Genomic DNA, 72,089 nt, shown 5'->3' with positions numbered 1-72,089 from the left:
TTATTTTCAATTGTGCATTTTATTTAATTTATCTATTTATGCTCAAAATAATAGAAATAACAATATTTTAAATGAGATACAATACTTAAAATAATATGCATTATTTATGAAAATGCATATCATTTTAACATTGTATATACATTTAATACTAAAACAAACTATTAACCCCGAACATGCCCTCACCCATTCAACCTACACTATTAACCCCTAATCTGCCATAACATATAGACCTAACTACCCCCTAACCTATTAACTGCTACACTGCAAAAACCTCCAACGCAATAAGCCCATGATTAACCCATAATCCGCCACAACCCCCCAACACAAACTACACCTACACTACTTCTACATAACACCTAAACCCCCAGCTTTAAGCTAACACCCTCTGAGTTAAAAAAAAAAATAACACTAAGGGCTAGATTACGAGTAGGGCGTTAACTGTTGTGCGCAGACAAAAAGGAATTTATCACGGCTTTTGTGCACATTGGGTTTTTCACTTGTATTACAAGTTGAAAGTAAACGCGATCACTTGAGCACAATTTAAGTTACCACGCGTCGGGGTAGCAAAACCTCAGAGCTCTGGTTTTGCAGGGATAAAAAGTGTCACAAACAACATCAAAAATACAAAGTACAGTTACACTTATAATAACACAATCTAATAATAATTATTCAAAAAATATACTGCAAAAAAAAGTTATAAATGCTCAAAGATATGAGGTCTCAGGTGTTAGAAAATAAAAGGCAGGCAAAGGGATTTAACATAAAGATACATACATATACATGTCTACATATGTATATGTATGTGTGTGTTTATACATATATTATGTATTTATAGGGGTATATATGTATTAACAGACATATATACACATATAAATACATAAATACATCTGTAAATATACATAGACATATATAGAAGTACATTGGAGTCCTTTGCAGTTAAGAAGATGAAAACATGTAAAAACATATTTATGCAATATTCATATTTAATAAAGGTTTTAACTATGTGTTTACTGTATACATACAGAAAGAATCACACTCAAAGGGACGAACAACCAGCTCAATACCACTGTTAGCCTGTTCTATGGTTTCGATTTACCACCTGGGTGCAGCTTTTTAGCCCAGTAATACTTTTCACAGAGTAGAACTTTCCTGTAGTATATCAGTCTGATCCCACCTATAACGGTCAGTCCAGACACCTCCAATCTTCAACGACCACCTGGGAGGAATAGTTTAGACTGGTATACCAGTGAGGTAGTAGGGATGAAGTACTCTTGAAAGTTTTGAGGAATCTTTGGCTCCTCCTAGTGGCTAGGAAATGAATCACATGCATCATAGATTGTGGACTCTCATCACCTTTTGAAATAAATAGGGATGCATGGTCACCATAATTCTACCCATTATTGCTCTTTGAGCATTATTTCGAAGTACTTGCAACATATACCTCAACCAGCACGAGTACGAAGTACACTGCTATTGATGGAATGCTATTTTAAGTTGCAATGTTAACACGTTTTCCTTTTACTATTCAATTTAAATCAGAATGTATACATATGTTTCATTCAAATGTACATATTATTTGATAAGCATTACCTGATTCCTAGGTACTACTGTACAGTTTACAATTTAATGGTTCTTATCTTTCTATTTATTTTTTAAAGGAACATTAAACTGCTGAATGCTGCAGCCGGGTTATTACTCACCATGCCTATGTTATTCCTTCTGTGCAAGTAACTCCCTTCAAATCTGTTCTCTTATTTTAACCATTTACAGGTGCTGGTTAGTGAAGCTCCACAAATTCACACTGGGACTTTAGGTATTCTCAAACACTTTGACAGAAGCAGAGCACAAGGGACTGTCCCTCTCAAATAGGGACAGTTGGGAACAGACTAATCATATTGTTGTCCTCTTGACAAACCATATTCTGCTATTCAGTTAAATATGAATATAGAGCAGGAGCTGTACGTTTTTGGACTATATTATTTGTGAGGGGTAAATATATTTGTTTTGTTGTTTTTAAACTGTGTATATAAAAATTAAAAAAAATTAAAACTTACACTTTCTATTACGCAGTCTAACCCAAAGTGCAATATACAGTAATTAAATAGAGAGTAACATTGCTGATCTGTGAAAGTACACGGCTTATGTCACAGGATATAACAACACACACAGTACAAGATGGTGGCACCAGGTAAAAAGAGGCAAAGCTGTATCAAATGACTTCTCTAATGAGTTAAAATAAGAGAACGGCTTTAAAAAGAGCTGCAGGTATAGGAAGAAAAACAATAGCATAACCATGCTTCTGTAGATGTACCCAGCAGTTTAACGTCCCTTTAAGAGCCTATTTGTTTAAAGGGACATAAAACCCAAAAATGTTCTTTCATGAATTAGATAGTGCATATAATTTTGCCCGTAGACGGCTGAGGGATCGCAGACAAAGGCGTGGAAAGCGTGGAGGCATCCGTTGTAGGCTGTCAGCGTCTCCCCATCGGGTCTCATTACTCAGCATCTTCCTTGCTAATGTGCAGTCTCTAGCAAACAAGATGGACGAACTAAGACTGCGGGTCTCTTCTTGCAAAAGAATTAGAGACAGTAATGTATTGATTTTTACCGAAACATGGCTTAACGATAACATCTCTAATAATGTCATAGAATTAGAGGGACATGATGTTTTCAGACCAGATAGAACTGCTGCAGAATCTGGAAAGTCTAAAGATGTGCATCTCAGCCTGAGGAAACAGTAACATTACTGAGAATCGCGTCGCTGTATTTTATCTATGTGTTTAATAAACACTTGTTTTTAAGTTTTCCAAAGTTACTTGCTATTTTTGATCCACTTTTTTATTCACAATAACAAACCTTTTTTTGTGGTTACTAACCACACCCTGAACTCTGCAAGCAAGCTGAAAGACACACCATAGACCTCATACACCTGGTTTCACTTGATCGTGGAGGAGAGCTTGCCGAACAGCTCAGAGGCTCTGGCCTACCTAGTCTGCACTACATTACAGTGCTAGACCACAAGTGAGTGTCATTTATCCACCTATTAGCAAAATATTTTTATTCATACAGTATTATGCTATGTGGGGATTGTCTCTTATATTTATAGAGCACACATCAGAGTGAAACACACTCCTTTGCAGTTGTTCCTGTCATATATACCTGGAGAGAGTTTACCGGACAACTCAGAGGATCCGATCTGCTTAGTTTGCACTACATTACAGTGCTTGAATACATGTGAGTGTATTTTATTCAAAATTGTATATCTAGCATATATTTGCAGAATCACGCTATGTTGGCACCTTTCTCCCTTTTCTATAGATCTGTTTTGAAGTGGACGGCCATTACCCTGAGCAGAGCAGCCTGTTAAACTCTGTGTGGCATATTTATCAAGGTCTGGCGGACCTGATCCAACACTGCGGATCAGGTCCGCCAGACCTCGCTGAATACGGCGAGCAATACGCTCGCCGTATTCAGCATTACACCAGCAGCTCACAAGAGCTGCTGGTGCAACGTCGCTCCCTGCAGACTCGCGGCCAATGGGCCGCCAGCAGGGGGTGTCAATCAACCCGATCGTACTCGATCGGGTTGTATTGTGGATATGTGTGTCCGCCTGCTCAGAGGAGGCTGACAGGTTATGGAACAGCTCCATACGGAGCTTGTTAAATAGAGCCCTGTGTGTTTCCAAAAACACACATTTTAATTGTACTTTTATTTACAAATATATATATTCCTTTCTTCTAATTTTTGCACCTTGCGGTATATCTGTCTAGGTTATCTTTTATATATGCATTATTGTAATTTGTATTTACACATTACATATCTACATATCACTTATTGCAATTCTGAGTAACAATTTATACCAAATATTTGTTTCCCCAGTCATTGCAGATTGGTTAATCTTAAAGTGATAGTGCCCCTTTTTACACTTTATTGTGTTTAATAGACAGTTTGAGTGTCTATTCACACCAAGCATTTGAGTCTCTACTTGTGCAGAATTGCACAATTTTAAAGTGATAGTGCCCCTATTTACACTGTTTTGTGTTAACCTTTTATGCTAGTAATAGTATATTTGCCCTTTTACCATCTGGGAGGCGATATAGGAGTCTGAATGGCAAGTCAGCCAGGTTACGGAATAGTTTTTTCCTAGAGTTGTTACCTTGCTAAACAAGAACTTTTAATCTTTTTATTAATGACTTTTTTACCCTTATAGAGAAGATTCTGATTACAATTGTTGTTTATTTTGAATATCCTTACTCCTTACACACACATTGCACAATGCACTCTGATGAACTTATAACTTTATTGTCCACTATTTACATTGATATATTGTATATCTCCTTCATTGCACATTGCACTTTACATATTTTCTGTGGTATGATAATAATTTTCCACATATGTCACTAATGCTTATTTTTGTTTTAATCCACTTATCAGATTTACCATTTTATAGTACTTTTTCATTTTATGGATGGGTTAGATACTCAATCACATTTCGTTGTCTCTGGGTTTTTTTACTTTGTACAATGAAAATAAATGAATCTAATCTAAATTTCATGTTCGCAATATTAATATTTGAGAGAAAACAGTTGCAGCAACTTCTGTTTTTATTTATGTATTACCAATATTGGAAGTGGAGGGCTGAATTTAGCCTGTAATTCCTTAAGGGTTAAGGACCTGAGGAGGTGGAGTGAATGTGTGCATGGGGTTAGGGTTTGCTGTAGTTGCTGAGTTAAAGGGACATGAAACCCAAAAAATTTCTTTCATGGCTCAGATAGAGAATACAATTTTAAACAACTTTCTAATTTACTTCTATTATCTAATCTGTTTTATTCTCTTGGAATCATTTGTTGAAGGAGCAACAATGCACTACTCATTTCAAACTAAACACATGGGTGAGCCAATGACAATCAGTTTATATATGCAGCCACCAATCAGCAGCTAGAATATAGGTTTTCTGCTACACATGAACTTGCCTAGATAAACATTTCAGCAAAGGATAAAAAGAGAAAGAAGCAAATTAAATAATAGAAGTAAATTGGAAAGTTGTTTGAAATTGTATTCTCTATCAGAATCATTAAAGAAACATGTTGGGTTTCATGTCCATTTAAGGGAGGGGTTTTAACTCACAGTTAAAAGAGGATTCCAGAAGTTTCAGGCCCTCTTTCTGCTGCTGGACGTTGTAGAGCTTCTCCCTCCCACCCACCCTGTTTGCAGCAATTAGCTAGATTGTTTATGTAGTAAGTCCTAGGTTCCCTAGCTCCAGACAGGGTTAGTCGACCTATTGTTTTGTGTAAGTCCAGAGCTGGTAATTAAGTCAGCTCCCCCTGGTTGCAGCATGTTGTTCGACTAGTTGGACCAGGGCCTCTATGGTTGGAGCGGTGTTGCACCCTAATGTAGTCTTGGCTCAGGTTGCAGACAGAAAGCGTGGAGGAGTGATGGCCCTTGTGGGGGGAGCGACGTCCACAGGCGCTTACCTGAGGAAGCACCTTCTGGTTTGCGGATGGCCAAACAGCTCAAGTAATACCTTCCGTCTGATACGGCGCTGTAGCCGGGCTCCACTGTGTCAGTTTGCCTGGGCCTGCTACCCGCTTCATATGGGTAAGGTAGGACTCAATTGCTTCCCATATATATATATATATATATATATATATATATATATATATATATATATACAGTATATATATATTTACATGTACTCATGTAAAATATTTTGAAATTTTATCATTTTTATATGTCAAAGGCCTTGATAAATGACCTATACGGTCTTACCTCCATCTGTTGTCATGTCTTTATTTATTGGATTAAGTTTTAAATTAGGTTAAATTTAAGTTACTCTCATGACAATAGGCTACTTAATCTCTTAAAGTTCTCACTTTTCTGAACGTGTTATACTTATATTGCGACCGCACTGTAATACTTATTTACTTGTTATACTTATTATATTGTGACCACACTGTAATAAACTTGTTATACCTATACTATTGCGAATGCACTGTAGCAAACGCGTTATTAATATAGAACATATCACGGTCGCAATATTATAAGTATAACAAATGTGTTACAGTGCGGTCGCAATATTATAACACATTCAGAACAGTGAGATTTTATAATGTCGGCCTAGTAGTATTCTTGCTTAGTAAAGGTTTGAGTGGGAGATCTCAAGGTACTTGTATTAACAGAAATTGTAGTGTTGACAATTCATTGATATCCTACCCACATTAAACAGATGGCTATATAAAATAACATTAAAAATAACTACAGACTTCTGAGAGATAACAATATAATAGCATTAAAGTATTTGTTGGCGTATGAAGGTGGTAAAATGTGTTAACAACCAGACTTATTTTATGACACATAACTCCCACAAACAGGCAGAAGGAGCACATACTGATATTCAGTATCTTAAACCCATAAAAGAACAGGCCAAATGTTCAGGAAGAAACTTCATAAACTGGTAAAAAAAATAAACATTAATTATAAATTAAAGGGACATAAACTAAAACTGTAATTCCCTATAGATAAATTTAAATAATTCATGTAAAACAAAGAACATTGCAATATTGACTCATTATTTATTTACTTGCTCCAAATACCTTGTTTCTGCTGTAAAAGAAAAAAGTTATTTTTCCCATGCCGAAGTCGCAATCTGTAATCTATGTATGCTGCAAAATGTTGCACATTGCTTGAACTATCTACATATTACACTGGTATTGCTTAGAGCAGTGTACAAACTCCTTTCTTAAATGGTTATAATTAAAGGAGAAAAGACAAAGGACTTCAAGTAGGTTGTTATCTGAGTATGTATAGTTAAAGTTTTAACATTCTACTAAAACATTTATTTTGCAAGTAGCTACTTTGCAATTCAGCACTTGCTGATTGCTGATATGCACCATGCATAGATAAAAATTACTTTAAAAGGACATAAAACATCGCTTGGTGTTGTGCAAAATTGTACTTGCAACAAAAGTACATTCTGTCATCTGTCTATCTGCAAATATTGCAAATCAAACAGCTGGTTTTGGTAATTTGCAGCATTTTGAAAAAATAGGTTACAGATTTTGGGCTCGTTTCCATTGAGCCGTAACTAGGTTTGCGTGCGCTTGCAAACCGTTAAATAAGCTGTCGGAAGCAGTATCGTTCACCAACTGCTTCCAACGACCCGTTATAACTCAATTTCGGCAACCAGACTCTGACTGCCGAAAACATTTTTGTGTCCCATACAAAGTATCAGAAGCCGCTAATCTTTAAATAATACCAGGTTACCAATGCCCGCGCAAACCATTAATACACTGTCGGAGGCTTCCGATACAGTAACAAAAATTACATCCATCTCAACTAGCTGTAAAACAGGAAAAAGGTGCTTTTTGAGACCTTTTTTTCATTGAATTCTAACCTGACACGTTAAAACCCCTCTATCCGCCATCCCCCCACATCGCAATGTATAATAAATCTATTAACCCTTAATCTGCCATGCCCCCACAACGCAATCTAGATATTTAAACTATTAACCCCTAATCTGACATGCCCCCACAAAGCAAATAACTAATCACTAAGCCCCCTAACCTAACACCCCCTAAATTAACCTCATTACATAAATTAAAATAATCCTAAATTACAATTAAAATAATAAATTCTAAATTACAATTAAAATATTAAATCCTAAATTACAATTAAAATAAAAAACCTAACATTAATTTAAAAATTATACCTAAAATTAAATTACAATACTTAAATCTAAAATTACAAAAAATAAAAAAAGTCTACAACTACAGAAAAAAATAAACCGAATTATCGAAAAAATAAAATAAACCTAATCTAATACCCCTATAAAAAAACAAAAAAAAAACAAAATAAAAACACCCCCTAATCTAAACTAAACTACCAATTGTAATGCTCGTGGGATACTCCTCTATCAGACCGAACACGGCCAGTAGTCTTGTTATCCCGACGTTGAGCCGGAATGATAGAGAATATCCCAGAGCAGAGAAGGTTTGCAAGATGGGGTAAGCGGCACTCACCACAGGCAGAACAGTCCTCGGTGGCAACAGGCAGGAAAGCAGAGAAAGGTAGTTCAGGGGCAAACCACCAGAAAGGTCAGATAGGCAGGACCTGGCAACAGCAAGGCAGTTCAGAGGCAAACCACTAGAATGGTCAGGCAGGTAGGAATTGGTAATAGTAAGGCAGTCCAGAGATAAACCACTAGGATGGTCAGTCAATGTTTGGCAACAGTAAGGCAATCCAGAGCAATAGGGGTTAACAGGTAGACTGGTCAGACAAGCAGAGTTTAGCAGCAGTATATCAATCCAGCTGTTAAAGGGTTAACAGGCATAGTGGTCAGACAAGCAGAGTTTAGCAGCAGTATATTAATCCAGCAGTTAAAGGGTTAACAGGCAGAGTGGTCAAACAAGCAGAGTTCAGCTGCAGTATATCAATCCAGCAGTTAAAGGGTTAACAGGCAGAGTGGTCAGACAAGCAAGAGTCAGCAACAATATAACAGTCTAGCATAAGAATCAATAACACCCAGGAGAACAGTAAGTAACACCTATACTTGGGCAGTGACAGGAAGGACTGAAGTTACTTACATAAGCGCCGGATTTGCGCCACAGGAGATCCTGACCGGCTTCTGAATGGGGAAGCATGCGGCGATGATGTCACTGCCGCAGGCAGAGAGGAGCCGACTCCCCCCTAGGCAACGAGCAGACAGCAGGCGCCGCATCCCTAGCAACATCTAGAGCGGCGTGGTGCGACACCAATAGCCATTAAAAGAGCCTTTTGTAGGGCATTGCCCTAAGTTAAATAGCTCTTTTACATTTAAAAAAAACTAAGTTCCCCCTAACAGTAAACCCCCCAAAATAAAAAACCTAACACTAAAAAATCCTTAACTACCCATTGCCCCTAAAGGGGCATTTGTATGGGCATTTCCCTTAAAAGGGCATTCAGCTCAAGATAGGTACTCACAGTTCCTGAAGTCCGGTGGTGAAGTCTTCTTCCAAACGGAGACATCTGCTTCCATTGCGACGACCTCTTCTATCTTAATCCAGGACCGCGGAACTGAAGACCGGCGACCACAGAACTGAATACCGACAACCGTGGAACCATGGGGTGTGGAGGATCCTCTTCGTACGATCACCGTCGTACACTGAATATTGAATGCAAGTTACGTGTTTTTAAATATGGCGTACCTTGCATTCCTATTGGCTGATTTGATTCTTCAAATTCAAATCAGCCAATAGGATAAGAGCTACTGAAATCCTATTGGCTGTTCAAATCAGCTCTTTGTTTTTGGCCTCTCAAGTGAGCATGGGACAAAGCACAATTGTTTTTTAAAAAACAAAATAAGGTGTTTTATGTCCCATTAATGTCCATTTAAGTTAATCACATTCTTATTCTGTCTATAAGTTCATTCAATTTATTGATTCAAATTCTTGAATGAATCTACATTTTATTGTTGATGCATCAATACATAAGGGAACCCCCCCCCCCCATTACAGACAATTGCCTTTATTAAAACACAAATAGCCACACAACACATGAACTGGAGGTACAGACTTCAATGGTTGCCTTTATTAATCTAACATATAGCCAATAATCAGGCATGGGAGAAACACTAAACTTTTTCTAAAGAAAGCCTTTAAAAAGGCAAGTGAGTTCTTATAATAACCCTGCCGGTTTCCCCCTATTGTTAGCAGATCCACATAGAGAGACACTTCAGACTCAGACTTAAAGTATCTTGCCCCTCCCATTAGCTCAGCCCTCACTCCCTTCAGGATCTGGTCTTACAACAGGGCCCTGACACTTCCACAAGATTTCACACCAACTTATAGCAGGTGGAAACTCTGGCCACCGACCACACTAAATAGGAATCTGATCCCACAAAACAGTACACAGGTTACCTTAAAACAAATATAGCCCTTCAACCATCAAATGCACACCATTGAGTCTGTAAAGGTGGTGCATATGACCTTTCCCAGTTCCCTATTAACCCTTTTCCTGATGCACTGCTTGTTTACATACCAAGTTCATCCACACATGCCTAGCAATCATACAGAACTTTCAACCCAGGAATCCTCGTTCATAACCAGCAGAAATCCACCTTAACCCTTTGAGTGCTAAGCACTTTCCCACCTGGGTGCTAAGCTGGATTTGAGGGTTTTTATTTTTTTAAATATATATTTTTTTTAGTTTTCTTTTTTTTTTTCAGATCCCCAAGACTAGGGATGGGTGAATGTGTTTATATTCAAATTCGAATGTTAGAACAAATTTTATTGTAGAAATTTGATTTACATAATAGAATGTTGATAAGAACGAATATTCTTAAAAATTCTATTATCGAATGTTATTTACAGTTTTTGAATGTCACTTTTGAATTTGAATGTCACATTCGAATTTGAATGTGACATTCAAATTCGAATGTGACATTCAAATTTGAACGTGACATTCGAATGTCACATTCGAATTTGAATATTACATTTATAAGACACAACTGTAGACTAAAAATAGTATTTTGAATTTGAATGTCACATTCAAATTCGAATGTCACATTCGAGTATTAAATTTATAAAATGCAGTATTAGACTAGAAATACTATTTCGAATTTGAATGTCACATTCGAATTCAAATGTCACGTTCAAATTCGAATATTACATTTATAAAACACAATATTAGACTAGAAATACTATTTTGAATTCAAATGTTACATTCAAATTTGAATGTAGCTGTAATGATATTTAAAAGTGACTTAATATATAATAGTGGATCTTAGCTGCAGATTTAAAAAATTATTTTTAATAAACGTTTGTATCACTATATTGAGAATATTCACTATGACTTAAGTGAATATCAGAAATTATATAGTGAAATAGCAACTAAACAATAGTTACTATGCAAGTTGTTATGAAATTCAAGGCAGTAATAATTTTATATAAACCTTACTGCAGAAATGTGAATCAATGTGTGGATATCAGACTCTCTTTGTAAAAGTAAGTGGGAGTTCGAATAGAAATAAAGTATCACCATTTGATCCTTGTATGCTCACTATTATTATGGCCGAAGAAATAGTCACATAGAAAACAGCACCTGAGCTGTAGATTGCAATTTGTTTTGAGAAGTAAATCTTCCTTACTGAGACTGCGAGGAACAGTTTCAAACACTTGCAATGATTTCCGGATGGCTTGGAGGAGGAGTCAGCCTCAGAGTAGTGATCAGTATAGCAAAGAACAATTGTGACGTAAGCAAGCAGAGATCGTTAAACAACAACAGCAAAACTTAATGCAATAAGTTTCAGCATATAATGGTTAGTTCAGGTAATGGCATAATAAGCACAATACATTACCACGACAGGCAAGTTAACAGCACAATAATCAGTTGCAAACTCACTTCCCCCACTTGAATTACAAAGCGACAGTTCATTAAAGGGACAGTAAACACCAGAATTGTTGTTGTTTAAAAAGGTAGATAATCCCTTTTTCTCCAACATTGGTGTGTCCGGTCCACGGCGTCATCCTTACTTGTGGGATATTCTCTTCCCCAACAGGAAATGGCAAAGAGTCCCAGCAAAGCTGGTCACATGATCCCTCCTAGGCTCCGCCCACCCCAGTCATTTTCTTTGCCGTTGTACAGGCAACATCTCAAAGGAGATGGTTAAGAGTTTTTTTGGTGTTTAAATGTAGTTTTATTCTTCTATCAAGTGTTTGTTATTTTAAAATAGTGCTGGTATGTACTATTTACTCTGAAACAGAAAAGGATGAAGATTTCTGTTTGTAAGAGGAAGATGATTTTAGCAGACAGTTACTAAAATCGATTGCTGTTTCCAAACAGGACTGTTGAGATGAAGTAACTTCAGTTGGGGAAACAGTTAGCAGACTTTTCTGCTTAAGGTATGACTGGCCATATTTCTAACAAGACCATGTAATGCTGGAAGGCTGTCATTTCCCCTCATGGGGACCGGTAAGCCATTTTCTTAGTTTAACATAAAAGAATAAAGGGCTTCATAAAGGGCTTAAAAACTGGTAGACATTTTTCTGGGCTAAAACGATTGCTTTATTAGGCATATTATACAGATTCTAACTAATTATTGGTGTTATAATCTTGGGGAAACGTTTAGGAAAACGGCAGGCACTGTGTTGTACACCTTTTTTCAGTTGGGGGCCTTTCTAGTTATAGACAGAGCCTCATTTTCGCTCCAATAATGCGCAGTTGTTTTTACAGAGCAAGGCATGCAGATGCATGTGTCAGGACCTAAGAATCACTGAAAAAGCTTATAGAAGGCGTCTTGTGGTATCGTATTCCCCTCTGGGCTTGGTTGGGTCTCAGCAAAGCATATAGCTGGGACTGTATAGGGGTTAAATGTAAAACGGCTACGGTTCCGTTATTTTAAGGGTTAAAGCTCTGAAATTTGGTGTGCAATACTTTTAATGCTTTAAGACACTGTGGTGAAATTTTGGTGAATTTTGAACAATTCCTTCATACTTTTTCACATATTCAGTATTAAAAGTGTTTTCAGTTTGAAATTTAAAGTGACAGTAACGGTTCTATTTTAAAACGTTTTTTGTGCTTTGTTGACAAGTTTAAGCCTGTTTAACATGTCTGTACCATCAGATAAGCTATGTTCTATATGTATGAAAGCCAATGTGTCTCCCCATTTAAATTTATGTGATAATTGTGCCATAGTGTCCAAACAAAGTAAGGACAGTAATGCCACAGATAATGATATTGCCCAAGATGATTCCTCAAGTGAAGGGAGTAAACATGATTCTACATCCCCTACTGTGTCTACACCAGTTATGCCCACACAGGAGGCCCCTAGTACATCTAGTGCGCCTATACTTATTACCATGCAACAATTAACGGCTGTAATGGATAACTCCATAGCAAATCTTATATCCAAAATGCCTACTTATCAGAGAAAGCGCGATTGCTCTGTTTTAAACACTGAAGAGCAAGAGGACGCTGATGATAACTGTTCTGACATACCCTCACACCAATCTCAAGGGGCCATGAGGGAGGTTTTGTCTGATGGAGAAATTTCAGATTCAGGAAAAATTTCTCATCAAGCTGAACCTGATGTTGTGACATTTAAATTTAAATTAGAACATCTCCGCGCACTGCTTAAGGAGGTGTTATCTACTCTGGATGATTGTGACAATTTGGTCATTCCAGAGAAATTATGTAAGATGGACAAGTTCCTAGAGGTTCCGGCGCCCCCCGACGCTTTTCCTATACCCAAGCGGGTGGCGCACATAGTAAATAAAGAGTGGGAAAGGCCCGGCATACCTTTTGTCCCCCCCCACTATATTTAAGAAATTATTTCCTATAGTCGACCCCAGAAAGGACTTATGGCAGACAGTCCCCAAGGTCGAGGGGGCGGTTTCTACTCTAAACAAACGCACTACTATTCCTATCGAAGATAGTTGTGCTTTCAAAGATCCTATGGATAAGAAATTAGAGGGTTTGCTTAAGAGGATTTTTGTACAGCAAGGTTACCTTCTACAACCAATTTCATGCATTGTTCCTGTCACTACGGCAGCGTGTTTCTGGTTCGAGGAACTAGAAAAATCGCTCAATAAAGAATCTTCGTATGAGGAGGTTATGGACAGAGTTCAAGCACTTAAATTGGCTAACTCTTTTGTTTTAGATGCCGCTTTGCAATTAGCTAGATTAGCGGCGAAAAATTCAGGGTTTGCTATCGTGGCGCGCAGAGCGCTTTGGCTAAAGTCTTGGTCAGCGGATGTGTCTTCCAAGACAAAATTGCTTAACATTCCTTTCAAAGGTAAAACATTATTTGGACCTGATTTGAAAGAGATTATTTCAGACATCACTGGAGGAAAGGGCCACGCCCTTCCACAGGATAGGTCTTTTAAGGCTAAAAATAAGCCTAATTTTCGTCCCTTTCGCAGAAATGGACCAGCCTCTAATTCTACATCCTCTAAGCAAGAGGGTAATACTTCACAACCCAAACCAGCCTGGAAACCAATGCAAGGCTGGAACAAGGGTAAGCAGGCCAAGAAGCCTACCACTGCTACCAAATCAGCATGAAGGGTTAGCCCCCGATCCGGGACCGGATCTGGTGGGGGGCAGACTTTCTCTCTTTGCTCAGGCTTGGGCAAGAGATGTTCAGGATCCTTGGGAGCTAGAAATAGTTTCTCAAGGTTATCTCCTGGAATTCAAGGAACTACCCCCAAGGGGAAGGTTCCACAGGTCTCAATTATCTTCAAACCAAATAAAAAGACAGGCATTCTTACATTGTGTAGAAGACCTGTTAAAGATGGGAGTGATTCATCCAGTTCCAATAAGAGAACAAGGGATGGGTTTTTATTCCAACCTGTTCATAGTTCCCAAAAAAGAGGGAACATTCAGACCAATTTTGGATCTCAAGATCCTAAACAAATTTCTCAGGGTACCATCGTTCAAAATGGAAACTATTCGAACGATCCTACCTACTATCCAGGAAAATCAATTTATGACTACCGTGGATTTAAAGGATGCGTACCTACATATTCCTATCCACAAGGAACATCATCAGTTCCTAAGGTTCGCTTTTCAGGACAAGCATTACCAGTTTGTGGCGCTTCCATTCGGATTAGCCACTGCTCCAAGGATTTTCACAAAGGTACTAGGGTCCCTTCTAGTGGTTCTAAGACCAAGGGGCATTGCAGTAGTACCTTACTTGGACGACATCCTGATTCAAGCGTCGTCTCTGTCAAAAGCAAAGGCTCATACGGACATCGTCCTAGCCTTTCTCAGATCTCACGGATGGAAGGTGAACAAAGAAAAAAGTTCTCTGTCCCCGTCAACAAGAGTTCCCTTCTTGGGAACAATAATAGATTCCTTAGAAATGAGGATTTTTCTGACAGAGGTCAGAAAATCAAAAATTCTAAGCTCTTGTCAAGTACTTCATTCTGTTCTTCGTCCTTCCATAGCGCAGTGCATGGAAGTAATAGGATTGATGGTTGCAACAATGGACATAGTTCCTTTTGCACGAATTCATCTAAGACCATTACAACTGTGCATGCTCAGACAGTGGAATGGGGATTATACAGACTTGTCTCCGACGATTCAAGTAGATCAAAAGACCAGAGATTCACTCCGTTGGTGGCTGACCCTGGACAATCTGTCACAGGGAATGAGCTTCCGCAGACCAGAGTGGGTCATTGTCACGACCGACGCCAGCCTGGTGGGCTGGGGCGCGGTCTGGGAACCCCTGAAAGCTCAGGGTCTATGGTCTCGGGAAGAATCTCTTCTCCCGATAAACATTCTGGAACTGAGAGCGATATTCAATGCTCTCAAAGCTTGGCCTCATCTAGCAAAGGCCAAATTCATAAGGTTTCAATCAGACAACATGACGACTGTTGCATATATCAATCATCAGGGGGGAACAAGGAGTTCCCTGGCGATGGAAGAAGTGACCAAAATAATTCAATGGGCGGAGGATCACTCCTGCCACTTGTCTGCGATCCACATCCCAGGAGTGGAAAATTGGGAAGCGGATTTTCTGAGTCGTCAGACATTTCATCCGGGGGAGTGGGAACTCCATCCGGAAATCTTTGCCCAAATAACTCAATTATGGGGCATTCCAGACATGGATCTGATGGCGTCTCGTCAGAACTTCAAGGTTCCTTGCTACGGGTCCAGATCCAGGGATCCCAAGGTGACTCTAGTAGATGCACTAGTAGCACCTTGGACCTTCAACCTAGCTTATGTATTCCCACCGTTTCCTCTCATTCCCAGGCTAGTAGCCAGGATCAATCAGGAGAGGGCTTTGGTGATCTTGATAGCTCCTGCGTGGCCACGCAGGACTTGGTACGCAGACCTGGTGAATATGTCATCGGCTCCACCATGGAAGCTACCTTTGAGACAGGACCTTCTTGTTCAAGGTCCATTCGAACATCCGAATCTGGTTTCCCTCCAGCTGACGGCTTGGAGATTGAACGCTTGATTTTATCAAAGCGTGGGTTTTCAGATTCTGTAATAGATACTCTGATTCAGGCTAGAAAGCCTGTAACTAGAAAAATTTACCATAAAATATGGAAAAAATATATCTGTTGGTGTGAATCCAAAGGATTGCCATGGAACAAGATAAAGATTCCTAAGATTCTATCCTTTCTACAAGAAGGTTTGGAGAAAGGATTATCTGCAAGTTCTCTAAAGGGACAGATTTCTGCTTTATCTGTCTTACTACACAAACGACTGGCCGCTATGCCAGATGTTCAAGCATTTGTTCAGGCTCTGGTTAGGATCAAGCCTGTTTACAGACCTTTGACTCCTCCCTGGAGTTTAAATCTAGTTCTTTCAGTTCTTCAAGGGGTTCCGTTTGAACCCTTACATTCCGTAGATATTAAGTTACTATCTTGGAAAGTTTTGTTTTTGGTTGCAATCTCTTCTGCTAGAAGAGTTTCAGAGTTATCTGCTCTGCAGTGTTCTCCTCCTTATCTGGTGTTCCATGCAGATAAGGTGGTTTTGCGTACTAAGCCTGGTTTTCTTCCTAAAGTTGTTTCTAACAAAAATATTAACCAGGAGATAGTTGTACCTTCTTTGTGTCCGAATCCAGTTTCAAAGAAGGAACGTTTGTTACACAATTTGGATGTAGTCCGTGCTCTAAAATTCTATTTAGAGGCTACTAAAGATTTCAGACAAACATCTTCCTTGTTTGTTGTTTATTCTGTTAAAAGGAGAGGTCAAAAAGCGACTTCTACCTCTCTTTCCTTTTGGCTTAAAAGCATTATCCGATTGGCTTATGAGACTGCCGGACGGCAGCCTCCTGAAAGAATCACAGCTCACTCCACTAGGGCTGTGGCTTCCACATGGGCATTCAAGAACGAGGCTTCTGTTGACCAGATATGTAAGGCAGCGACTTGGTCGTCACTGCACACTTTTGCCAAATTTTACAAATTTGATACTTTTGCTTCTTCGGAGGCTATTTTTGGGAGAAAGGTTTTGCAAGCTGTGGTGCCTTCCATTTAGGTGACCTGATTTGCTCCCTCCCTTCATCCGTGTCCTAAAGCTTTGGTATTGGTTCCCACAAGTAAGGATGACGCCGTGGACCGGACACACCAATGTTGGAGAAAACAGAATTTATGCTTACCTGATAAATTACTTTCTCCAACGGTGTGTCCGGTCCACGGCCCTCCCTGGTTTTTTAATCAGGTCTGATGAATTATTTTCTCTAACTACAGTCACCACGGTATCATATGGTTTCTCCTATATATATTTCCTCCTGTCCGTCGGTCGAATGACTGGGGTGGGCGGAGCCTAGGAGGGATCATGTGACCAGCTTTGCTGGGACTCTTTGCCATTTCCTGTTGGGGAAGAGAATATCCCACAAGTAAGGATGACGCCGTGGACCGGACACACCGTTGGAGAAAGTAATTTATCAGGTAAGCATAAATTCTGTTATTACCCATTCCCCAATTTTGCATAACCAACACAGTTATATTAATACACTTTTTACCTCTGTGATTACCTTGTATCTATGCCTCTGCAAACTGCCCCCTTATTTCAGTTCTTTTGACAGACTTGCATTTTTAGCCAATCAGTGCTTGCTCTTAGGAGCTTCACGTGCCTGAGCTCAATGTTATCTATATGAAACACATGAACTAACACCCTCTAGTGGTGAAAAACTGTCAAAATGCTTTCAGATTAGAGGTGGCCTTCAAGGTCTAAGAAATTAGCATATATACCTCCTAGATTTAGCTTTCAACTAAGAATACCAAGAGAACAAAGCAAAATTGGTAATAAAAATACATTGGAAAGTTGTTTAAAATTACATGACCTATTTAAACCATGAAAGTTTTTTTTTTTACTTCACTGTCCCTTTAATATGCAATGCGGTGAAATTGATGATCACAGAGTAAGGTTACAACTTAACCTGTTGGTAAAACAAATCCTCAAGTAGGTGATAAGATGTTTAAGTTTGGTTGGTACCTTAGGAGAGTTGTTGAATCCACTTTACACAATGAAGACTGCAGATATCCAAGGAAAAGTTCAGTAATAACGTTTCAATAGGAGAGAGCTCAGATTCTCAGTAGTTGCTGGCAGGGCCGCCACTAGAAATTTTGGGGCCCCTGACTTAACCATTGATCAGCCCCCCCCCCCCCCTCCTTTGACATGTGCAATTTTTGACCAAGTGACTAAAACGTATATGCACTTTATTCTTAAGTGTCTATTTAAACTTGGAAATGTTGTAAAGGTAGTAACATACAAACACACAGACACACTCATACACTGAAACACACACACACACTCACACATAAGGATTCACATATAGACACTCTAGCAGACACGCAAAGAAACACACTCAGACACACCAAACAGACACTCAGCACTTGTTTACATTGACCTGACATGTAATGAGGTAAACTACAGTTTTGTAAAAAAAGGAGATTTAGAAAACAAAATATGGTGTTCTGATTATCTTTTTGTAAAGGAAGATGCCAACTAAATGATGAAAACAGCATGCAGTGGCTGAAAGGAAGGGCCCTGAACTGTCTAAACAATAATTTAAAGGTGAAATGGTTGATTGGTGACTTCCGGAAAGGTCTCGTTAGTCTCAAAGTCTGTAGAAAGATGTGAATAATCAGTAGTAAGGTCAAAATGTCCTAAAAAGGAACAGACAATGGACACACACACAAACTCAAACTTGCACATACACCCAAGGAAACACCGACAGAGACAGCCTCAGAAAATACACAAAGACATACACACACACAGAGACACCCACAGAAAACACACAAAGACATACACACACAGAGAGACCACCACATAAAACACAGAAAGACATACATACACACACCCTCACTGAGACATCCACAGAAAACACAGACATACATACATACATACATACATACACACACACACACACACCCTCACAGAGACATCCACATAAAACACAAACATACACACCCACCCTCACAGAGGCATCCAGAGAAAATACACAAAGACTAACATACATACCCACCCTCACAGAGAGACCCACAGAAAAAAATTACATACACACTCAAAGAGACACAAACAAAAGCACAAAGACATAAACACAGACACGCACAGAAACACTCACAGGAGGAAACATTTATGCACCTTGCATCCTCTTAATCAACAGTGTGTGACATGCATGATAAAAAAAAATGCAGAAATTAAGAGATCACTTTTTAAAGAATCATATTTGTAAATGTGCAAACAAAAATAATTCTGTGAATTCAAAATTGTACATTAATGATCTGGGTAGATGGCTAGATGAAGAAAATCACTTTTAAAAGGTTGACATATGTTTGTATGTTTTTTCCCCATTTTCCTCAACCAAGAGCACCACTTCAAATATAGTGTACAAATGTTCCCACCTGTCAGCTGGATTTTGAAAATGCTGTACTCTATATGGTCTTGGTGGAACCATAAGCTGTGGTACTTATACCATTAGATCTGGTTAAATGCAGGAATTTTTGTATGTATTTCAAAATTAAGTCAGCTGTAGTGTAAACTGAACAGTTTTAGGTTAACCTGTCTCATTTCAAACACTGAGCAATCTTAGTCTGAGAGTATAACATTTTATGCAGATGTAAAAATCTTAAAATGCTTCCTTGCATCTGGAAAGTCCTTGCATAAAGGGGCAGTAAACTGGAATGTAATATATATATATATATATATACATATATATATATATATATATATAAATATATATATATATATATATATGTATTTTAAATATATAATTTCTACAGCATTGTCAAATAATCATAAATACACTGCTGCTAAAAAAAATGTGTTTTTATGGACCCCTCGCCCCACCATACAACTACTACCACACTGAAGTTACAATCCGAAATTGCACAAAAAAATATAAAACATTTGCTTAGTTAGTCCTACCTCCTCTGCAAATGAAAGTGATCTGCTGTCTGACTCAGGCACACACTGTACAAACAAAGTGCCAAGTCTGTCTCACACTGTGCATAGTGGTTTAGCACTCAGAAATCCTAGTGCTAATACTTTACTCCTTGTAATAACATTTCCCATGCTCAATTAGCACTCTGCTTTAGTACCCACTGGTGGCTGCCAAAATGTAATTTTTTTTTTTTAGTTCTTGCCTCATGGGGCCCCCTGGCCCATTGGGCCCCTGACAGGAGTCACCCCTGTCACCCCCTGATGGCGGCCCTGGTTGCTGGTAGGCACTATGAAACAATACTAAGCACAGGATATAGGGTGTGTCTGATTTTTAAAGGTTGCTGAAGTTGGTAATTGATTGAAGGAATTAAAGGAACAGTAACCCAGTAGTTTGTACTGCATTAGGGGTAGAGGCATCAGAACTCCTGAAACCATGACAGTAGCATTCAAATTCGAATATTACATTTATTAAACACAGTTGTAAACTAGAAATACTATTTCGAATTTGAATGTGACATTCAAATTCGAATGTCACATTCGAATTCGAATATTACATTTAAAAAACACAGTATTAGACTAGAAATACTATTTTGAATTTGAATGTGACATTCGAATTCGAATGTAGCATTCGAATTCGAATATTACATTTCAAAATTGAATGAATACATAGCTAAACATTCTATTATTCAAATTATTTATTTTTCAATAAAATTCGAAAATGAAAATTCAAAATTCTGAATTTTTAGAAACATTCACCCATCCCTACCCAAGACTTATACCGTTGGAAAGGTTAGGCGATTAGGAGATTCAGGCTTCTAAGCAGCATGCCCCATTTCCCTATATTGTCTATTGTATTCAGCACCTGACTGGGAAAATTTGCGACAGCACTCAAAGGGTTAATTATAGCAATTAGCCCTAAGGCAGGAGCTGCCTCCAAATCATTATTCTTAATATTGAGGAAAAAATATTTGGGCCCAACCCATCAATGTACTGCCTCCTGGATGGCATGTTGTTTCACTGCATGCCCCTCCTTGCCAGCCACCCAAACAAAGCTTGAGCCAGAGCAAAGCCTGCTCTCCAGGATGCATCAATGCTCAAATGGTTGCCCAGTGCATATAGGAGTTCCCTACGATAACCACTGTTACTTAACCCCCTAATAATCCTAAAAAATATACAAATTAAACTACCAAAAACAGTACAAACGACTTAACACATCAAATGGAATAATGAGTGAGGGAATGGGAAAATGGTGAACAAGACCCACTCCTTCACTCTGCAATATAAATAACTGTTAAATTGTTTTTTTTTTCTTTAATAAGGTGGTAAGAGTCCACAAGCCATTACTCCTGGGAATTCAACTCCTGGCCACTAGAAGTCAAGATATGAAACATTCCAAGAGTTTTTAATCCCTCTCACTTCTCTGGTATCCCAGTCTTATCTTTGCCTCCACAGGAAGGAGGTGAAGAATAAATGTGCTCGAGATACTTTGTTGTAAGGGGTTTAACTACTTCAGACCTATTTTTCACTCACAGAGACAGGAATAAAAGAGAGGGGAACATGGAGTAGAGGGTGAAAAACTGCATTAATTTTCAACTAAGAATACCAAGAGAACAAAGCAAAATTGGTGATAAAAGTAAACTGGAAAGTTGTTTAAAATGACATGCCCTATCTGAATCATGAAAGTTTATTTTGGACTAGACTGTCCCTTTAAGGGAAAAAAGCACCCTATGTTCGACTATCCGCCAAGAGAAATGACAGAAAATACAATACATTAGCAGCCGCACTAGGAGCTAACTTCATGAACATCCACATTATTCATCCCAGGTACATATCTGGCCACAAGGTGAAAATTAGGCTGGAGGTACCACAAAACCTTATGCCATATATGCCTGACCACTGGCGATGACATAGACAACCTATTGATCGCATGCACTAGGCTAAGGTTACTCAACCAGAAGATGACTGATCGATTAGTAAGCTTGTCCCAAAGCGTAATGTTCCTAGGGAACCCCCACTCCACTCAACCGGTCCGTCACTGTTGAATGCTCCACAATCTCTCAATAAAGCCTTATAGCAGTGAGACTGTAGGAATGTACTAAATACCTCAAATACTGCACATGAAGTAAACCTTTATTATTAATAATATAGCGCACAACTATATAAAGAACCCCTCTACTGGCACACCATCAGCTTAGTGCACCCTTTGCTTAGCGTTCGAGCGATACAATATGAATTTTACTGTATACCCCCAAAGTTGATATTAGCGCACCCTAGACCATCGTTCAAGTGATAAAGAGAAACTTTGGACTATCGATTGCACTCAAGTGATTTTAGCACACAATAGCGATGATTCAGATAGAGCATGCAATTTTAAGCAACTTTCTAATTTACTCCTATTATCAATTTTTTCATCGTTCTCTTGGTATCTTTATTTGTAAAAGCAAGAATGTAAGTTTAGGAGCCGGCCCAGTTTTGGTTCAGCACCTGGGTAGTGCTTGCTAATTGGTGGCTAAATGTAGATACCAAAAGAACAAATGAAAATTGATAATAGGAGTAAATTAAAAAGTTGCTTAAAATTGCCCGCTCTATCTGAATCACCAAAGTTTAATTTTGACTAGACTATCCCTTTAATTCAAAGCTTGTTTCTTTCTTTTTTTATTGCGCTGCCATCTAGCCCTATATTACTTGTTAGTATGTATGACAGATTTTTCGCTTTGCAATAAATGTTTACACAGTTTTGGGTTAGAGGATACTGATTTCTTATACATGTGTATGTTATTCCGATTTTCAAAGAATTTGGAAGCTCTATTTAATTTTTATATATCTTAACCATGTTTCAGAGAAGCAGAGAAAATGAATTAAACTGCATATGTAGAGATGGTATTAAGCCTGGATTTATTATATCTCATAACTTGCTTCCTTATTAATTTACTGATTGATGTTAGTCAGGGACTTTATATTTTATATGCAAGTTGTTAATTGCTTCAGCGGTCCCACACTTTATAATTTCTATGCAAAATGCTGTTGCACACATACCTACCTCATTCACTGCTTTTTGCTCCCATCTGAGCATTCTATATATGATTACATGGATTAATATCCATAGGTAAAAAAATAACCACTCGGACAATTAATTCAGGTAGTTGGAACCCTGAAGACATGTAGATTTAATAGGGCTTAAATGTTTAAAAGTGTGCTGTGGCTGTACAGATTTAAAGGGATATACAAGTTTAAAAGTATGAAAATGCTTTACAGCCCTTGAATATTTTGACACAACAGCTGTTGTTAAGCAGCAATAAAAAAAATAAAGAAAAAAGCTTTGAATAAAAAGGGATAGTGTAGTCAAAATTAAACTTTCATGATTCAGATAGAGCATGCAGTTTTAAGCAACTTTCTAATTTACTCCTATTATCAATTGTTCTTCGTTCTTTTGGTATTTACATTTAAAATGTGAGAAGTGTATATTGGCACTGTGAACTGATAGTCAGAGGAAAGCCCTCAATAAGTTATTGTACCAAGGACCGGTGCTACCCTATAAATTAACATAGAGAAGAGAACCCACTTAAAGAAAGCAAGAAAAAGATAGGGTTTGTAGCACTCACCCTCTGACTAGTAATGTAGTTAAGATATAACTTTTAATTATAATTAATTAAAAATAAGTACAGGAACAATAAGCCTGTTGTACCACCCCACCACACACACATTCATACAAAAGGCTCAGCACCTCCCTGTTTCCTGGCCGGTAACTGCATACACCGGCATCAGGTGACAGAGGTGTAGGAACCAGATTAAAACACACACCATGGGCGTGATCACATATACATCGCAGGTTTCGGCGCAAGCGTGGGAACCCGCGCAGCCCGTAATTTCACCTCGCACATCGTGGTATTACATATACTGCGCCGTTAGATGCTAAAGTGGCGTAAGTAGGACAAACTTAGCGATCTTCTGAAATGTGCGCAAATACACATTTTAGTCGTCGCAAGTAACTTACACCAGTATTTTATCCACGGAAAGCGTAAAAAATAGTTGTTTTATGCTAATTAGGCTAACACTCGGAAAAATGAACCGCAATTTCATATAAAAATGCGACACGTAATTACGCTATTCAAAATTTATATATAAACCCATATATAAAGAGATGAAGGTAATACAATTATGATTTCCCATTGTTCTCTCCTCCAAGTATTGTTGATTGTTTTGATAAGAAATTTAAAGTAAATAAGCAAGTATATGTCCACAATGTGATAAAGTTCATTTGATTATGTTGTGGCTTCAAACTATTTCAAATACACAAATAAACCTTAAAAAAGCAATATCATAGTATACTGTCCCTTTAACCTTGAGATGCTGCTTAAATGTATGTATTTATTAAGGCTTCTAGGCAGTTACGTTGCTTTTTTAGTCAGTGCAAGGGTTCCTGCAATTTGTGGCGAGATAAGAATGGAGTAGATTCTCTGAATTCTGCGCGCATAAGTACTTACGCTGTATATGGTTAAAAAAAATACGGCCGAAGGGTGAAATATACGCTCGTAACATGTATGCTACTCCGTATATGTAATACCAAAATCACGTAAAATCTGGCGTCGCCGGCTTTTGCGGGCGACGCTGCATATGTAATGGAGCCCAATGTGTGTGTTTTTAATCTGGTTCTTACACCTCTGTCACCTGATGCCGGTGTATGCAGTTACCGGCCAGGAAACAGGGAGGTGCTAAGCCTTTTGTATGAATGTGTGTGTGGTGGGGTGGTACAACAGGCTTATTGTTCCTGTACTTATTTTTAACTAATTACAATTAAAAGTTATATCTTAAAGGGACACTGTAGCCAAAAAAATTATTTTGTGATTCAGATAGAGCATGCAATTTTAAGCAACTTTCTAATTTACTCCTATTATCAAATTTTCTTCATTTTATTGGTATGTTTATTTGAAAAGCAAGAATGTAATTTTAGATGCCGGCCCATTTTAGGTGAACAACCTGGGTTGTCCTTGCTGATTGGACAGCACCTTTAAACAAGTGCTGTCCATGGTTCTGAACCCACAATTTGCTGGCTCCTTAGCTGAGATGCCTTCTTTTCAAATAAAGATTGCAAGAGAATTAAGAAAAATTGATAATAGAAGTAAATTAGAAATTTGCTTACAATTACATGCTCTATCTGAATCATAAAAGAAAAAATTTGGGTTTAGTGTCCCTTTAACTACATTACTAGTCAGAGGGTGAGTGCTACAAACCCTATCTTTTTCTTGCTTTCTTTAAGTGGGTTCTCTTCTCGGTATCTACATTTAGCCACCAATCAGCAAACACTACCCAGGTGCTGAACCAAAACTGGGCCGGCTCCTAAACTTACATTCTTGCTTTTTCAAATAAAGATACTAAGAGAACAAATAAAAATTGATAATAGGAGTAAAATAGAAAGTTGCTTAAAATTGCATGCTCTATCTGAATCATGTAAGTTTAATTTTGACTACACTATCCCTTTAAGAAGTCTCTTGAACGTATTCTGAAGCTGTACATTGTTACAGGCACATAATTTGTTCATGGTTATAATGCTATATAGTTTAGCTTTTAGGGAGATTATCAATAAGGTAGTTATTCCAAATGCTTTACTGAATTTCTTAATAAATACATTTATTTCAATGTAGTTTTATTATGATATACATTAATAAATATAAAAACTTCAAATAAAATATATGATAAATCAAGTACAATTCTATGCTATTGTGAAATGAACTTCTTGTATTTTCCACCAAGGTTATAAAAATGGTGTTATATCTTATGAAAGATTTTGAGTACAATATATATAGACAAAGGCATGAGAGAATAAAGTATAAATATATACTGTATATTATTGCACAAATATGCAGTATAATATTACAAAAAAGAAAATTTTCTAAAAAAATACAATGAAAATGTAAAAATATGAATCCAATGTTGCAGCGTTACAATACTTAAATCTTGAAATCTTGCTTGCTTATAGTAACAGACGGCTAGATTACGAGTTTTGCGTTATGAGTGAAAAAGCCTCATAACGCTGCTTTTTTACTACCGCTGCCATTACGAGTCTTGTCAGAATAGCTGTACCACACACTTTTTTGGCCGTAACGCAACGTAACTACCGCACCTTTCAAAAAGTCCTTTTTTTCAATGGGACTTCTATAGCGCCGGTATTACGAGTTTTGCTTGGGAGGCCAAAAAGTGAGCGGTACACCCTATAATGACAAGATTCGTACCACCTTCTAAAGTCAGTAGTTATGAGTTTTACGTTACAAAGCTGTAGCATAAAACTCATAACTAAAGTGTTACAAAGTACACTAACACCCATAAACTACCTATTAACCTCTAAACCGAGGCACTCCCGCATTGCAAATACTAAAATAAAATTATTAACCCCTAATCTGCCACTCCAGACATCACAGCCACTATAATAAACATATTAACCCCTAAACCGCCGCACTCCTGCATCGCAAACACTAGTTAAATATCATTAACCCCTAATCTGCCGCCCCCAACATCACCGCCGCCACTATACTAAAGTTATTAACCCCTAAACCTAACCCTAAGTCTAACCCTAACACCCCTAACTTTAATATAATTAAAATAAAGCTAAATAAAAATTACTATCATTAACTAAATAATTCCTATTTAAAACTAAATACTTACCTATAAAATAAACCCTAAGCTAGCTACAATATAACTATTTTTATTTCACAGCTAAGTTTGAATTTATTTTAGCTAGGTAGACTAGTTAGTAAATAGTTATTAACTATTTACTTACTATCTAGTTAAAATAAATACAAATTTACCTGTAAAATAAAACCTAACCTGTCTTACACTAACACCTAACATTACACTACAATTAAATAAATTACATTAATTAAATACAATTAACAAAATTACAACAAAAACACACTAAATTACACAAAATAAAAAATAAATTATCAAATATTTAAACTAATTACACCTAATCTAATAGCCCCAAAAAACAACCCCCACCAAAATAAAAATACCCTAGCCTAAACTAAACTGCCAATAGCCCTTAAAATGGCCTTTTGCGGGGCATTGCCCCAAATAAATCAGCTCTTTTACCTCTTTTACCACCTACACAACCAAACCCCCCAAATAACATCCTATCTAAAAAAACTAAGCTCCCCATTGCCCTGAAAAGGGCATTTGGATATGCATTGCCCTTAAAAGGGCATTTAACTCTTTGTTGCCAAAAACCCTAATCTAAAAATAAAACCAACCCAATAAACCCTTAATAAAACTTAACACTAACCTGTGAAGATCCACTTACAGTTTTAGAAGACCGGACATGCATCCTCAACGAAGTCGGGAGATGTCTTCATCCAAGCGGCAAGAAGTCCTCAACGAAGCCGGGAGAATTCTTCATCCAAGCGGCAAGAAGTCCTCAACGAAGCCGGGAGAAGTCTTCATCCAAGCGGCAAGAAGTCGTCCTCCAGGTGGGCAGAAGTCTTCATCCAGACGGCATCTTCTATCTTCATCCTTCCGACGCAGAGCGGGTCCATCTTCAAGACATCCGGCGCGGAGCATCCTCTTCTTTCGCTATCTACTGAAGAATGGAGGTTCCTTTAAATGATGTCATGATTGGAACAGCTAATAGAATGTGAGCTCAATCCTATTGGCTGATGCAATCAGCCAATAGGATTGAGCTCGCATTCTATTGGCTGTTCCATATAGGTATAGGTAAGTATTTAGTTTTAAATAGGAATAATGTAGTTAACGATAGGAATTGTATTTAGATTTATTTAAATTATATTTAACTTAGGGGGTGTAAGGGTTAGACTTAGATTTAGGGGTTAATACATTTAATACAGTGGCAGCGACGTTGGGGACGGCAGATTAGGGGTTAATAATTGTAGGTAGGTGGCGGCGATGTTAGGGATAGCAGATTATGGGTTAATATTATTTAACTAGTGTTTGCAAGGCGGGAGTGCGCATTTTAGGGGTTAATATCTGTATTATAGTGGCGGTGATGTCCGGAGCGGCAGATTAGGGGTTAAAAAAAATATTTTAGTATTTTTGATGCGGGAGGGCCTCGGTTTAGGGGTTAATAGGTAGTTTATGGGCATTAGTGTACTTTTTAGCACTTTAGTTATGAGTTCTATACTACAGCGTTGTAGTGTAAAACTCATAACTACTGACTTTAGAATGCGTTAGGGATCTTGGAGGTAGAGGGTGTACAGCTCACTTTTTGGCCTCCCAGGACAGACTCGTAATACCGGTGCTATGGAAGTCCCATAGAAAAAAGACTTTACAAAGTTTACGTAAGTCGTTTTGCGGTAAAGCCAAAAAAGTGTGCGGGGCCCCTAAACCTGCAAGACTCGTAATACCAGCGGGCGTAAAAAAGCAGCGTTAGGGCCTGTTAACGCTGCTTTTTTATACTAATGCACAACTCGTAATCTAGCCGTAAAATAGCTAAAATGTAACTATTAGTTATCTTGAAGCTAGCTTAGGTTTTATTTTACAGGTAAGTATTTAGTTTAAAATAGTTAGGGTTGTTAGGGTTAGACTTAGGTTTAGGGTTTAATATATTTATTTAGTGTTAGTGATGTGGGAGGCCAGAGGTTTAGGGGTTAATATCTTTAGTATAGTGGCGGCGGCGACGTTGGGGGCGGCAGATTAGGGGTTAATAAATTTACGTAGGTGGCAGCGACATTGGGGGCGGCATATTAGGGGTTAATAAATTTACGTAGGTGGCAGCGACATTGGGGGCGGCAGATTAGGGGTTAATAAGTGTAGGTAGGTGTCGGAGATGTCGGGGGCAGCAGATTAGGGGTGTTTAGACTCGGGGTTTATGTTATGTTATATTTTCTTTCCCCATAGGAATCAATGGGCTGCGTTACGGAGCTTTACTCTCCTTTTTTGCAGGTGTTAGGCTTATTTTTAGCCGGCTCTCCCCATTGATGACTAGGGGGAAATTGTGCACGAGCACATAAAACCAGCTCAAAGCAGCGCTGGTATTTGTGTGCGGTATGGAGCTCAATGCTGCCATATTGGCCGCTAACGCCGGGATTTTGCAAACCTGTAATAGCAGCGCTATTAAAGGTGAGCGGTGGAAATAACTTGCAAGTTAGTACTGAGCCGCTCATAATGCAAAACTCGTAATCTGGCCGAGAGTAGATGAGATTGAAAAAAGACCGAAGTCCATCGAGTTCAACCTATACAAATCTAAAATACTTACAAAAAGCTCCAGTTAAGCTTAAATAATCCTAATAAAAGATGACCCATTTAATACGAGCAATCATATTAATGAATTTTGTTTCTAGAAAGAAATGTATCCAAACAATTTTTAAATGCATCTAGGGTATTGGCATTCACTACCTCCTTTGGTAATGATTCCACAGTTTTATTGCTCTTACAGATTAAATCTCCTTTCCTCCAACATTAAATAGTGACCTCTTGTCACAAACGATTTTCTTGGAATAAACAGAGCTTCTGCCATCTCTGTATATGGGCCTTGAATATGTTTATATAAAGTAATCATGTCACCTCTCAAGCGCATTTTTTCTAAAGAAAACAGACCCAGTTTGGTTAGCCTCTCTCTCATAGCTTAAATTCTTCATTCCCCTTATTAGCTTTGTGGCCCTTCTCTGAACTTTTTCTAGTTCTGCAATATCTTTTTTTGCGATCAGTTCCCAGAACTGCACTCCATACTCAAGGTGAGGTCTTACCAGGGAACTATATAGTGACAGAATTATGCTTTCCTCCCTTGAATCAATGCCTCTTTTAATACATGCTAGTATCTTATTAGCCTTTGAAGCCGCTGCCCTGCATTGTGCACCCATCTTTAGCTTGTTATTTATTACTACTCCCAAATCCCTTTACTCCTCTGTCTTGTCCTATTTAACCCCTTAATGACCACAGCACTTTTCCATTTTCTGTCCGTTTGGGACCAAGGCTATTTTTACATTTTTGCGGTGTTTGTGTTTAGCTGTAATTTCCCTCTTACTCATTTACTGTACCCACACATATTATATACCATTTTTCTCGCCATTAAATTAACTTTCTAAAAATACCATTATTTTCATCATATCTTATAATTTACTATAAAAAAATTATAAAATATGAGGAAAAAATGGAAAAAAACACACTTTTTTTTAACTTTGACCCCCAAAATCTGTTACACATCTACAACCACCAAAAAAAAAACATGCTAAATAGTTTCTAAATTTTGTCCTGAGTTTAGAAATACCTAATATTTACATGTTCTTTGCTTTTTTTGAAAGCTATAGGGCCATAAATACAAGTAGCATTTTGCTATTTCCAAACTACTTTTTTTCAAAATTAGCGCTAGTTACATTGGAACACTAATATCTTTCAGGAATCCCTGAATATCAATTGACATGTATATATTTTTTTTTAGAAGACATCCCAAAGTATTGATCTAGGCCAATTTTGGTATATTTCATGCCACCATTTCACCGCCAAATGCGATCAAATACAAAATATCGTTCACTTTTTCACAAATTTTTTCACAAACTTTCGGTTTCTCACTGAAATTATTTACAAACAGCTTGTGCAATTATGGCACAAATGGTTGTAAATGCTTCTCTGGGATCCCCTTTGTTCAGAAATAGCAGACATATATGGCTTTGGCATTGCTTTTTGGTAATTAGAAGGCCGCTAAATGCTGCTGCGCACCACACGTGTATTATGCCCAGCAGTGCAGGGGTTAATTAGGGAGCTTGTAGGGAGCTTGTATGGTTAATTTTAGCTTTAGTGTAGTGTAGTAGACAACCCAAAGTAATGATCTAGGCCCATTTTGGTATATTTCATGCCACCATTTCACCGCCAAATGCGATCAAATAAAAAAAAACGTTAAATTTTTCACAATTTTAGGTTTCTCACTGAAATCATTTACAAACAGCTTGTGCAATTATGGCACAAATGGTTGTAAATGCTTCTCTGGGATCCCCTTTGTTCAGAAATAGCAGATATATATGACTTTGGCCCGCCCCCGCCCTCCCGTGCACGCGCGCGCGTCCGTGCGCGCCCCCGGGCATCCCCGCCCACGATCCCGCCCCCCTCCACATCTCCAGGGCCATCGATGGCCGCCACCCGCCTCCCGGTACTGCTCCCACCCACCAACGAAGGAAGCCACCGATCTCCGGTGCAGAGAGGGCCACAGAGTGGCTCTCTCTGCATCGGATGGCTTCAAAAGGTTATTGCAGGATGCCTCCATATCGAGGCATCACTGCAATAACCGGAAAGCAGCTGGAAGCAAACAGGATCGCTTCCAGCTGCTTTCCACACCGAGGACGTGCAGGGTACGTCCTCAGGCGTTAACTGCCTTTTTTTTGAGGACGTACCCTGCACGTCCTCGGTCGTTAAGGGGTTAAATAATATGTTGCCTGTTTATGTTTACTTCCAAAATGTAGAACCTTGCATTTTCCCTTATTAAATCTAATTTTCTATTTACCTGCCCATACTTCTAATTTTTGCAGATCCCTTTGTAACGAAAGTTCATCCTGCTCTGACCTAATGACCTTACTTAACTTAGTATCATCTGCAAAAATAGAGATGTCGCTATTTAAACCTTGCTCCAAGTCATTAATAGAAATATTAATAAGAACATGGCCCAGTACTGATCCCTCGGGGTCTCCACTGATTACATTTGTCCAATCTGAGTATCACCCATTAACTACTACTCGTTGCTCCTTATCTTTTATATTCCCAGTCCCTTAATTTTGTGCATTTATCTCTCATGTGGCACTGTATCAAATGCCTTTGCAAAATCTAAGAATATCACATCAACTGATTCCCCTTTATCTATATTTTTATTACTTCCTCATAGAATCTAATTAGAATTAGTTTGACATGATCTACTTCTAATAAAACCATGCTGATTTAAACTCATAATCTTATTTACACGAATGTGCTCATCAATATAATCCCTTATAATTTATTCAAATATCTTCTCCACTTTTGATGTCAGACTAACTGGTGTATACCTTCCTGGATCATCCCTGCTTCCCTTTTTGAAGAGTGGCACCACATCAGCTCTACGCCAATCCTGGGGTACCATGCCTGAGGATAATAAGTCTTGAAAAATAAAGAGTAGAGATTTGTCTATAACAGTGCTAAGTCCCCTTAACATTCTTGGGTGTATTCCATCTGGGCCTGGAGTTTTATTTACCTTAATATTATCCAGTTTTTTTTCCTGATATCCTCTATACATAACCCAGTTAATGGTATGGGCTGCCATGTTCTAGTTTGTTCCAAAGTATTGCCCATTGGTTCCTCTCTTGTGTATACTGAAGAAAAAAAACTGGTTTAGTACCTCAGCCTTCTCCCTGTCACTGTTAACCATGCTACCCTCCACGCATTTTAATGTGCCTATATTGTTTTTATTTAATTTTTTGCTATTTATGTACTTAAAGAACCTTTTATGGTCAGACTTAGAATCCTTTGCAATTAATTTTTCATTTTCAATTTTGGCTAATTTGATTACTTTTTGCATGCTTTGTTATATTCCTTATAAATATAGTATGTTGAGTCTGTACTATTTTCTTTAAATAATTAAAAATGCCCTATGTTTTTTCCTAGCTTCTCTTAACACATTTTTATTTAGCTACATTGGCTTGGATTTTTAATTTTTATTTTTATAACCATATGGTATTTGTTGATATGTATATTTTTTATCAAAGTTTTAAATGTTATCCATTTATCCTCTGTATTTTTATTAGAGATTCTGTCCCAATTTATGTTATTTAATAATATCCTTAAATCGTTAAATTTTGCTTTTTTAAAATTAAAAGTCTTAGTTAAACCTTTAAGACACTGATTATGAAAAGAGATTTCAAATGTGACCATGTTATAATCAATGTTACCCAAATGCTCTTTGACTTCTATATTTGATATTATATCTGTATTGTTTGATTGCACTAAATCCGATATAGCGTTACTCCTAGTTGACTTCTCTATTAATTGTGACGAGAAGTTATCCCTGAGAACATTTACAAATATATCCCTCCTAGCTGAATTACTAGTTTCATTGGCTCAGTTTATATCAGGGTAGTTAAAAGCTCCCATAATTACAGCACTGTTCTTAGCAGCCTTACCTATTTGTATTAGTAGTTGAGTTTCCTCAAGGTCACTGATGTTGGTGGGCTTGTAGCATGTTCCAAGTAATATTTTTGTTAGGATTTTCCCCCCACTCTTTATTTCAACCCACAGGGTCTCTACATTGTCACCTGTATCATAAATATCTTCCCTTACTGTAGGTTTAAGGTTAGGTTTAATATACATGCAGATTCCTCCACCCCTTTTATTATCCCTGTCCCTCCTAAATAAAGTATACCCCTCTAAGTTAACTGCCCAATCATGTGAATCATCACATCAAGTTTCAGTTATACTGATAACATTATAGTCCTCTTCTGCAACTAAGAACTCCAGCTCCCCCATTTTACCTGTCATGCTTCTTGCATTTGTTGTAATACATTTCATTTCCATGTGCTTTTTGCTGTTACTTTGTGTGCTTTCCTCCATACTTTCTAAAGTGACATTTCTTAAGTCATCCTTTCCTTGAGATATCATAGGAGTGACATATGCACAGACTGATCTCTCTGTTCTAGTGTGTTCTAACTGACCCTCCCCCCTTTGCCTAGTTTAAAATATTCTCTAAACCTGCTACCATTCTTTCCACCAACACACCTGCACCCATGTCATTCAGGTGTAATCCACCCTTACTGTACAAATTGTACCCAAGTGCTCTAAAAAGGCAAACCCCTCATTTTACACCATGTTTTTAACTATGAATTAACAGACCTTAGCTCCTTCTGCCTTACTGAGTTAGCACACGGCACTGGTAATATCTCTGAAAATATTACTTTGGAGGTCCTTGCTTTAAGCTTGTTACCTAGCTACCCTAAAGTCATTTTTTAGAACTCTCCATATCCTGCTGATTCCTTAATTAGTATCTATATGTACCATGACTGCAGGATTAGACCCACATCCCTCTAGCAATCTATCAATACTCTCCACAATATGCCTAACACAAGCCCCTGGAAGACAGCAAACTGTTCTATTTAAAGGGTCTGGATGACAAATTACCCTATCAACCTTCCTAATAATAGAGTCTCCTACCACCAACATCTGCCTCAGGCCCTGACTTGTATCCCCTTCTTCCATGACTGAAAGACTGTTACCTATCGTATGCCCCTCTACCAATAAATAAATATTACACCATACCAGACATTCCTAACAGCATTTTGGTTCAGGTAATATAAAATATGAATTAAATAGAGATATTGCTCAAGGGACATTATACACTAGATTTTTCTTTGTATAAATGTTTTGTAGATTATTCATTTATATAGCCCATACATTTTTTTTTTTTTTTAAATGTATAGTTTTGCTTATTTTTTAAATAACATTGCTCTGATTTTCAGTAAACTTGTGCGTGCGGAAAATTTTGTTGAATTTAGTTTTCGGATCGATTTAAATGCGGATACATTTGAATATATTAGTTTTGGATTCATTCGGATTCGAATAAATTCGGATGCGTTCGGTTCGGATTCGATTTATAAATTTGGAAGTTCGGTATGTGTTAGGTGGGATGTGCTGTGTATTAGACTAGTATTATGTACTGTATATTAGGTGTAACCCATCTGAATCAACATAAGTACCAACCTCACAGGTACCAGCTACACAATATGCACAGAGCTAGCAGAGGTATATAACCTAATATACAGTACATAATACTAGTGTAATACACAGCACATCCTACCTAAGTACCAACCTCACAGGTATCAGCTACATAATGTTCCCTGCACAGAGCTAGCAGAGTGATATAATCTAATATACTGTACAATACTAGTGTAATTGTGATTAGTCCATGGCCATTCAAATGTAATGAATAAATCCAAACTAATTCGGATTTTTTGTTACAAATGCATTTGGATTAGTTTACTTTAGTTGCTAGGGTAATTCGGAAATTCAAATCGATCCGAAGCTTCAAATTTGACAAATTCAGCAGAATTTCGATTCGGAATAAAATGAAAGGCACATGTCAAATTTTCAGACTTCTAACCAAGCCCCAAAGTTTTAGGAGAATACTGATGTATACCTACTCCAGCTTGCTCCTGTTTGTGTAATGGGTCTTTTCATATGCAAAGGAAGGGGGAGGAGGGGAGGGTCTGCTTTTCCCCACTTGCAGTGGGTGTTCCAGCTACTTTTTTAGCAGAGCTAAACTGGAAGCTTCTAAGTAAGTTTTTAAACAGTTTTATACTGGATTTTTAGATCAGTATCAGTGCATATTATTCTTTATAGTAGTGTCTATTACATGCAGTTATATGAAAATTGGTGTATACTGTCCCATTAAGTTATTCCAGCATATGTTTCAAATAGCTCTCCTATTTATGCTGTTAACAGACACATATTATAAAGATAAGCACAGCACTGAGTAAAGAACTGCACACAAATAATGTATTATTAAAAGTAAAATTTACTGATATAAATTTAGATAAAAAAAAACGAATGACTGAGATTGTGAGATATATACAGTATATAAAAATCATAATAAGGCAAGATACTTTGTTCCTATAATATATATATAGAAACATAAGATCACATTAAATTAAAATCAGAGGTTCAATAATAATATGATACTTAAAGGCACAATAAACCCACATTCTTTCATGATTCAGATAAAGAATACCATTTTAAACAACTTTCTAATTTACTTCTTTTATCTAATTCGCTTCATTCTCTTGATATTATTTCCTGAAAAGCAAAGGCTCAGTAGTTTCTGATAGGTGGCTGCACATATATGCCTCATGTGATTGGCTCACCAATGTGCATTGATATTTCTTTAACAAACAACATCTAAAGATTGCAGCAAATTAGGTAATAGAAGTAAATTGGAATGTTGTTTAAAATTGTATTCTCTATCTGAAACATGACAGAATTTTTGGGGGTTTAATGGCCCTTTAACCTAAAGGTAGTTGTGTCACATCATTTACCATGAATTAACAATCAGTCCTAGATCAGACGATTGGTGTCAGTAAGTATGGGTCAATCTTTCCAAATGAGCGAGATTAAGGGGACGATTTATCAACTATCGGGCGACATGATCCACTGTAGCCCGACATCGATAAATGCCGACAGCATACGTTGTCGACATTTATCATTGCACAAGCATTTCTTGTGAAATGCTTGTGCAAAACCTTCCCCTGCACATTCGTGGCCAATCGGCCACTAGCAGGGGGTGTCAATCATCCCAATCGTATCCAATCGGGGTGATTGCTGTCCGCCGCCTTAGAGATGGCGGACTTATGACCGCTGCTTCTTAACTCCTGATTCCGGTGAGCCTGAAGGCTTGTGCGGAATAAGCAGCTTGACTGCTTAATAAATCGGCCCCTTAGTGTGTTATACACAGCAGACTTTAGCAATCCTACACTAGAAGGGATTACTCTACCCAATCAAAAAGAAGCAGATAGTTTCTGTTTATCAAAATGAAATTCCTTTTCCTTTCAAATAAAATAACTTAAAATGTACGTTTTCTCAAGGCCACGCGCTGGAGAGAAATTATATAAAGCAAAAAAAACCCCCAGCTTTTAATAATTAATCATAGAATCACATAAGAAACAGTAAATTTAATTTAAGTCAAAATCAATTGATATAATTTATACCTATGTATTGCATATATTTATATATCAATACATTGTGCAATGATAAAACTTATAGCAATTGAATTCACCCCACTTAAAACCATACATACTCCAATGAGTAAATATATGTTTCTTCCTACTTCAGTAACTGTACAACATTTTTATACACACAACAGGCGGACAGACATCCCCGGAAATCAACCCGATTCAATACGATCGAGTTGATTGACACCCTCTGCTAGCGGTCAATTAGCCGCAAATCTGCAGGGGGTGGCATTGCACCAGCAGTTCACAAGAACTGCTGGTGCAATGATAAATGCCGTCAGCGTATGCTGTCGGCATTTATCGATGTGCAGCGGACATGATCCGCAATATCGGATCATGTCCACTCGCACTTTCTTAAATAGGCCCCTAAGCACATTCATATGACCACTGCACTATGTTATACTGATACCTCTGCAGTCCTTTCTAATAAGAAAGTTACACAGAAATTACAAAATATTCTCCCACCATAAATTTATGACTAATCAATTGTATTGGGAGATCATTTAACTTTGTTTACAGAATGTACTATATTGCAATATAATATTGTTGCACAAAGGTCTAATATTAATAATGCCTAATTCTGCATATATAACTTGTTATTTACTAAAATGAAAGGTAATTGCTGCCTACCTAAAATGAAGCCTGATACCAAAATAGTACATGCACCAGCTAACAGAAAGCTTGGTAACACAGTATATACTGCTAAAATTATTTAGCAGAATTACTAAATATGCAGTTATACAGTTAAAATCATTCAGCTATTGATGTAATAAGCCAGCAGTCAACCCACAGTTGAATGCTTGCTTGGATAAATCGAGACCTAATCCACCAGGACATCCAATTACATTAAAGGGATACTAAACCCATTTTTTTCTATCATGATTCAGATAGAACATGAACATTTTAAGTAACCTTCTAATTTACTCCTATTATGATTTTTTTCTTCGTTCTCTTGTTATCTTTATTTGAAAAGCAGGAATGTAAATCTTAGGAGTCGGACCATTTTGGGTACAGCACCTGGGTACCACTTACTGATTGGTGGCTAAATGTAGCCACCAACAAGAGTTGAGATAAAACATTTATCATTAAATCTAAATATTGGTCGCCAAATATAAGAAATACATTTAGAAATGAAAAGCTTGTCTCCTAATCTTTAATCCTAAGAACAGCCTAACATAATTAATTAAATGCCTTATGAGCAATTATTTATGTCATTATCTTACCATATTGGTTCTCTTCTTCCCTCTCATGGGTATGAATATGTTTTGCTTTGTGTTGCTGCTTGTGGTTTATATGGCTATACCCTGTAGTGCTAAGGCTAGTACCATGCTTAATTGTCTAAGTTCCTTAGTACGTATTAGTAAACCCAAAGCCCTATACTCTGATGGCATTCCTGCAGTTACATCTACTCAGTCACAAGAGTGGACTTTATATATAATATATATAAATATATATATATATATATATATATATATATATATATATATATATATATATATATATATATATATATTGGGTAATTAATGCATCAAATCTTCCCCAAAGCAGTGGGGTTGTAGATGGGAAAATGCTATGGTAAAATGACTTTTAACCAAGTTACTGACCTACCGCCCAACTCAGTGGTATTCCATGTTATCCTAAATCTAAGTGAGTTTAAATAATATACATTTGTTTTGCTGTTTCTAAATACAAAAACATGTCATGGATTAATTATTTAGTGTTCTAATGAACACAATAGCGTACTAAACATATTTCTGCACCAGGGAGATTAAAACAATTATTCTTTTTACAAGAAATATGTCACTGTTTTGCATGTCCTGCTCATACTCTTAACCTTTTGTCATACACCTTACCTTTATTCAGTTTGGCCACCACAGGTTAGAGGTTAGCGAGTTTGTCCAGGAGAGGGACATTCTACTAAACCTTTTTCACCAAGAGAAAAATTACCTTCAAAAGTAAAAAATAACATTAACATTGATTATTATAGTGGACAAACAAGCCATACTTGTCAGAATATACAACTACATTTTTAACGCAAACCAAACTATAGATACTTTGTTCCTTTTTAAAGTTTAAGTTTCTTTTTGTCGGATACATTTAATTTTGACCTAATATCAATATCCTCCAAGTCTAATTCGCTGCTAACTAAACTTTTATCATTGTGAGAAGGGATATATTCCCCCTTTTAATAAGAGCTTTTAATAGAATGGTCTGTTTTTATATGTGAAACCACCGGTGGTATAGATATTATTTGACTTTTATCTGTGTGTCTTTAACCCCTTGAGTGCTAACAATGGCTCTGAGCCGTCGCAGAGTTTCCCACTCTATGGCTAACGATGGCTCAGAGCCATCGTTAGCACTCTCCCACATTGAGGGAGATCTGGGGGCTCCCACCCGCTCCTACCCCGGCCTTCAAGTTTTGCGCGGTAGCGTCACGCGCAATGACGTGATGACGTCACTACGCAACTTTATTAACAATTGACAATACAAAGTATAGGGAAAGGGGTCATGCTGCTTAGACGCCTGTATCTCACAGACCCCCAAGACCCACCATTGGAAAGGTAATCATCTAACCTTTCCAATGGTGTACGTCTTGGGGATCTGAAAAATAAAATATAAAAGATAAAAAATAAAAATTTCAAAAAATAAAAATTAAAAAAAAAACTTTAATCACCTTAGCACCCAGGTGGGGAAGTGCTTATCACTCAAAGTGTTAAAATAAATAAGTATTTTTTTCATTCTATAATAACTCTTTTTCAGCTAGATTATGAGTTATGTACGCTATAGGGAAATTAACGAACGCAACAAAGTTGCCTTATTTAACCCCCTATTTAACCCCCTATAGCGCAGCCATTACGATTTTTTAAAAACCCGGCTTGTGCGTGCAATATGGTGCTTTTAAGCTCTATACCCCACAAAAAAACAAGCGCTATTTTGATGTGCTCGTGCACGCTTTCCCCATAGTCATTAATGGGTAGAGTGGGTCAGAAAAAAAAACACCTGCGATCGGGGGAATAAAAAGCTCCGTAACGCAGCCCCATTGATGTCTATGGGGAAAAAAAAATAACGTTTAAACCTAACACCCTAACATAAACCCAGAGTCTAAACACCCCTAATCTGCCCCCCACCGACATCGCCGACACCTACATAATGTTATTAACCCCTAGTTAAAATAAATACAAACTTACCTGTCAAATAAAACCTGACCAACCTTACACTAAAACCTAAAATAAAAAAATAAAAAATACTAAAATCACAAAAAATAAAAAATCCTACCATTAAAAAAAAAAATGAAATTATCCAAAAAAATAAAAATGATTCCAAAATAAAAAAGCCTAATCTAGAATAAACTACCAAGGGCCCTTAAAAGGATCTTTTGGGGGCACAGAAAAGGGCCTTTTGTAGGGCATTGCCCTAAAGTTAACAGCTCTTTTGCTACAAAAAAACAAACACCCCCTAACAGTATACAAACCCCCACCCCCAAACTACCAAGGGCCCTTAAAAGGGCCTTTTGTAGGGCATTGCCTTAAGTTTAACAGATCTTTTACCTGTAAAAAAAATACAAACATTACAAATCCCCACCCCCCAAACCCACAAAATAAAAAAAACTATCTTAAAAACCTAAGCCACCCATTGCCCTGAAATGGTCTTTTGGATAGGCATTTCCCTTAAAAGGGCATTTAGCTCTTTTGCTGCCCAAACCCTAATCTAAAATAAAAACCCACTGAAAAAAACCCTTAAAAAAGCCTAACACTAACCCCTAAAGATCCCCTTACAGTTTGTGAAGTCCCGCTTGAACGATCTTTATCCAGGCTGCAAGAAGTCTTCATCCAGATGGCCTCATCAATCTTCATCCTGGCGGTGAAGTCCTCATCTAAGCGGCGAGAAGTCTTCCTCCAGGTGGCATCTTCTATCTTGATCCCAGCGGCGTGGAGCAGGTCCATCCTGAAGACATCCGGCGCGGAGCATCCTCTTCATACTCTTCATACAGGCTAAAAGGCTTGCGGTACAGCTATACCAACAAGACTTGTAATGGCTGCAGTGCTGTTTTAACGCTGAAATTACCATATTTTCAGTGTTAAAAGACGAACGTACAGACTTGTAATCTAGCTGTTTGCGTTTTTTGCTTAACCTATGTATAGAGGTTTTTGGGAGTAATTCCTCTTAAGAGAGTTATTAGTTGTGATTGGTGCACTATTTGATATATAGTATCTGAGACTGGGATACTAGGTATTTAAACCAATATCACTTTTTACTGATATATTTGTTTTTTTCTAAACAAGTCATCCGATTTGCTCTCACTCAGTATTAGTAGTTTAAAACCTGACCTGCTCCCTGTTTTTTTTTGTTTTGTTTTTTATTTTGCATAAATATGAAGGTTCCTTTGACTTATTCCCAATGGGTAATTAAACAAAAAGCTAAATACAGATAATACAATTTTTCCAAAAATGAATCCCCTATATTATAGTGTTGAAGCTGAAGAATTAGGGATTGCTTATCTGAGAACACAACACACATTTCTAAATTATATCTAGTTTAACCTATATTGACAATTTTCTTGCACAAATGATGGACTGGTGGACTTGCAACCAAGATGAAGAGTCTAATGTGCTAATTTAGATTCAAACTACCCACATTATTGGGAAATAAACTTTTGATGTTTGCAATAGGTTTTATCATTTAATTTTGGAAATTGTATGGTAGTCTTTTGTCTACAGGGGAATCATCCTGCAATGAGACCAGGAGCTGTCTTGGCATGGAACCAGACCAGAGCTTGTGAAGGTGCCATATCTAAGAATAAAAATACCTGCAAATTAGAATCTGCAATATGTACAGTAGTAATAAAGACCAATGTACAGTACATGGGGTAGGTATGGGAACCATTATTTATAATACAAACACAGGAAGTTTTAGGAATATCACAAATAGTACTTCTAGATTCAACTGTTAAATACAAAAAAGCCAAAATAATTACCCCTATGGGAAGAAAACTAGCAGGAGATCACATTATTGGACAATTAGAAAAGATACACGCTAATACTTTTGAATGACTTGTTTTTACACATAATTAGAAGCAAATGCCAAATAGAATAGAGATATGCTTCTCTGCATTTGTACCTTGCTACTATACCATCTTTCAAGAAGCAAGAAAGTAACCTGCTTAAAAAATAAAGCAGACCATTGACCATATGCTGGGATTACAATAGATAAGATATCAAGAATACCCTATCTTATACCTAAACACAAAACAACTAAAACAAAATGGCGTCTTTCCAATTTAAAAATGAATGCCTTTGTATTAACTATTGGGAAGGGACTGATGAGGAAGAATACAGAGTACCTTACAGAACTGTTTCACATAACAGAACTGTGTTTTGCACTAATACTCCATCTTCAGAATGGTGGACACTGGATTCACATACAGATGATGGACTTCAACAACTTCTGGAAAAGTTTCAAATGAAAGAAAAAGATTCACATACAGGATGCCTGACTAAGAAAGCTATATCTAGATTATAGAACAACAAAAGAGTGGGAGGAATGTTTCAGATATAAAAGAATGGGATACACGCACAAAGCCCAGATATCATGCTTTTCTTTATTCAACATATTACAGTCACTCCTGTCAGTGACAGTCTTTGTAATAGAACAATAAAAAACCTAATAGAGGCTGGAACCCGTAATTTAAGAAAAGACACTGATAGTTATGTATATATTGTCTACTCATATAATTATGATATAATGGTGAACCCTTCTTCATTATACTGGACTGCTTGATGTCTGGTGTATAACAAAACAACACATTTTTAAAGCTTAATTAAAGCAAATTCCCTGTTTCAGAAATAAATAGTAAAAATCATCATGCAAGTGTAATTATTAAATGCATATGCTCACAAATGGAAGTAAAGCTAGCATGTGATGTGTACCAGATAAATATGCTTTTTGTACGTTAGTATTATTATTAATATGCCTAATAATGCAGCTATATGGGTTATTGATATTACATTCAATAATATTTTGTTTATATTGGAGAAAAAAAACAGACAAGGAGAGGGTAAAAATAAAAGTTATTATAAAAAATAATGTCTATCATTACAGAACACCGGTACAAAGCAGAATATCTGAAATATTAACATATCAGGTACAAATAATAAAAGAGATGTAATATTATTAAAGTTATATAATCATTTTTAGGACATTAATCATGTCAGATTTGGAATTTCTAAATTATGGACTCAAACCTGTGCCCTTATCTAATGCCTTGTCTGCTACGAGGAACACTTTGCAAATAGTGCAGATTAACACTACTTTTAAAATATTACAGAAATGTCTGAATAATTGAGTTTAACAAATAATATGAAATTTGCAGGATACAAGCTGCCTTACACCACCATTCTGTGTGACCAATTGCCAATAGAGAAAGACACAGACAAGGCTTCGTAGAAAGCCAAATAGCTTGGCTCTGCTAGTTTGAAATAGGAAGATATAGGGAATTATATACACAGCGCGATTAGCTATATCTGCATTTTAACTTTATTATTTTAGAAAGTCAGGTCATGTTTTAGTGTGTTCCCTGAAATGCCTATGGTAATACCAGCAGTAATAATAATTATAATCATATAAATAACCATAACAATATACACTAAAAAAATAAGGTGGAAGATTTCTCCTCAAGTTTGCTAGGGTACACTGTATAACATATAGCCAAGAATCTAATTTAAACACGACAGGCTTTATACTGAGTTGATGGGACTATGTACATTACCGTTCTATTTTAACTTTTTTTTCCCTTTATTTTACATTTGAGGAGTCCTTAAAGGGACACTCAATCAAAATGAAACTTTCATTATTCAGATAGAGCATGCCATTTTAAACAACTTTCCAATTTACTTCCATTAACTAAATGTGCACAGTCTTTTTATATTTACACTTTTTGAGTCACCAGCTCCTACTGAGCATGTGCAAGAATAAGTGTGTATGCATTTGTGAATGGCTGATGGCTGTCACATGGTACATGTATGCATTTGTGATTGGCTGATGGCTGTCACATGGTACAGGGGGAGTGGAAAAATACCTAACTTTTAATATTGTCAGAAAACAAATCTACTACTTATTTGAAGTTCAGACTAAGTGCTATTGCATTGTCTTGTTATCTTGCATTTGTTGATTATGCAAATCTACTGTGTTGACTGGTCCTTTAAAAGGACAATGTAGGCAGGCAAGTAACTGATAAAAGTTAATTGTATGCAAATATGCTACATGAACAACCTTACACATGGGCTGGGCTTGCTTTCTCTCTCCCATCCTCACTTGGAAACTAATTTAATATTTTTGCTGCATCTTGTTTGCATAGTTTTTCTATAGCAAATACTGCAGTATTGGAAGAAAAAAGCAGCTATTTGCAAAAAAATGTAATACACTATAGCAGGGAATTGAAACATTGGGAACACAAGGCCCCCTGTACGAAGATGGTGCAGATAAGGCTCTCAACTTGAAAATCTGTCAACCCAGCTTTGCTTCGAACTGGCTTTGGATACTGTACGTCCACTGCCCAGATGTATTATTACATACTCACGTGGTTGTGCAATAAAAGTGCGTGTCAATCCCCCTGAACTAATGTGACTGCTGCTTCTTCCATTGCAGGAAGCAGGCACGTGCGAATACTCTGCTTAATACAGTGAGCCCGCAATGTTAATTTTATAGCGCAATATCCCTTTAAAGAGTCAAAGAAAAAAAAAATGAATAATGATACAGAGCATTTCACATAAATTTCAAAAGCAAAATTTCTCCTTTTATTATTCTGTGTTAAAACATAAATATTTATATTTTGTGCAGCAGAGAGGAAGCAACTTTTTCACACTTTCACAGAAATGTTGCTGATAGAAGATGCTGTTGCATTAATTAATTGTTATCTAATATCTGGCACATTCAGGGGCAGGAAGAATATTTTTATGCTTTAGCATATTTTTTTGTGCATTTTCTTATATATATATTTTGTTATGCATTTTATAAAATTAATATTTTTATTCTCAATAAAAAAAAATATCTATTTTCATACCAATAAAGACTCATTCCTGTCAACCAACAGAGGTGTCCTTATTAGCCAGTGAGCAATTTGTTCTTAGGCGTGAATTGTGCAAAAACAATATGTTCATATACCAATTACACAGAAGGACTAAAAATAATCACTTCCAATAGAGGGCGCTATTCATAATAAAAATACACCAATAAAACTCCAACCTACATATGTCAATATAATCAATGAATCAATATAGATGTATAAAAGTATAATCAATTGTAGAAATATTCACAATAGTATAGAGTGATATTACTGGTACATATATATCATTATGATTAGGTTGAGTGGTATTCTTAAAACGTTCATATGAAAGAGATAAACTTTCCAATCTATGGATAAACACCCACTGGATATAGATATGCAAACCTCATGGATTTAAATAGTAATGTCCCAACACATATGATGTCTGGAGCATCTAAAAGTTGTTTCAATCTTTTCCTCCAATAAGGGAATACCTCTGGAAGTACGAAATGGTGCAGCACTCTCTTTACACCTTAGTGACAAATAATCTAGAACAAAAAGAAGAACATAGAGCGGCGCATGTGTTCATATACCAGATAAACTATACCCTAGTCCAGGCAAAACAATATACTTAACATAAATAAATGCATACATTAATTATTTACTGTTATTTCATATAAATGAAAGAAGCTCATTCTCATATTTCGAGATTGACACTAAATATGCCAGGCACGGTGCCCTCACTATAAATGCATTTTGATCTATTGAAGAAAAAAACTAATGGCTTTACATCAATAGTGAATGTGGAAATACCCTATAGTAGATATTTTATTTTATATATAAGTATAATAACTATATGACTAGAGGTAATTTACTGAGTATAGGTGCTGTGATATTTTACAAATGTATCAGTACAGGACTGATATTGATGTACAACGTCTAGCATTTAATTTTCCTAATGGCTTAGAGTACAACAAGTTTATATAGGCAGAGTTAGAATTAAAATATAACCACAAGGAGACTTAGGTGGATTTGGGGATTAGTGCTCAAATCAGTAAGAAAGATAAGGAGTGGGAGAGGGTTTTGTCCCTTTAAATGGCCTAGGATGAGGATGTTAATCCATGGTCATTCACTGTGGTGGTAACTCAGAAGTAAATGCAGATAATCCCCAAATATATTCGGTGTACAATTGCAACTATATTAAAAATATATATATTTTTGTGTGGAAATGACATTGTTAAATCTATCTTAGCGTTGCACTATGCTATGAACATTAGTACTGCAACACTAATACATTGCAATCTATAAAGTTCTAATCATTTTGAGATTACCAGGTTACCATATCCCACTTTAAATGTATAAGTTATATCCGTGATATACTTAATACATTTAATAAAGTAAGGCTATACGTAATTGCTATGGATCATTTATGTAAATATAATCGGATGAGTAAACTCGTATCCCTATAAAATTACTAGTGATTTATTTATTTATTTATTTATTTATTTAATAGTGTTTATTTTAGTTAGATAATATTATTATAATCTTCCAGCGTTTTGTTGGAAATTAAAAACACTGTGAGAGCCCATATTACTCCCCAAAATCCCCTGACATGTTTCGCAGTGAACCGGCTTTCTCAAAGGTGCAGCGGTTTTTATTTTCCTGACTTAACTCCACCCTTCTTTTGTGACATTTCAGACCTTTGGCCAATTTGGATGTTTTTTTCATCTGCCAATCGTGTAATTGATGTTATGTTAAACTTAGCTATTATTCCAGTATCTTGCGAAATGCTACTTTGCATATACTAAGATGGATATTCGTACTGGTATGAAAGAGATCTATTAATAATATTAATGTATCAATTTAAATGTGTTGGTGTAAGTATGAGATGTTTTCGTGTACTATCCTTGATACTGACATATAAATCGTATCCTGAATAATTTGTTACAAGAATTTATATTGGATATGCCATGATAACTTTGCAAAAAGATAAATACAAAATTGTGAATAAAGAAAAATTACTGTACAATATTGCGTGATGATTATTAATAATGCATGAAATGAGACTTGGTTGTGACTAGTGACTACTTGATAACTATAGTTAAAAACAATTTGTTAAAGGAACACTGAACACATTTTTTTTTATTTCGTGATTCAGATAGAGCATGCAATTTTAAGCAGCTTTCTAATTTACACCTATTATCAATTTTTCTTCGTTCTCTTGCTTTCTTTATTTGAAAAAGAAGGCATCTAAGCTATTTTTTTGGTTCAGAACCATGTAAAGCACTTGTTTTTTTTGGTGGGTGAATTTATTCACCAATCAGCAAGAACAAGCCAGTTTGTTCACCAAAAATGGGTCGGCATCTAAAGTTACATTATTGCATTTCAAATAAAGATACCAGGAGAATGAAGACAATTTGATAAAACTAGTCAATTAGAAAGTTGCTTAAAATTGCATGCTTTATGTGAATCACAAAATAAAAAATTTGGGTTCAGTGTCCCTTTAATTGAAGATTATAATAATCTATAAAATCATAATAATCTATAATTATTAAAATAATTCTCAAGTGTGCAAACTCTTGGTTGTATAATAATGTTCATTTCATGGGAAATGTGAGTTACTCACTACATCACCAAAATATTAATTGCTGATATAATAATAATCTATAATCATTAAAATTGAACATAGGGATTCCCAAGTGGATTTCTAATAATATTCTCTTTATGGGAGATGTGAGACTTATACATAATGTGAAGTGTATCCTTAAGGCATTCAATTACGATGACATTGCTTTAAAGCAAAAGAGTAAATCCATTAAATACAAACATATTTTACATATATGAAGCAATTTTATTCTGTTAATGGTAAGAGAGGATATTATCTCCCTATTTATAGTAATGCTCATTATTTATGTTAGTAATTGTAACACTTTATATATGTAACAATATAATTTTGCTACTTGAGCTACTAATAGACATCTATATTAATTGCTGCTATTACTCTTTTCTACATACATATGTGATTAGATGTGGTATGTGCTTATACAATACTGACTTTTGACTTTATATATTTATTGATATATTCATGTAACCTTTGTATGTTTCATGCAATACTGCAGTATCCTCATAAATGATTCCTCCAACAGATGGTCACTATCTATCTATCTATCTATCTATCTATCTATCTATCTATCTATCTATCTATCTATCTATCTATCTATCTATATACAGTATATAAATGGATCTACAGATTGGGCACTCAGCCCACATGGACTAAATGCTCAATTGGATTACTCCTTGTTGTTTTGACTTTTTTCATCTTTTTCATCTTCATCTGTTTTCCTCCATTCATTTTGTATATGATTTAATATATATGTATCATCTATCTATTGTGTTTAATTAATTGTTCTATCACCCACACTCATTGATTTATCTAGGACTGTTTTTCACTAGGTGAGTAGTTGCCGGTCTGGTCCTAGGCTATGTATTTCTGGTGGTTCACTGTTGCTAAATATGTTCTGAAGATTGTCCCGGCGGTGACACTTATAGGATCTTGCAATGGATTTCCCCTGAATGGGACCTAATTATGATTTGATTGTGTAGGTTGACATTAGGTTGGAGGCCTTTATTTGTATCTTCCCATTGACGACCTGGAGAGTCTGATTGATACTAAGCATGGTGGCACGAAGCTGAGTCTGTGTTATGTTGGCTACCGTCATATAGTCGGGACATATTGAAGTATGCATAAATTCTAGTTTTTGCTGACTGTGTCGATTGCTTAGTATGTTGGTTGTGTTCTGTTCTTACTTTTTACATAGTTTCTTTCCTTTTTTCAGTTAATTTTTTAGTTCACTTTGATATTTGTGTGCATAGCATATGTATGCATAGAGCTCTAATGCACACGTACGGTCACTTTGCGTATAGTGAGGTGTATTGGTTGTTCACATGTATTGCACGAATAAGGTTACTCGTTTTATATATCATCGGGCCCCTGTGTTCTATTGTTAGCGCAGGTGCCTGGCAGTAATAGCGTACGTGTGTTCATTCTACTGTCAGGTTTCGTTCCCTATAGGAAACATACTGGGTTGAAAGATTAACAGGGTTTGCTTTAGTTGTGAGGAGGTTTACACAGCACGACTCGCTGTCATAACACGATATGCAGCAGGTGTGTACACTTTGGGTTTGCCCTATCAGGTTACGAGTGGCCATGCTGGTTCCGGTATTTAAACAGGCGCTGGTCTGTGAATGGCATACACGCCTTTTTTCCGACTGGGAGTTCCGCTGCACAGCTGTTTGCCGGTACGTCGCTCTTTCTGATCCTTTTTCGCTATTAGTGTTAAGGACTGAGTCTTTGGTACAGTTTATTTCTGCTATGCCAGTGTATTGTCTTGATATGTAAGCAGCGTCTTGATGCAGTGGGATATTGTATTTAACAGTTGTATGGAGTTTCCCACAGCGGCGTCTGATGTGAATAGTCGGGTTACTTTGGGGCGTTACTGTGTAACTATAATTTGGCTCAGTGGTGCGAATAGTATAGAGCTGCCAGTGCGGTGATTGGGGCTTCCCAGGATTTTTCTCAGCTCGTGTTTTTGTGATATTTAAGTTAAAGGGACACTGTACCCAAAAAATTTATTTCGTGATTCAGATTGAGCATGAAATTTTAAGACACTTTCGAATTTACTCCTATTATCAAATTGTCTTCATTCTCTTGGTATCTTTATTTGAAATGCAAGAATGTAAGTTTAGATGCCGGCCCATTTTTGGTGAACAACCTGGGTTGTCCTTGCTCATTGGTGGATGAATTCATCCACCAATAAAAAAGTGCTGTCCAGAGTACTGAAATAAAAAAAAAAAGCTTAGATGCCTTCTTTTTCAAATAATGATAGCAATAGAACGAAGAAAAATTGATAATGGGAGTAAATTAGAAAGTTGCTTAAAATTGCATGCTCTTTCTGAATTACAAAAGAAAAAAATTGGGTTCAGTGTCCCTTTAAATACTCATGGCATCGCCAAACTTTAGGGAGCTAGGCATTTTGTCCTTGTGGCTCGCTCTGGATTGATATATGAATTATACTGCTAACACTATGTATCTGCAATCACTGTTACTGATTTGATCTTGATGGGGTAGTGTATTATGAGCATGCTGAGCACCACGCATGAGTCCCTTCTGCTTGTATGCTAAACAGCGGTGATTGTCTAGGTTTCTTTCAGACAATATTGGTCAGTAGGTTGTTACATGAATACTATATTTGTGGCCAGTTGAGCACTACTAATTTTGACACTATTTCTCTTTTACTGACTATCTTATGAGTATGTGATGTCCTACATTGGCTGGCTGCATGTATTCAATTTAGTCTCTCAGTCTTGTTAATACAGCTATTTGAACTTATGGTGTTGAAGGATGTTTGTATTTTGTTTGAATAATTCTTTCTGGATTGGTACATCCCTGATAAGTATTTGAATACATTCTATGCAGGCATAGGTTTGTATCAGTGCACGCTGATAGAGCTAGAGGTTTGGAATTTTTTTATTATGTCTGCGTTTTTGATACAATTATCACCTTATGAGACTGCCATGATAGGCATGTGCTTTATAGTTTGAATGATACTGCATATTTGAGTATTGTTGCTGGTTTTTATGTTCTATCCCCCTTGGTAACATGTAAAATTCTATTGATATTGTTTTTAAATCTTTGATGTATAAGTTGGTGATGGGTGGATCTGTTGTTTGTCCTTATTTAAGCATTCACCATATTAATTTTTGTTTTATGTGTATGTTTCAGATTAAATAAGTCCTGATGAAGGCCTGAATGAGGGCCGAAACGTTGACCATGCTTTGTTGATATTACAAATAAAGAAAATATTGATTTCATTTACAAATCCTGAGAGTGCCCTTCTATATACGGATTTACATACTTATTTCTCGAGGATTGCACCCAGGTCCACTATACACCACCCAGGTTGGAGTGCTGGGCCACAGGCTAATTGAGACATTATATATATATATATATATATATATATATATATATTAGTATGCATGCTATTATTTGAATAATAAAATAATTCATTCTGAAAGCCCCTTTATTTGTTAGCAGGGTTCTCTGCGCTGAGCTGCTAACGGCAGCCCACGGCAGACCGTTATTTGGCTGAGAGGTGACGTTTCCACCTCTTAGCCAATAGCCATGTGGGAAATCCAGGTTGGCACCATAAAATACGGCGCCAAGGTAGATTTCCTGCACAAATATTGGCCAAGAGGTGGAAACGTCACTTCTCCAAATAGCGTTCTGCCGTGAGCTGCCTCTAGCTGCTCAGCGCAGAGAACGCTGCTAACAAATAAAGGGGCTTTCAGAATTAATTATTTTATACTTCATGACTGAAAGTCCCCTTTATTTGTTACGATGGTAAATCCTAGCCTTTCATAAACGCTAGAATTTACCATCACTTTAAATATCATGGCAGAGTATATGTTTCATGTTTCACTATCTTAACACAATATTCCAATATTATGTAATCACAATAATATATATCTACAGTATGCGTAATATTATTTGAGGATTAATTATGTCATCTTCACTTTAATATCAGAATATCAAGGCCTTTAAACTAGAAGTTTAATTTTATAAGTATGAAAAGTAATTATGTTCATATAGATAATTTGTTTAAACAGAATTCAGTAAGTATATCCACATACTTTCATGTTGGAGCAGCTTTTCTTCCATATCTCCTCCTCTTATGCCTAGACTCACTTTCTGTATACCAGTGCAATGCAAGTTCCCTACTTTTGCTTGATGATACTTGTAGAAATGGTAGGCTACTGCGGTAATGGTTTTACCTTTTTCAAGATTCTTAGCTGCAAGGGCGGAACTACCATTGGTGCAGCAGGTGCAGTGGCACCAGGGCACAAGTGCTGGAGGGAACCTATAGCAGCCAGTCTATACATATGTATGTGCAGATCTATCTATCTATCTATCTATCTATCTATCTCAATATCATAATACAGAACAGCATGTATATCATTATAATTGCTTAGTTACCTTTGGGGGGCCCCCAAATTTTTTTTTTCACCAGGGCCCCCTATTGAGTAGGACTGCTACTGCTTAGCTGCATTTGTAATATTACGCAGATGTTCCTGTAGTCTAGTTTGTAGTTTACATGACATCATTCCAATATACATTTGGAGCAATTGCATTTTTAAACAGAAAACACCTGTTGTATTGCAGCTTATATATGACCTGATGTCGTGATTTTTACCAAATCTATCACAAATTAAAGTTTTGGTCATATGCTTTCAGCAAGAATAAGATCCACATGAATAAGATCCATGTGTGATTCCAGTGTTTGTTTTTTTCTTTCTTGCATAATGGCTTGGGCTTATTAATTCTTTTACATTTTTTGTTCTTCTATAACTTACAACTTTAGTTCCTATTAATTCCTTGAGAATTGCATCTGATTGTAGAATATGCCAGTGTTTTATAACTATATTACCTCCTGGCTTTGTGAGTTATAGATTAGTACAAATTTGGTTTTGCCATCATGTTTTCGTGATTTTAGTTTCAACAATTCTTGTCTTTGAGTGTGTGCAGCTCTCCTTTTTTGCTTTTTTATTAGAAGTGTTACTATATCCACGTTTCTGCAATTTTGTCTCCATTTCTTGAGCTCTAACTTTAAATAAATTCTCTTCTGACTTTTTGTTCTTAAAAATTCACCAATTGGTAGATTTAATAGTGCTGGGTAAATGACCACTTGTACTATATAGGATTGTGTTGGTGGCTTTAGGTTTTCTGAATAAATCAGATCCTATCTTCTTTTTTAATATTCTTAATTCTAAGAAGAATACTTGTGTTTGACTTATATGGTAAGTTAATTTGATGTTGCAGTTATTATTTCTGAAGGCACTGAATAAAAAATCCAACTTCTCTTTTGGACCCTCCCATAGGAATATAATATCATGAATATATCTTAGCCATAGTGGGATATATTGTACTTATTGTTCATGTATGTCTGAAAAGACTATTTTCTGCTCCCACCAACCTAAGAATACTTTTGCATTATTTGGTGCACATGCTGTGCCCATTGCATTCCCTCTTGTTTGTAAGTAGAACTGATTATTAAAGACAAAGACATTTGTCTTTAATACAAAACTAAATTATTGTGGTTTTTATCTTCATCTGTAGACATATTTAAGAAGTATTTTACTGCTTTTAATCCAAATTCATGATCAATACTTGTATAAAGAGCCTCTACATTGGCTGTAACCACCCAAGTAGTTGTGCTTAGACAGATGTCTTGTAATTGTTGTAACGTTTCCATAGTATCTTTGATGTATGAAGGCAATTGAGTTAAAAATTCTCATAGTCAAATGTCAACATACTGACTGGCCTTTTCAGAATATCACTGCCTGATACTATGGGACGCCCTGGTGGGTGTTGATTGTTCTTATGAATTTTAGGTATCAAATAAAAAGATCTTAGGGTTAGTTACTGTTAGAAACTTATTTTCTCTGGCTGAGATTGTTCCACTTAATCTTGCTTGTGTAATTCAATTCTGATATTGTGTATGAAACTCTTGAAGAGGATTGGACCATCATTTTTTGTAGCATGTTACATTTTTTAACTGTCTGTCAGCTTCTTTTAAGTACATATCAATAGGTCATATAACAATATTCCCACCCTTATCAGCTTTGCGAATGATAACATCTTCCCATTGTTTAATTTCAGTTAATACTTTTGCATCTCCTCTACTTAAATTTCTAGAGGAGGATTTTATTTCTAAATTGGAAATTTCTGTATAAACTAGCTCATTGAAAATTTGCACACGTCACATTAGATAGTTTTGGAATATATTTCGATTTATAAATCATATTCTGATGCTAGTTACTGGTAGCTTCCGGCTCATTTTCAACTAATAAATCTTCCAAGTTTTGTATAGTTTTCAGGTTTGTATTCTGTTCTGCTGTATTGATCTGTTTTTTTTTTTCAGAAGTAATTTTCTCAAATTTAATTGAATATCTTTAATAGTTTCAAATGTATCCAATTCTGACATAGTACCATGTTTAATTTATATGTTCATTAATATGTTTGAACATTCAGATAAGGCTTCTTCCCATTCCACATTTAGGTTCTTATTTTTAAATTCAAATGCTGGAAATAGCTGAATTAATTAGGAATTAACTTTCCACCAGACTTTATCTTGCTTGTATAGATTTGTGTGAAGTTCCCTTAGTAATTTATCCATTGTATCTGGTGTGAGTTCATTTCCTTGAGAGGGGATTGATTAAAGGGACAGTCTACTCAATAAAACTTCTCACCTTTAATTTGTTATTATTATTATTATCGGTTATTGTAAAGCGCCAACAGATTCTGCAGCGCTATAAACAAAGGCGGAGTACAACAAAACAATTATGGGGATCAAACGGGTAGAGGGCCCTGCCAAGAGTTGCACTGTTGTAGTCAGCTCTTAAGAAGGTGATCTACAAACAGCTGGACTCTTAGGCTTACATGCTAAGGGTGAATTTGTTCCCAATGATCCCCTTTGCCTGCTGGAGTGTATTAAATTGTTTACAAGTATTTCCTCTTGCCTTATATTGACATTTTAAATAGTTGATTTAGCCTGTGGTATTCCCACCTATTCTGAAAGTTTATGGCCTTAGGTCCAAGCTATAGATAAGCTGTGTAAACACAGCCAGCAGAATAAGTTACGCTCCCATTGGGGTATAGAAGATATAAGTTAATAAAATGTTAATTTTTCATTGTTCTCTCCAATTATTGGTAGTTTGTTTACAGACATATATAGATAAAGAACCATGTACAGTATATGTACACAATGTTATAAAGTAATGAGATCTCATAATACCTACAAGCTCAACCCATTTTATTATGTTGTGTCTTCAAAACACATAATCAGCTACTTCATATATACAAATAAACCTTAAAAAATAATTCTCATATATATTTTATATTCTGCAGTTGGTAAAAAAAGTAATTGGAAACACAAGGGAAAAACTATTGTACAGTATACTGTCCCATTTAAATACCTCATGAACGTCTTTAAAACGTTTTCGTTTTCTTAATAGTCTGTCTTGTTCTAGTTTTGTAGCCTCCTTTATTCTGTTAATCAACCTGTGTTTGCTCTATTAGAACCTCCTAAAAACTAGTAAAACTTAAAATTGTAGAAAAAAACAATGTCACTGCACCAATAGTGAATGTGGAAATACCCTATAGCAGATATTTTATTTTACATAGAAGTATAATAACAATATGAATAGAGGTAATTTACTGGGTATAGGTGCTGTGTACTTATTATGATATTTTACAAATCGATCAGTACAGGACTGATATTGACAACTTCTAGCACTCATTTTCTAATGGCTTAGAGTATAACAAGTTTAATGATACAATACCAGCAGCACCGTGATCCAGAGTTGCAAATACTCAACTTTATTCTTGCACAGAGGGAACAAGAAAGACAAAGTTTCGGGCTATCTGCCCTTATTCATGTCTAGATAGCCCGAAACGTTGTCTTTCTTGTTACCTCTGTGCAAGAATAAAGTTGAGTATTTGCAACTCTGAATCACGGTGCTGCTGGTATTTTATCATTATTTATTGTTTGGGGTTGCAGGCCCCTTCAGCGTGCACGTGAATTACTAAAAGGTGCTGGACAGTGATATTGACTGTCACGCTCAGCTGCTGGGAAGCTCTGCAGTCCTCTCTGTGTGCTTGATTGACAGGTGTCTGAGCCACCCCTTCCTGATGATGTCACAACCAGGCTTTTTATTCTTGGCTTCCTGTTTCTCCAGTGCCAGTTTGTTTGTTAACTTTTTGGCTTCTGATAGGATTTCGCTGAGGAATCTCTCTAACTGCTGCTTTTCTGTTGCCAATCTCTTCAAGGATTTACTATGCTGGATTAACCTTCAACCTCCTGATTACCTGTCTCCAAACAATGCAAGTACTGTTTGTTTTGTGAAACTTTCAAACTTCCTGTTTACCTGCTGCAAACCCTGCATATTCAGACTACTCTGTGTACTGCCAAACTATTCAAATACTGTTATTAATCTGTGTTAACCTTCAAACTACCAGCTTACCTGTTGCTATCTCTGCAAGTTCTGACAACACAGTGTTAACCTTCAAACTACCTGATTACATGTTGTTAATTCTGCAAGTTCTGACTACACAGTGTTTACCCTCAAACTGCCTGATTACCTGTTGCATACTCTGCAAAGACTGTCTACACAGTGTTAACTCTCAAACTGCCTGATTACCTGTTGCATACTCTGCAAAGACTGTCTACTCAGTGTTAACCCTCAAACTGCCTGATTACCTGTTGCATACTCTGCAAAGACTGTCTACACAGTGTTAACCTTCAGGCTGCCTGATAACAAATGACCTACTCCTGCATTATTAACTGTTTCCTGTTTTACCCTTATTCTGTCTGAGTATAAGTGGACTATCCCTGCTCTCCTGATACTGTGGAAGACATTTCCTGAAACCAGTTCCTTATTCAGAAGTCTATCTGGCTGATATCATGAATTACTTTGTCACAGGCTAACCCTGCTCCATATCGTGAGTACTTTGTTTTTTGGAGGTTGTCGTGGGGTCACGTCCTGGATTAAACTCAGAGTGCAAGGGTGTTGTTTAAGTTCGCCCTAGCATTTGGGTCTTCTTCTGGACATTTCCTAACCTGACAGTACAAACTGGCCATAATATGGACCCTGACGAGTTATCCAGGGCTGTGGCTCTACAAGGGCAACTTCTAGGAAATCATTCTGCTCATTTGCAATCTAGACATGTGCACCGCTAAAAAATTCGGTTCATTTTCGGTTCGGATCGATTCGGACTTTTAGAATTTCGTTTCGGATCGAATCTGATTCGGCAAAATTTGAATAAATTCGTTTCGGATTTATTCGGATCCGAATAAATTCGTTTCGGATTTATTCGGATTCGGCTGAATTCGGTTCTATTCCGTTCCGAAATTCGGTATGTTTTTACTACACTAACACCCATTTAGTACACTGTCACTAACACCCATAAACTACCTATGAACCACTAAACCGAGGCCCCCCCCACATCGCAAACCCTATAATAACATTATTTAACCCCTAATCTGCCGATCGGATATCGCCGCCGCCTACATTATAGCTATTAACCCCTAATCTGCTGTCCCTAACACCGCCGACCCCTACATTATAGTTATTAACCCCTAATCTGCCTCCCCCAACGTCGCCGCAATCTAACTACAAGTATTAACCCCTAATCTGCCGACCCGATATCGCCGCCGCCTACATTATAGCTATTAACCCCTAATCTGCTGTCCCTAACACCGCCGACCCCAACATTATAGTTATTAACCCCTAATCTGCCTCCCCCCAACGTCGCCGCAATCTAACTACAAGTATTAACCCCTAATCTGCCGACCCGATATCGCCGCCGCCTACATTATAGCTATTAACCCCTAATCTGCTGTCCCTAACACCGCCGACCCCTACATTATAGTTATTAACCCCTAATCTGCCTCCCCCCAACGTCGCCGCAATCTAACTACAAGTATTAACCCCTAATCTGCCGACCGCAAATCGCCGCCACTATAATAAATGTATTAACCCCTAAACTGCCGCACTCCCGCCTCGCAAACACTATAATACATTTTATTAACCCCTAATCTGCCCTCCCTAACATCGCCGCCACCTACCTACAATTATTAACCCCTAATCTCCCGCCCCCATCGTCGCCGCTACTATAATAAGGTTATTAACCCCTAAACCTAAGTCTAACCCTAACCCTAACACCCCCTAACTTAAATATAATTTAAATAAAACGAAATAAGTTTACTATAGTTAAATAAATGAATCCTATTTAAAACTAAAGACTTACCTGTAAAATAAACCCTAAGATAGCTGCAATATAACTAATAGTTACTTTGTAGCTATTTTAGGATTTATTTTTATTTTACAGGCAACTTTGTATTTATTTTAACTAGGTACAATAGTTATTAAATAGTTAATAACTATTTAATAACTACCTAGCTAAAATAAATACAAATTTACCTGTAAAATAAATCCTAACCTAAGTTACACTAACACCTAACACTACACTATCATTTAATTAACTAAATAAATGAATCATATTTAAAACAAAATACTTACCTGTAAAATAAACCCTAATATAGCTGCAATATAACTAATAGTTACATTGTAGCTATTTTAGCATTTATATTTATTTTACAGGCAACTTTGTATTTATTTTAACTAGGTACAAAAGCTATTAAATAGTTATTGACTAATTAATAGCTACCTAGTTAAAATAATTACAAAATTACCTGTAAAATAAATCCTAACCTAAGTTACAATTAAACCTAATTAACTACAAGTACCTACAATTATCTACAATTAAATAAACTAAAGTACAAAACCCCCCCACTAAATTACAAAAAAAAACAAACACTAAATTACAAAAAATAAAAAAATATTACAAGAATTTTAAACTAATTACACCTAATCTAAGCCCCCTAATAAAATAACAAAGCCCCCCAAAATAAAAAAAATGCCCTACCCTATACTAAATTACAAAAGTTAACAGCTCTATTACCTTACCAGCCCTGAACAGGGCCCTTTGCGGGGCATGCCCCAAAGAAAACAGCTCTTTTGCCTGTAAAAAAAAAAACACAATCCCCCCCCCCACATTACAACCCACCACCCACATACCCCTACTCTAACCCAAACCCCCCTTAAATAAACCTAACACTACCCCCCTGAAGATCTCCCTACCTTGAGTCGTGTTCACCCAGCCGGGCCGAAGTCTTCATCCGATGGGGCAGAAGAGGACATCCAGACCGGCAGAAGTCTTCATCCAAGCGGGGCAAGAAGAGGTCTTCCATCCATCATACAAGTACCAAAATACAAACAAACACTAAATTACAAAAAATAATAAAATATTACAATAATTTTAAACTAATTACACCTAATCTAAGCCCCCTACTAGCTATTAATATAGCTTCAATATAACTAATAGTTACATTGTAGCTATTTTAGGATTTATATTTATTTTACAGGCAACTTTGTATTTATTTTAACTAGGTACAATAGCTATTAAATAGTTAATAACTATTTAATAACTACCTAGCTAAAATAAATACAAATTTACCTGTAAAATAAATCATAACCTAAGTTACAATTACACCTAACACTACACTATCATTAAATTAACTAAATAAATGAATCCTATATAAAACTAAAGACTTACCTGTAAAATAAACCCTAATATAGCTGCAATATAACTAATAGTTACATTGTAGCTATTTTAGCATTTATATTTATTGTACAGGCAACTTTGTATTTATTTTAACTAGGTACAATAGCTATTAAATAGATATTTACTGTTTAATAGCTACCTAGTTAAAATAATTACAAAATTACCTGTAAAATAAATCCTAACCTAAGTTACAATTAAACCTAACACTACACTATCATTAAATAAATTAACTACAAGTACCTACAATTAAATACAATTAAAAAACTAAACTAAAGTACAACCCCCCCCCCCCCACTAAATTACAAAAAATAAAAAAATATTACAAGAATTTTAAACTAATTACACCTAATCTAAGCCCCCTAATAAAATAACAAAGCCCCCCAAAATAAAAAAAATGCCCTACCCTATACTAAATTACAAAAGTTAACAGCTCTATTACCTTACCAGCCCTGAACAGGGCCTTTTGCGGGGCATGCCCCAAAGAAAACAGCTCTTTTGCCTGTAAAAAAAAAACACAACCCCCCCCCCACATTACAACCCACCACCCACATACCCCTACTCTAACCCAAACCCCCCTTAAATAAACCTAACACTACCCCCCTGAAGATCTCCCTACCTTGAGTCGTGTTCACCCAGCCGGGCCGAAGTCTTCATCCGATGGGGCAGAAGAGGACATCCAGACTGGCAGAAGTCTTCATCCAAGCGGGGCAAGAAGAGGTCTTCCATCCATCAGAAAAGTACAAAAAAACAAACAAACACTAAATTAGCAAAAATAATAAAATATTGCAATAATTTTAAACTAATTACACCTAATCTAAGCCCCCTACTAGCTATTAATATAGCTACAATATAACTAATAGTTACATTGTAGCTATTTTAGGATTTATATTTATTTTACAGGCAACTTTGTATTTATTTTAACTAGGTACAATGGCTATTAAATAGTTAATAACTACCTAGCTAAAATAAATACAAATTTACCTGTAAAATAAACCCTAACCTAAGTTACAATTACACCTAACACTACACTGTCATTAAATTAACTAAATAAATTAATCCTATATAAAACTAAATACTTACCTGTAAAATAAACCCTAATATAGCTACAATATAACTAATAGTTACATTGTAGCTATTTTAGCATTTATATTTATTTTACAGGCAACTTTGTATTTATTTTAACTAGGTACAATAGCTATTAAATAGTTATTGACTAATTAATAGCTACCTAGTTAAAATAATTACAAAATTACCTGTAAAATAAATCCTAACCTAAGTTACTATTAAACCTAACACTACACTATCATTAAATAAATTAACTACAAGTACCTACAATTAAATACAATGAAATAAACTAAACTAAAGTACAAAAAAAACAAACACTAAATTACAAAAAATAAAAAAAATTACAAGAATTTTAAACTAATTACACCTAATCTAAGCCCCCTAATAAAATAACAAAGCCCCCCAAAATAAAAAAATGCCCTACCCTATACTAAATAACAAAAGTAATCAGCTCTATTACCTTACCAGCCCTGAACAGGGCCTTTTGCGGGGGCATGCCCCATAGAAAACAGCTCTTTTGCCTGTAAAAAAAAACACAAAACCCCCCCCCCCACATTACAACCCACCACCCACATACCCCTACTCTAACCCAAACCCCCCTTAAATAAACCTAACACTACCCCCCTGAAGATCTCTCTACCGTGTCTTCACCCAGCGGGCCGAAGTCTTCATCCGATCGGGCAGAAGAGGACATCCAGACCGGCAGAAGTCTTCATCCAAGCGGGGCAAGAAGAGGTCTTCCATCCATCAGAAGTCTTGATCCAGGCGGCATCTTCTCTGTTCATCCATCCGGAGCGGAGCGGCAGCATCCTGAAGACATCCCACGCAGAGCATCCTCTTCTTTCTTGATCCGACGACTAGGTGACTGTACCTTTAAGTGACGTCATCCAAGATGGCGTCCCTTGAATTCCGATTGGCTGATAGGATTCTATCAGCCAATCGGAATTAAGGTAGGAAAAATCTGATTGGCTGATTCAATCAGCCAATCAGATTCAAGTTCAATCCGATTGGCTGATCCAATCAGCCAATCAGATTGAGCTCGCATTCTATTGGCTGATCGGAACAGCCAATAGAATGCGAGCTCAATCTGATTGGCTGATTCCATCAGCCAATCGGATTGAACTTGAATCTGATTGGCTGATTAAATCAGCCAATCAGATTTTTCCTACCTTAATTCCGATTGGCTGATAGAATCCTATCAGCCAATCGGAATTCAAGGGACGCCATCTTGGATGACGTCACTTAAAGGTACAGTCACCTAGTCGTCGGATCAAGAAAGAAGAGGATGCTCTGCGTGGGATGTCTTCAGGATGCTGCCGCTCCGCTCCGGATGGATGAACAGAGAAGATGATGCCTGGATCAAGACTTCTGATGGATGGAAGACCTCTTCTTGCCCCGCTTGGATGAAGACTTCTGCCGGTCTGGATGTCCTCTTCTGCCCGATCGGATGAAGACTTCGGCCCGCTGGGTGAAGACACGGTAGAGAGATCTTCAGGGGGGTAGTGTTAGGTTTATTTAAGGGGGGTTTGGGTTAGAGTAGGGGTATGTGGGTGGTGGGTTGTAATGTGGGGGGGGGATTGTGTTTTTTTTTACAGGCAAAAGAGCTGTTTTCTATGGGGCATGCCCCCGCAAAAGGCCCTGTTCAGGGCTGGTAAGGTAATAGAGCTGATTACTTTTGTAATTTAGTATAGGGTAGGGCATTTTTTTATTTTGGGGGGCTTTGTTATTTTATTAGGGGGCTTAGATTAGGTGTAATTAGTTTAAAATTCTTGTAATTTTTTTTATTTTTTGTAATTTAGTGTTTGTTTTTTTTGTACTTTAGTTTAGTTTATTTCATTGTATTTAATTGTAGGTACTTGTAGTTAATTTATTTAATGATAGTGTAGAGTTAGGTTTAATAGTAACTTAGGTTAGGATTTATTTTACAGGTAATTTTGTAATTATTTTAACTAGGTAGCTATTAATTAGTCAATAACTATTTAATAGCTATTGTACCTAGTTAAAATAAATACAAAGTTGCCTGTAAAATAAATATAAATGCTAAAATAGCTACAATGTAACTATTAGTTATATTGTAGCTATATTAGGGTTTATTTTACAGGTAAGTATTTAGTTTTATATAGGATTAATTTATTTAGTTAATTTAATGACAGTGTAGTGTTAGGTGTAATTGTAACTTAGGTTAGGGTTTATTTTACAGGTAAATTTGTATTTATTTTAGCTAGGTAGTTATTAACTATTTAATAGCTATTGTACCTAGTTAAAATAAATACAAAGTTGCCTGTAAAATAAATATAAATCCTAAAATAGCTACAATGTAACTATTAGTTATATTGTAGCTATATTAATAGCTAGTAGGGGGCTTAGATTAGGTGTAATTAGTTTAAAATTATTGTAATATTTTATTATTTTTGCTAATTTAGTGTTTGTTTGTTTTTTTGTACTTTTCTGATGGATGGAAGACCTCTTCTTGCCCCGCTTGGATGAAGACTTCTGCCAGTCTGGATGTCCTCTTCTGCCCCATCGGATGAAGACTTCGGCCCGGCTGGGTGAACACGACTCAAGGTAGAGAGATCTTCAGGGGGTAGTGTTAGGTTTATTTAAGGGGGGTTTGGGTTAGAGTAGGGGTATGTGGGTGGTGGGTTGTAATGTGGGGGGAGGGATTGTGTTTTTTTTTTACAGGCAAAAGAGCTGTTTTCTTTGGGGCATGCCCCGCAAAGGGCCCTGTTCAGGGCTGGTAAGGTAATAGAGCTGTTAACTTTTGTAATTTAGTATAGGTTAGGGCATTTTTTTTTATTTTGGGGGGCTTTGTTATTTTATTAGGGGGCTTAGATTAGGTGTAATTAGTTTAAAATTCTTGTAATATTTTTTTATTTTTTGTAATTTAGTGGGGGGGGTTTGTACTTTAGTTTAGTTTTTTTTAATTGCATTTAATTGTAGGTACTTGTAGTTAATTTATTTAATGATAGTGTAGTGTTAGGTTTAATTGTAACTTAGGTTAGGATTTATTTTACAGGTAATTTTGTAATTATTTTAACTAGGTAGCTATTAAATAGTCAATATCTATTTAATAGCTATTGAACCTAGTTAAAATGAATACAAAGTTGCCTGTACAATAAATATAAATGCTAAAATAGCTACAATGTAACTATTAGTTATATTGTAGCTATATTAGGGTTTATTTTACAGGTAAGTATTTAGTTTTATATAGGATTAATTTATTTAGTTAATTTAATGACAGTGTAGTGTTAGGTGTAATTGTAACTTAGGTTAGGGTTTATTTTACAGGTAAATTTGTATTTATTTTAGCTAGGTAGTTATTAACTATTTAATAGCTATTGTACCTAGTTAAAATAAATACAAAGTTGCCTGTAAAATAAATATAAATCCTAAAATAGCTACAATGTAACTATTAGTTATATTGTAGCTATATTAATAGCTAGTAGGGGGCTTAGATTAGGTGTAATTAGTTTAAAATTATTGTAATATTTTATTATTTTTGCTAATTTAGTGTTTGTTTGTTTTTTTGTACTTTTCTGATGGATGGAAGACCTCTTCTTGCCCCGCTTGGATGAAGACTTCTGCCAGTCTGGATGTCCTCTTCTGCCCCATCGGATGAAGACTTCGGCCCGGCTGGGTGAACACGACTCAAGGTAGGGAGATCTTCAGGGGGTAGTGTTAGGTTTATTTAAGGGGGGTTTGGGTTAGAGTAGGGGTATGTGGGTGGTGGGTTGTAATGTGGGGGGAGGGATTGTGTTTTTTTTTTACAGGCAAAAGAGCTGTTTTCTTTGGGGCATGCCCCGCAAAGGGCCCTGTTCAGGGCTGGTAAGGTAATAGAGCTGTTAACTTTTGTAATTTAGTATAGGTTAGGGCATTTTTTTTTATTTTGGGGGGCTTTGTTATTTTATTAGGGGGCTTAGATTAGGTGTAATTAGTTTAAAATTCTTGTAATATTTTTTTATTTTTTGTAATTTAGTGGGGGGGGTTTGTACTTTAGTTTAGTTTTTTTTAATTGCATTTAATTGTAGGTACTTGTAGTTAATTTATTTAATGATAGTGTAGTGTTAGGTTTAATTGTAACTTAGGTTAGGATTTATTTTACAGGTAATTTTGTAATTATTTTAACTAGGTAGCTATTAAATAGTCAATATCTATTTAATAGCTATTGAACCTAGTTAAAATGAATACAAAGTTGCCTGTACAATAAATATAAATGCTAAAATAGCTACAATATAACTAATAGTTACATTGTAGCTATATTAGGGTTTATTTTACAGGTAAGTCTTTAGTTTTATATAGGATTCATTTATTTAGTTAATTTAATGATAGTGTAGTGTTAGGTGTAATTGTAACTTAGGTTATGATTTATTTTACAGGTAAATTTGTATTTATTTTAGCTAGGTAGTTATTAAATAGTTATTAACTATTTAATAACTATTGTACCTAGTTAAAATAAATACAAAGTTGCCTGTAAAATACATATAAATCCTAAAATAGCTACAATGTAACTATTAGTTATATTGAAGCTATATTAATAGCTAGTAGGGGGCTTAGATTAGGTGTAATTAGTTTAAAATTATTGTAATATTTTATTATTTTTGGTAATTTAGTGTTTGTTTGTATTTTGGTACTTGTATGATGGATGGAAGACCTCTTCTTGCCCCGCTTGGATGAAGACTTCTGCCGGTCTGGATGTCCTCTTCTGCCCCATCGGATGAAGACTTCGGCCCGGCTGGGTGAACACGACTCAAGGTAGGGAGATCTTCAGGGGGGTAGTGTTAGGTTTATTTAAGGGGGGTTTGGGTTAGAGTAGGGGTATGTGGGTGGTGGGTTGTAATGTGGGGGGGGGATTGTGTTTTTTTTTTTACAGGCAAAAGAGCTGTTTTCTTTGGGGCATGCCCTGCAAAGGGCCCTGTTCAGGGCTGGTAAGGTAATAGAGCTGTTAACTTTTGTAATTTAGTATAGGGTAGGGCATTTTTTTTATTTTGGGGGGCTTTGTTATTTTATTAGGGGGCTTAGATTAGGTGTAATTAGTTTAAAATTCTTGTAATATTTTTTTATTTTTTGTAATTTAGTGTTTGTTTTTTTTTGTAATTTAGTGGGGGGGTTTTGTACTTTAGTTTATTTAATTGTAGATAATTGTAGGTACTTGTAGTTAATTTATTTAATGACAGTGTAGTGTTAGGTTTAATTGTAACTTAGGTTAGGATTTATTTTACAGGTAAATTTGTATTTATTTTAACTAGGTAGCTATTAAATAGTTAATAACTATTTAATAGCTATTGTACCTAGTTAAAATAAATACAAAGTTGTCTGTAAAATAAATATAAATGCTAAAATAGCTACAATGTAACTATTAGTTATATTGCAGCTATATTAGGGTTTATTTTACAGGTAAGTATTTTGTTTTAAATATGATTCATTTATTTAGTTAATTTAATGATAGTGTAGTGTTAGGTGTTAGTGTAACTTAGGTTAGGATTTATTTTACAGGTAAATTTGTATTTATTTTAGCTAGGTAGTTATTAAATAGTTATTAACTATTTAATAACTATTGTACCTAGTTAAAATAAATACAAAGTTGCCTGTAAAATAAAAATAAATCCTAAAATAGCTACAAAGTAACTATTAGTTATATTGCAGCTATCTTAGGGTTTATTTTACATGTAAGTCTTTAGTTTTAAATAGGATTCATTTATTTAACTATAGTAAACTTATTTCGTTTTATTTAAATTATATTTAAGTTAGGGGGTGTTAGGGTTAGGGTTAGACTTAGGTTTAGGGGTTAATAACCTTATTATAGTAGCGGCGACGATGGGGGCGGGAGATTAGGGGTTAATAATTGTAGGTAGGTGGCGGCGATGTTAGGGAGGGCAGATTAGGGGTTAATAAAATGTATTATAGTGTTTGCGAGGCGGGAGTGCGGCGGTTTAGGGGTTAATACATTTATTATAGTGGCGGCGATTTGCGGTCGGCAGATTATGGGTTAATACTTGTAGTTAGATTGCGGCGACATTGGGGGGAGGCAGATTAGGGGTTAATAACTATAATGTAGGGGTCGGCGGTGTTAGGGACAGCAGATTAGGGGTTAATAGCTATAATGTAGGCGGCGGCGATATCGGGTCGGCAGATTAGGGGTTAATACTTGTAGTTAGATTGCGGCGACGTTGGGGGGAGGCAGATTAGGGGTTAATAACTATAATGTAGGGGTCGGCGGTGTTAGGGACAGCAGATTAGGGGTTAATAGCTATAATGTAGGCGGCGGCGATATCGGGTCGGCAGATTAGTGGTTAATACTTGTAGTTAGATTGTGGCGACGTTGGGGGGAGGCAGATTAGGGGTTAATAACTATAATGTAGGGGTCGGCGGTGTTAGGGACAGCAGATTAGGGGTTAATAGCTATAATGTAGGCGGCGGCGATATCGGGTCGGCAGATTAGGGGTTAATACTTATAGTTAGATTGCGGCGACGTTGGGGGAGGCAGATTAGGGGTTAATAACTATAATGTAGGGGTCGGCGGTGTTAGGGACACCAGATTAGGGGTTAATAGCTATAATGTAGGTGGCGGCGATATTCGGTCGGCAAATTAGGGGTTAATAAAATAATGCAGGTGTCAGCGATAGCGGGGGCGGCAGATTAGGGGTTAATAAGTGTTAGATTAGGGGTGTTTAGAGACTCGGGGTACATGTTAGGGTGTTAGGTGCAGACTTAGTGTTTCCCCATAGGAAACAATGGGGCTGCGGTGTTAGTTTTTTTTCAGCCGAAACTCCCATTGTTTCCTATGGGGAAATGCCGAATCTTAACGAGCTAATTCGGATTTATTCGGAGATACGGCAGCTATTTCGGATTCATTCGGTAGATTCGGAAGTATTTTAATTCGGAAATCCGAATCGATCCGAATCTCCGAATTTACCGAATTTACCGAATTTCCGAATTAATCCGAAACGAACCGCACATGTCTATTGCAATCTTTGGATTCCAAGCTTGACCAGATTACTGCTCTGCTACATAACCTCTCCGCTCCTTCTCAAGCGACGGTGACTCCTGCTGCCACTGCTACTAGCACCAATGCTGTCTTTAATCCACCTCAAACTGTTGGACAGAATATACCACGAATCCCACTTCCAGATAAATATGACGGTAATCCTGAAGAATGCCGTGGATTCCTTAATCAGTGTCGTTTACACTTCAGAAACAATCCTCAAGTTTTTTCCAATTCTACGTCCAAAATCACCTTTATTATTTCTCTCTTGAAGGGTAAGGCTCTAGCCCGGGTGTCCCCTCTTTTAGAGAAGAATGATCCGTTACTACGGGATGTGGAATTATTTGTGTCCATTTTTTCTTCTGTTTTTGACAAGCCTGGGCGGTCTGCAGCTGCTGAGGCAGGATTGTTGGATCTGAGACAGGGATCCCTTTCGGTAGCTCAATATGCTATTGAATTCAGGACTTTAGCCGCAGAAATTGATTGGAACCATGGAGCCTTACGGGCAGCCTTTCGCAAAGGACTTTGCGAACGCCTTAAGGATGAACTTGTATTTCGGGAACTCCCTGATTCATTGGAGGGTCTTATCAATTTATGTATTACTCTTGACGCCCGGCATTCTGAACGTCTTCAGGAGAGAGATAGGAATCGGAGATCCTTTGTTAAATCTTCTTTGCGTCCTCCTATTCGAACCTCAAGTCTTTCTAATAATAATTCCCAATCTCCTGAGTCTGTGGAACCCATGGAAGTAGGAGCTATTAAATTGTCAGAAGCTGAACGCCATAGAAGGCGTGCTCTTGGGTTATGTCTGTATTGTGGTACCAAAGGACATTTACTGAAGGACTGTCCTATCCGGCCAGTAAAAGCCAAGGCTTAACTTTTGATAGAGGGACAGAGTTAAGCCAGAATCCCATGTCTTCCCTCAATTCTAAACTTTTTGTTCTTGTAACTATCTCTTTTGGAAACACCAAGTTTCGAGCTCAAGCTCTCATCGATTCTGGAGCTGCTGGAGTATTCATTGATTCAAACTTTGCTGACTCTCAGGATTCCTCTTCAAGCCAAGAAACAGTTAATTAAGGTAACTACTGTCAGTGGACAGCCTCTAGGTACTGGTATCATACAACATTCTACCATTCCTCTTCTTTTGACTGTGCGCATACTTCATTCTGAAATTATTCGTTTTGATGTAATTTCTTCTCCCCACATACCATTGATTCTGGGGTTACCTTGGTTGCAGCTTCATGATCCAGTTTTCTCATGGTCTAAAGGAGATCTTATTTCCTGGGGAACTACCTGTTTCAAACATTGCCTGCAAAATCCCTCTAAACCATCCTGTCCTGTCGTAGCTATGGTGGAAGTTCCTGAATCATTGCCCAATTACTATCATGCCTTTTATGATGTGTTTTCTAAAAAAGAGGCTGAGACGTTACCTCCACACCGGATATTTGACTGTCCTATCGAATTGTATTCAGGGGCTCCTCTACCTAAGGGAAGGACCTATCCCCTCTCTCGTCAAGAAAATGTCTCTCTTGAGGAATACATAAAGGACAACTTAGCCAGAGGATTCATTCGTCCTTCCTCTTCACCTGTGGGTGCAGGTTTTTTCTTCATTGGGAAAAAAGATGAAGGTCTTCGTCCCTGTATTGATTATCAAGCCTTGAATCAGATTACTGTCAAAAACAGCTATCCTCTGCCGCTCATTTCTGAGTTATTCGATCGTCTTCAAGGTGCTTCTATTTTTTCCAAGTTAGATCTCCGTGGAGCCTACAATCTGGTCAGAATCCGTAAAGGAGACGAATGGAAGACGGCATTTAACACTAGATTTGGTCACTACGAGTATCTAGTAATGCCATTTGGATTGTGCAATGCACCAGCAGTATTTCAGCACTTTGTCAACGAAATCTTCAGAGATTATCTAAATCAATTTGTTATCATTTACCTCGATGACATTCTAATCTATTCGAAAACATTACAGGAACATGTACATCATGTAAGACTGGTTCTTCAGAGGTTACGAGACAATTCCCTGTTCGCTAAATTGGAGAAATGCTCTTTTCATCAGAGTTCCATCCCCTTTTTGGGGTATATCATTTCTGAATCAGGTTTTGAGATGGATCCTGCTAAACTGTCGGCTATCAAGGACTGGCCCAGACCAACTACTCTCAAATCCCTGCAGAGGTTTCTTGGCTTTGCCAATTACTATAGAAAGTTTATAAAGAACTTTGCTGACATCACGTCTCCACTCACTTCTCTTACTAAGAAAGGGCAAAATTGTAAGAACTGGTCCTCTTCGGCAGTACAGGCTTTTGAAACGCTAAAATCAGCATTTTCTTCTGCACCTCTTCTCAGTCATCCAATTCCTGATTTCCAGTTTATTTTGGAGGTTGACGCTTCCTCTATAGCAGCTGGAGCTGTTCTCTCCCAACGTGATCCGACTACCAGCAAGATACATCCTGTGGCGTTCTTTTCGAAAAAAATTCAATCCTGCCGAGTTAAATTATGATGTGGGCAATAAGGAGCTTTTGGCTATAAAATTAGCTTTGGATGAATGGAGGCATTGGTTAGAGGGTACCAGTCAACCTTTTTTCATTCTGACAGAACACAAGAATCTTTTATACCTCCAAACAGCTACACGTCTCAATCCTCGTCAGGCTCGGTGGGCCTTGTTCTTCTCCAGGTTTAATTTTGTACTTTCCTATGTTCCTGGTTCAAAAAATTCCAAGGCAGATGCTTTATCTAGGCAGTTCCAATCTTCTGAACCTTCTCCATTGGATTCAGAACCTATACTACGTCCAGTCAAAGTATCCTCTTTTCCAGTACAGGCTTTACATGCTGCTCAAGTCCGGGTACCATCTTCTTGCAAACTACCTTCTGGTATCCTGTATGTACCCAAAGGATTATGTCTTAAGCTTCTACGTTGGGCTCATGACAACATTTCAGCAGGTCATCCGGGAATAACCAATACATTGTGGAAACTGAAGCAGCATGTTTGGTGGTCCACTATGAGGAGGGATGTTAAGGATTATATTGCTGCTTGTAGTTCTTGTGCTTCGAACAAACAATCTTCTCATCGACCGTTTGGTCTATTACACCCTCTTCCTATTCCTCATTACCCTTGGTCTCACTTATCCATGGACTTTGTTACAGATCTTCCTGTTTCTGCTGGAAATACGACCATTTGGGTAGTGGTGGATCGGTTCTCCAAGTCTGCTCACTTCATACCTCTTCCAGGCTTGCCTTCAGCTCAAAGACTTTCTGAACTCTTTGTTCTACATATATCTCGTTTACATGGTTTTCCCACTGACATAGTCTCAGATCGTGGAGTCCAATTTGTTTCCAAATTTTGGAGGTCTTTTTGTAAACACTTCGGAATCAACATATCACTTTCTACTGCACACCATCCTCAATCCAACGGACAGACTGAGCGTGTAAATCAAGCCTTGGAATCTTTTCTAAGACATTATGTAGACCATAACCACTCCAACTGGTCTCAGTTATTGCCTTTGGCGGAATTAGCTCACAACTCACGTTATAACGCCTCATTACAGACCTCTCCCTTTAAGGCAGCTTATGGATTTGAACCTAGAACCTTTCCTATGATTACCAGTTCTACTGAAGTCCCTGGAGCAGATCGTATAGTGAAAAATCTCAGTAATCACTGGCAACTCATTCGTCAAAATCTACTCTCTTCTTCCTTAAGACATAAGAAATATGCTGATCGCAGAAGGTGCAATGCTCCTTTACTTCGTACTGGAGACAGAGTATTTTTATCCACCAGATTCATACGTCTAAAACAACCTTGTACCAAGTTGGGTCCTAAGTACATTGGACCTTTTCGAATTGTTTCCAGAGTTTGTTCTTCTGCATACCGCCTGGCCTTACCCAAGACTCTCAAGATCCATCCAGTGTTTCATGTCTCCCTACTCAAGCCAGTCATCTACAATCGGTACTCTATCAAGAGTAAACCACCTCCTCCACTTTCCGTAGAGGGAACTTCTGAGTTTGAAGTCAGCCAGAAGCTACGGGGCAATCGGCTGTACTACCTGGTCCATTGGAAGGGTTATCCAATCTCTGAACGATCTTGGGAACCGGCCTCTCATGTTCATGCTCCAGCTCTTGTCAAGTCTTTTCATAAGAAATACCCTGCCAGGCCCGGTCGGGTCCCCCGGAGGGGTCCTTGAGGAGGGGGCACTGTCACGCTCAGCTGCTGGGAAGCTCTGCAGTCCTCTCTGTGTGCTTGATTGACAGGTGTCTGAGCCACCCCTTCCTGATGATGTCACAACCAGGCTTTTTATTCTTGGCTTCCTGTTTCTCCAGTGCCAGTTTGTTTGTTAACTTTTTGGCTTCTGATAGGATTTCGCTGAGGAATCTCTCTAACTGCTGCTTTTCTGTTGCCAATCTCTTCAAGGATTTACTATGCTGGATTAACCTTCAACCTCCTGATTACCTGTCTCCAAACAATGCAAGTACTGTTTGTTTTGTGAAACTTTCAAACTTCCTGTTTACCTGCTGCAAACCCTGCATATTCAGACTACTCTGTGTACTGCCAAACTATTCAAATACTGTTATTAATCTGTGTTAACTTCAAACTACCAGCTTACCTGTTGCTATCTCTGCAAGTTCTGACAACACAGTGTTAACCTTCAAACTACCTGATTACATGTTGTTAATTCTGCAAGTTCTGACTACACAGTGTTTACCCTCAAACTGCCTGATTACCTGTTGCATACTCTGCAAAGACTGTCTACACAGTGTTAACTCTCAAACTGCCTGATTACCTGTTGCATACTCTGCAAAGACTGTCTACTCAGTGTTAACCCTCAAACTGCCTGATTACCTATTGCATACTCTGCAAAGACTGTCTACACAGTGTTAACCTTCAGGCTGCCTGATAACAAATGACCTACTCCTGCATTATTAACTGTTTCCTGTTTTACCCTTATTCTGTCTGAGTATAAGTGGACTATCCCTGCTCTCCTGATACTGTGGAAGACATTTCCTGAAACCAGTTCCTTATTCAGAAGTCTATCTGGCTGATATCATGAATTACTTTGTCACAGGCTAACCCTGCTCCATATCGTGAGTACTTTGTTTTTTGGAGGTTGTCGTGGGGTCACATCCTGGATTAAACTCAGAGTGCAAGGGTGTTGTTTAAGTTCGCCCTAGCATTTGGGTCTTCTTCTGGACATTTCCTAACCTGACATTGACTATTTA

Source organism: Bombina bombina, chromosome 1 (genome assembly GCF_027579735.1).
Source record: "Bombina bombina isolate aBomBom1 chromosome 1, aBomBom1.pri, whole genome shotgun sequence".
Classification (NCBI taxonomy): domain Eukaryota; kingdom Metazoa; phylum Chordata; class Amphibia; order Anura; family Bombinatoridae; genus Bombina; species Bombina bombina.
This window is presented reverse-complemented; position numbering follows the sequence as displayed.